The sequence below is a fragment of the Neovison vison genome, chromosome 1 (assembly GCF_020171115.1).
Source record: "Neovison vison isolate M4711 chromosome 1, ASM_NN_V1, whole genome shotgun sequence".
Taxonomy (NCBI): Eukaryota; Metazoa; Chordata; class Mammalia; order Carnivora; family Mustelidae; genus Neogale; species Neogale vison.
Genome location: NC_058091.1, coordinates 26,449,605 through 26,521,693, shown reverse-complemented (window position 1 = coordinate 26,521,693; position 72,089 = coordinate 26,449,605). Strand labels below are relative to the sequence as shown.

The 72,089-nt window shown below is 38.8% G+C and overlaps 1 long non-coding RNA gene and 1 pseudogene across 3 annotated transcripts in view; one reads left to right on the top strand and one right to left on the bottom strand.

Annotated features, from left to right (window-relative positions):
* Positions 1–40,494, top strand: part of LOC122904272 — a 97,411-nt gene extending 56,917 nt beyond the window's left edge. For all 3 annotated transcript variants that reach the window (XR_006384170.1, XR_006384171.1, XR_006384173.1), the window contains 2 exons: positions 7,977–8,110; positions 37,950–40,494. This is a non-coding gene — a long non-coding RNA (uncharacterized LOC122904272). The remainder of the gene's footprint in view (positions 1–7,976; positions 8,111–37,949) is intronic.
* A 17,176-nt stretch (positions 40,495–57,670) lies between these two features.
* LOC122910266 lies at positions 57,671–70,255 on the bottom strand (annotated as a pseudogene).
* Between the last annotated feature and the right edge of the window lie 1,834 nt (positions 70,256–72,089).

Below are 72,089 nucleotides of genomic sequence, written 5' to 3'. Positions count from 1 at the left end.
CCTACAGTGCACACACAGAGCAGCCCTCCCAGCAAAGAATGATCCAGCCCAGAATGTCAGTGGAGCTAAAGCTGAGAAACCAGTCCATGGCAATAGCCCCTCAGTGGGCACTTGATTCCTGATGACCATGGAGAAATAATGAAATGCTTTGTTTCACCTTCGCAGGTGCTAAGAGGGTCAGGGTTGCCCTGACCCCTAATCCTTCAATCATAGCTGAATTGTCATTGCCTTTTACCTTGGCCAGGTCAAGTAATCAGTCTCCGATTCTGCCCTATTTCTCTGGGAATCGATTGCCTGCAGCCGTCCCCATAGCAGTTAGGATGCTGTTGCAAGAAAAATAAACCAACTCACCTTGACTTAAGCAGGAAAGAACTGTATTGGGAAGATACGGAATAACTCACAGAAATACCAAGAGGGCTGGATTCTGGTATCCCCACTGAAACTAGGCAGCCCAATTCTGAATTGGATCCTGAAGCCCTAGGACCTGAATCCTAGGCATCTAAAATTATACCACAAAGTCAGTCCAGAGAGGACACTGCCCCTGGCTCTCTGATCATTGACTTGTGCAGACTGTGGATTGGACAGGCTGCTCCACCTGTGTGGCCCCTTGGGACTCAGAGTCCTTGATACTCCTGCTGCTGCTACTGCTAGAGAAGATCCCCTCCTGTTCCTGCTTTTCTGTGTCCCCTGTCAAAGTCTGCCGCAGGGGTATTCAGATGTTGTGAGAGCAACAATCTGGCTGTTTGAGCTTGCATGCTAGGAGGTGGCCATTACCTGTGACCAGGAGGGGAATTCCCCAGACACGAAAAGTGTTTAGATGGTAGGGGACAAAACAGTGATAACTTTCAGGTGAAAAGGGTGTTAATTCCTTCAGACTTTTGTGTACATTTCAGGCCGTTTTATTGTAAACGTCTCCAACACAGAAAGCTTGGATATATAGGTCTATTTTTCCAGTGTGTCATCTCAGGTTAACTTATGGGTTTCTGATCCTATCATAACTTCTCTTTACTTTGTTACACACACACACACACACACACACACACACACACAAACATACACACACGCACGCTCATACCTTGCTGTGATAGCCTACCTTCCTCAGTATAAAAATAGGTATGTCTCTTAAAGATCTTACCCTTTATTATTCAAATTCATTTCAACATGTGTTAGCAGTGCCAAAATAAACAATGCTGGAAATAGTTTCCTAATGCAATAAAGCTAGACAGCATGACTTTTCATTTCTGTCTTTGATTAATTGTGTGCTTTTCTCCTTTATGAAAGATAAATCTACATGGAGAGCTCCATCAAGGCAGAAAAACAAAGAGACTCTTTTGAAAAGTTCTTGGTTTTAGTGCGACATTTTAATATATATTTTTTTCTCAGTGTCATTTGATGAATCTTTCCACTCACCTTTTCTGACAACAGCTGAGTTGAAACATTTTGTGCTTCATAAATGCGCTGATGATACCCTGAGCGGGCTCTGCAAGAGTTTCTGGTTAGCCTGTCTTGTAAAATACTGACTTGTCTGGGAGACTCAGAAATTGCCAGGAAGGTAAGGCATTTTTTTTTAAAGAGAATTTTTTTTTTTTTAGTTTTTTTTTTCAATTTATTTATTTTCAGAAAAACATTATTCATTATTTTTTCACCACACCCAGTGCTCCATGCAAGCCGTGCCCTCTATAATACCCACCACCTGGTACCCCAACCTCCCGAACCCCTGCCACTTCAAACCCCTCAGATTGTTTTTCAGAGTCCATAGTCTCTCATGGTTCACCTCCCCTTCCAATTTACCCAAATTCCCTTCTCCTCTCTAACGCCCCTTGTCCTTCATGCTATTTGTTATGCTCCACAAATAAGTGAAACCATATGATAATTGACTCTCTCTGCTTGACTTATTTCACTCAGCATAATCTCTTCCAGTCCCGTCCATGTTGCTACAAAAGTTGGGTATTCATCCTTTCTGATGGAGGCATAATACTCCATAGTGTATATGGACCACATCTTCCTTATCCATTCATCCGTTGAAGGGCACCTTCGTTCTTTCCATAGTTTGGCGACTGTGGCCATTGCTGCTATAAACATTGGGGTACAGATGGCCCTTCTTTTCATGACATCTGTGTCTTTGGGGTAAATACCCAGGAGTGCAATTGCAGGGTCATAGGGAAGCTCTATTTTTAAAGAGAATTAATGAGGCATTCTGAAGGAAGGATCTACATGCAGGTCCACTTTGACTGTCAGGTAAAAGACCAGGGACAGCTAACCTGCCCATCACTGTTGGTGAGGTTTTGGCACGTTGGTAAGAACCCAATGTTACAGCTGAACATACCCAAACAGAGGAGTAGTTTTTCGTTCTTGCTCAAGGTGTCCTTCCCTACTATTATCTATCACCACTCCAATTTTATAGGTGGAGAAAGTGACTTGTAGGAAAAGCAGACCACAGACTCAGAATTAGAAGTCAAATATTAAGAAACAAGCGATCACATAAAAACCCAATGCTTTTCCATTTATAAAGACCAGTGCAGGATGGAAGAAGGGAAATTCTTATCAGTTGGAAGCTGGAGATGGCAAACCGCAATTAACTCGTCAGAATGGCAAACTTTCTTCTTTTTAAATAAACTTTTCATTTTAGATTAGTTTCAGCTTTATAGAAAAGTTATAAAGATGGTACATAGAATTCTTATATACCCCACACCTAGTTTCCCTTGATGTTAACATCTAACGATAGTATGGTATGTTTGTCACAATTGATGAGCCAATATTAATAGTTTATTATTAATTAATATCTGTATAGTTTATTCAGATTTCCCTTGTTTTTAAGAATTGAGATATAACCACTCTCTGCCTGCCTCTGTGCCTACTTGTGATCTCTCTGTGTCAAATAAACAAAATCTAAAAAAAAAAAGAATTGAGATAAAACCAACATGTAAGATTATATTAAGTTCAGGTGTGTAGTGTAATGATTTGGTATTTGTATATATTGTGAAATGATTGCCATAGTAAGTCATATTAACACCATTAACACACACAGGTGCAAATCTTTTTCCTTGTGATAAGAACTTTTAAGATCTACTCTCTTAGCAGCTTTGACATACAGTATTATTAACTATAGTCACTATGCTGCATAGTACATGCCCATGACATTTATTTTATAACCAGAAGTTTATTTATTTTGACCAGCTTCACCCATTCCTCCCTCTCCCTTCCCACTGGATCCCTGCCTCTGGCATCCATCAATCTCTCCTCTTATATCTACGAATATGTTTTGTTTTTGTTTTTTTAGATTCCATGTGTAAGTGATATCATATGGTATTTGGGTTTTTTTTTTTTCCTGTCTGATTTATTTCACTTAGTGTAAAGCTCTCCATCCATGCGGTCACAAATGGCAGGATTTTCTTCTGTTTTAATGGCTGAATAATAGCCTGTTGTGTATGTGTATGTATGTATGTATATGTGTGCCTGTCTGCTTTTCCTACAAGTCGGTTTCTCTGTCTATAATACTGGAGTGATGATAGATGGCAGTGTGGAAAGACACCTTGAGTAATAACAAAAAAACCAGTCCTGGGTGTGTGTATATATGTATACACCACATTTTCTTTATTCATCCATCAGAAGATTTTTAGGTTGCTCCGATGTCTTGGCTATTGTAAGTAATGCGTCAGTAAACATGGGGCGTAGTGGGGAGGAGCATATCTTTAGTGTTTTTGTTTCCTTCAGATAAATACCCAGAAGTGAAATTTCTGGATCCAATGGTAGTTCTACTTTCATTTTTTAGTTTCATTTAGTCCCAATGTTTTATTTTTGCTTTTTAGCTTTTGGTTTCAAATCTAAAATCTCATCACCAAGACTAACATCAAAGAAGTTACTGCCTATCTTTTCTTCTAGGGGTCTTATGGTTTCAGGTCTTAATTTTGTGTATGGTTTAAGAAAGTCGTCCAGTTTCATTCTTCTGCATGTGGCTGTCCAGTTTTCCCAGCACCATTGTATATTCTTGGCCATAAATTAATTGACCATATGTGTGCGGGCTTATTTCTGGTCTCTCTATTTTGTTTCACTGATCCGCTCGTCTGTTTTTATGCCACTACCATACTGTTTTAATTACTACCGTCTTGTAATACAGTTTGAAATCAAGATGCACTTATTTGTGGAGCTTAACAAATAGCATGGAGGACAAGGGGAGTTAGAGAGGAGAAGGGGGTTGGGGGAAATTGGAAGGGGAGGTGAACCATGAGAGACTATGGACTCTGAAAAACAATCGGAGGGGTTTGAAGCAGTGGGGGGTGGGAGGTTGGGGGAACCAGGTGGTGGGTATTAGAGAGGGCACGGATTGCATGGAGCACTGGGTGTGGTGCAAAAATAATGAATACTGTTATGCTGAAAATAAATAAATAAATAAATAAAAAGAAGCACGAGGTCTCTAGCTTGTTTCTTCTTTCTCAAGATTGCTTTGGCTATTCAGGTTCTTTTGTGGTTTCATACAGATTTTAGGATTTTATGTTCTATTTCTGTGAAAAATGCCTTTGGAATTTGATAGACATTACATTGTGTCTATATATTGTTTTGGGTAGTATGGACACTTTAACCATATTAATTCTTCAAATCCATGAGCATAGAATATCTTTATTTATGTCTTCTTCAGTTTCTTTCATTACTGTCTTACAGTTTTCATTGTGTAGAGGTCTTTCATCTCTTCAGTTATAACTAGTTATTTTATTCATTCTGATGCATTTTTAAATGAGATTGTTACCTCATTTCTCTAATTGTGTGTTATTAATGGCATAAATGCAGCAGAGTTTTGTATATTGATTTTGTATCCTGCGGCTTTACTGAATTCATTCGTTAGTTCTAATACTTTTTTTGGTGGAATCTCTAGGGTTTTGTTATATATAGTATCATGTCACCTGTAAATAGTAACAGTTTTACTTCTTCCTACTGATTTGGAGGCCTTTTGTTTCATTTTCTTGCTTTATTGCTCTGGGCAGGACTTCCAATAGTACGTTGAATAAAAGGGGCAGGAGTAAGCATTCTTGTCTTGTTCCTTTCATTGTCGAGTATGATGTTAGGTGTGGATTTGTCATGTACAGCCTTTATTATGTTGAGGTATGTTTCCTCTCTACCCACTTTGCTGAGGGTTTTTATCCTAAATGGGTGTTGAATTTTGTGATATTCTCTTTCTACATTTATGGACATTATTTTTAACCATTTTGTTAATGTAATGTATCACTACATTTGATTCATTTGCAAATGCTGAATGAACCATCCTTATGTCTGTGGAATAAATCCCATTTAATCATGGTGTCTGATTCTTTTTATGTATTGTTGAATTTTGTTCGCTAGTATTTTGTTGAGGAGTTTTACATCTGTATGTTCACTGGGGATATGGCCTGTGTTTTTATTTTGTTGTAGTGTCCTTGTTTGGTTTTGGTGTCAGGGTAAAGCTGGCCTTGTACAATGAGTTTGGAAGTGCTCCCTCCTCTTCTGTCTTTTGGAAGAGTTTGAGAAGGAATGATAGGTAGAATTCACAGGGAAGCCATGTGGTCTTGGACTTTGTTTGTTGGGAGATTTTAAATTACTGATTTAATCCCCTTACTGCTAACTGGTCTGTTCTGATTCTTTAGTTTTTATCTAACGTTCTTTTTCTGCTCCAGGATCCTACCTGGGACATCATATTACGTTTAGTCATCATGTCCTCTTAGGCATCTCTTGGTTGTGACTGTTTCTCCTTGCTTTTTCCCCCTTGTTTTCCATGACTTTGACACTTTTGAGGAGTACTGGTAGGTATTTTGCAGAAAGTCCCTCAACTGGGAATTGTCTGATGGTGTACTCTTATTAGTACACGCTAAGAGCCCCTCCAAAAATTGACTTGGGTCAGTAGGGAGGAGGGGTCTCCATGTGTTCAGGACAGGAAGAGGATACCTCCAATTCTTGATTCCCCAGTAGGGGAGGGGATGTATTAAGTTAGCAAACTCCAAAAAGACCATTTGAAGGGAAGACTGATAATCAACTTTGATAGTTGATGGTGTTTATAGATACTCATAATCTATAGGGGGAGCAGTACTTATCTTGGAATAATATTCCATGTCTCATTGTCGCTTAAGCTTTAGTTTTTAGAGCATCTGCTGAAGTTCTATTGGTTGTGGGGGCCTGATTCCCCTCATCAGTAGAGACTCAGAGCAAAGTGGTGACTTGCCATGGTCACACTTAAATATTAAAGGAAAGACTTTTTGACTCCCAAGGAATATTTAATTGGAGACATGGATCTGGAGATCTATAAAATGAGGCCATATTCAGGAAGCATGAAATACACAAAGCTAATCCACAAGGATTTTCCTTTTTGATGCAGGAAAGAAGAAGCAAATATCAGGGCCTTATTCAACTACCAACCAGGTGAAGTCTAGTGATACAAAGAACAAAGGTAAAGATAAAGGGAAAATGTGCTCAATATAAAAGATACACGTACTTATTTCCCTCTATACAATAAGAAAGACCTTCTTAACATTGTTGATTCATTGTGCATTGCTATTATATGACTCATGCAAGGTATTTTCCCTAAGAAATGTACACAACAATTTCTGTGCTGGGGTTCCCATATCACACCTAGAATGAGAGAGAAATTTCTAGCAAATGTAAATTTAAGAGACAGTCTTTCTTTGAAGAAAAAAAAAGAGTCTTTGCTATAAAGAAGGGATTTAAAAATAAAATTATGAAATTCATGTCTAAGTGGAAGATATTGAAGAATCTGATTAGACAGTATTTGTAGATAAATATTTATTTTTTTCTCTTTGGTGGTGTAGTCCTAACCCTTTAGGTTTTTATAATTAAGGTACATAAGCGTAATTTTGAGTAAGAACTTGAAGCATTTTGCCATGATGAATGCTACAGTCCTCAGACAAAAACAAAACCAGTTTTGAGAGATGTTGAAGGAAATGCTTTGCAAAAGAGCTTGGTAATGGGTGCAGGTCTTAATTAATTTCCTACTACCTATTCCCTTTACTTCAAAAGTTAAAAGAAAGCTCCTTGCATTGATGTCATTATCCCAATCATTTGACTAGATTTCTGGGTTCCATATTGGACTTCAAAAGATTTCAGGGGACGCCTGGGTGGCTAAGTGGGTTAAGCCTCTGCCTTCAGCTCGGATCATGATCCCAGGGTCCTGGAACCCCTGCATCAGGCTCTCTGCTCAGTGGAAAGCCTGCTTCCCCCCCTCTCTCTGCCTGCCTCTCTGCCTACTTGCGATCTCTCTCTTTCTGTCAAATAAATAAATAAAATCTTAAAAATAAAAAAAAAGAATTTCAGGAAATACCTACACTAGCAGTTTAAACTTGTTTCCTTAACAGAGACTATTCACAAAGCTTGGACTTTGTCAGGCGCCTGGACTGTGTGGGTTAATGTTTTTAAAAATTTCAGCCCCTGTTTCTCCCAATATCCCTCCACTCTTCTCATCTCTCCTGTGACTCTAATCAAGTGCATGCTAAGTCTTCACACATGGCCGCTGTACTTCTTACCCTCTCTTTTTCATTTGCCACTTTTCTGTTTCTCTGTGCTTCACTCCAGACAGTTTTCTTTGAAATTCTTTTGCATTTCACGGATAGTTTCTTCAGCTACCTATCTATTGTTCCCTCTATTTCAATTATTATATATACTTTTTTTTTTTTTTTTTTAGTTCTACACTTTGCACTCGGTTATTTCAAACTGCAATGTTCCTTTTAAATTTCCAGCACCTTAGCAGCATTTCCAAGGTTGGCCCTTATCACCACGCTCGTGATAAGCAAAACCGTGTGATGGTTTGTGTCTGGTAATTCCATTGTTTGGAGTTCCTTCCCGTGGGCCTCTTCAGGCGTTCTGTTATAACTGTTATGTCTGTGGTTCACATTGTTTCATCTCTTCATATATCTTACTATTGTTTTATTTTTGCTTGGCACTGGACAAGCTCTGTTGCTCTTGACCTAAGCCTAAGTGTTGATGTTTTATTCCTACAGAAAGCATCTTTTCTGCCAGCCCCTGAGGGTGCCAGTGGTCCATGACCTGCAAACCGTAGACTTGCTTCCATGGTGCCGCCCTTTGGAACCCCAGCCCAGGACTTAGCGGAGGAGCTCAGCAGCTTCCAACCCTGGTAGGTACTGGGCTCTGATTTTTTTATTCTCTTCCACACCACTTCCCTGCTCTCCCCAAATCATCTTTTGACTGTTTCCTCCAGACTGAGGATAGAAAAGGTTCCACTTTCCTCTTCAAAGTTTGCCCTTGTAAATCTATTTTTTTTTATCTCTATGATGCTTTTAAGATTAGAAAAAAGTTCCAGATTTTATTGTTGTCTTCAGTGGAAGAATTGGTCCACATGACCTCAGGGGGCTATTCCCGCTGGAAGTAACTCTTCCCCCTTTTCATGACAACCCTCTGCTTCCTGGGTCCACACCAGCAAACTATCCTTCACTGAGAAAGTTATGTTCTTTTCAGGTATTTGGAGAAGCCATGGTTCAGATCTGATTGGACCATAGTTGCTCAGAATCATGTCTACCACAGTCAGAAGTGAACTGGCTCTGCCCTTCCCTGTCTATCTTTTCTCTCCCAGGCCCTCACACAGCTCCTGCCTCCCTCTCCCGTCTGTCCTCACTGAGCCCTCCCCTGCTCACCCCACCTGAAACGGCCCCTGCCATCCTCTACCCCCTGACCCTGCTTTATAGTTCTTCATAACATTTATTCACTTATAACATTATTAAATAAATGTTTTAAAGGTTTTAACGTCTGCTGCTGCCTCCCTGACCCCTGAGCTAGAGCGTGAGCCCATCAGGGGCCAGAAATCTGTCTGCTAAGCTCACCGTATTATCACGGAGTCTCTGTTTACTCAATTAAAATGTTTTGTCTCATTTTTGCAAAATATACCACCAGAAATTTGGTAACACAAACTGCTTTTCAATTTTATTTTCATGAGAAGAAATTCAGGAGAGCTTTATTCCAGCTCTTGTTTTGTACGAATATTTGTTGGAGAGTTCTTTTTATGTCTAACTATATATTAAGCATTAAACTAATTGACAAACACACAAGACAGATATCTGAGTTTCTCAGAGCTTGGGATTTGGAATTTTTTTCTTCCTCATATTTTTTGTTTTAATTCTCTTTTTTTTTAAAGATTTTTTTATTTTTATTTTTAAGTAATCTTTACACCCAGTGTGGGGCTTGAACTTACAACCCCGAGATCAAGAGTCACATGCTCTACTGACTTGTGACTCTTATCATGTCACATGACATTCCAGCCAACACGTGCCCCTGTTTTATTTCTCATTTTGTTTTCTGTTTCAAATATTTATTTGAACACTCAAATATTATAAATATCAAAAACATTCACTGTTTAAAGTAATTATGTAAAAAATCCACTGTTTCCAAGGAACACGAAAGGATCATGCCAACTTGTGAAGGGCAGAGAATAAAAATCCAGAGGGTGATATAAAGGTGATTTCTTACTCACCATACACAAAAAAGAATGAATATTGCTTAAATATAAAAGAAAGCTTATCTGATCAGGGAAATGAAGAATGACTTTTCCAAAAAGGAAAACTATTTAAACCATGTACCTACCATAATAGTGGAAATGTAATACTGACCCTGATGATCGTACCATGTTCGTTCTTTACTAAATTCTTTAAGCCTTCAGATGTCATTTTTTTTTTGTATTAGTTTAACCAAAAGCCTGGTCAGTCCAACCATCTGGACATTTTCATAGTGATGACACTTGGATGCCTCTAATCAAAATTAATAAAGTAAAAATACCAAATTCACTGCATTACGTTACAAGTTGAAAGCAATTGGTCCAACAAGTTATGTCCAATGGGGAACAACGTGGCAAGAAAAAAGAACTACTTTTTCATGCAAAAAGGTGGATGAATCTCGGAAACATTAAGCTAAGCAAAAAAAGGTGGTCCCATACTATGCATACATATGGTGCCATTCATTTGAAATCCAGAAAAGGCAAAAAAAACCAAAACCAAAAACAAAAACAATAACCTATAGTGGCAGAAATCAGATACTGGTTCCCCGGGGCCAGGAGGAAGGGGGATCTGAATGCAAAAGAACACAAGGAATCTTTTTGGGTGCTAGCAATGTTTTACGTCTCAATTATGGTAATGGCCACATGGGTGTATTTGTGAAACATTTAGTGTTTATAAGCTAAGAAAGCTGATTGAAAAAGATACTAAAGTCCATTTTCTTCCCAACTTTTACTCTATGTACTACTCTCATCAAAACAATTCCAAGACTCATTTGATATATGATATCTCTATGTATGTATATATATATGTATATATATATGTATAATTTGATGTTTGATATAATGATTATTGCATTACCTATTAAAAATGTGTCCCTAATTTACTGTGTGTGTTAACACTCCCAATAATGATAATAATATTATCAGTCATGTTTTATTAAATGGCTGTTGATGTTATTTAGTAAGCATCTTCCTTAGGATCTACCTGATGTGAGCATTCATGCCTAAACATGTGCTCCTTAAAGCCTTCCAGCTAAAATTTCCCATTGGTTTCTTCTTCTTTTTTTTTTTTTTTTAAGTTTTTATTTTAATCGCCCAATGCTCATTGTAAGTGTCCTCCTTAATCCCCATCACCTATTTTACTATTCCCCCCCTCACCTCCCTTCTGGTAGCCATCAGTTTGTTCCCTATAGTGAAGAGTCTCTTTCTTGGTTTGCCTCCCTCCTTTTTCCCCTTTGCTCATTTGTTTTGTATCTTAATTTCCACATATGAGTGAAAGCATTTGGTATCTTTCTCTGATTGAATTACTTCACTTAACATTATACTATCTAGCTCCATCCATATTGTTGCAAATGGCAAGATTTTGTTCTTTTCATGGCTGAGTAATATTCCATTGCGTGTGTGCATACACACACACACACACACACACACACACACCCCTTCTTTAGCCATTCATGAATCAATGGACACTTGGGCTGCTTCCATATCTTGGCTATTATAAAAAAATGCTGCTGTAAACATAGGGGTATGTGTATCCCTTTGAAACTCCACGCTGTTTTCCACAGTGGCTGCACCAGTTTGCATTCCCACCAACAGTGCAAGAGGGTTCCTTTTTCTCCATATCCTCACCAACACCTGTTGTTTTTGTGTTTTTGATTTTAGCCATTCTGACAGGTGTGAGGTGGTATCTCATTGTAGTTTTGATTTGCATTTCCCTGATGATGAGTGATGTTGAGCATCTTTTCATGTGTCTGTTGGTCATCTGGGCGTCTTCTTTGGAGAAATGTCTGTTCATCTCTTCTACCCATTTTTAATTGGATTATTTGGTTTTGGGTGTTGAGTTTTATGAGTTCTTTGTGTATTTTGGATACTAAACTTTTATTAGATATGTCATTTGCAAATATCTCCTCCCATTCTATAGGCTACCTTTTAGTTTTGTTAATTATTTCCTTTGCTGTGCAGAAGACTTTTATTTTGATGATATCCCAATAGTTTATTTTTGCTTTTGTTTCCCTTGCCTAGGGGGGTTCTTTCAAAAAAAGTTGCTATGGCTAATGTCAGAGAAATTATTGCCTGTGCTCTCTTCTAGGATTTTTATGGTATCATGTTTCACATTTAGGTCTTTAATCCATTTTGAGTTTATTTTTATGTCTGGTGTAAGAAAGTGATCCAGTTTCAGTCTTTTACATGTAGCTGTCCAGTTTTCTCGGTACCATTTGCTGAAGAGACTGTCTTTCCCCCGTTGGATATTCTTTCCTGCTTTGTCAAAGAATAATTGACCAGGGGTTTATTTATGCATTTTCTATTCTGTTCCATTGATGTATGTGTCTGTTTTTGTGCCAGTACCAAACTGTTCTGATAACTACAACTTTGTAATGTAACTTGAAGTCGGGACAAGTGTGATGCCTTCAGCTTTGCTTATCTTTTTCAAGATCACTTTCGCTATTCTGGGTCTTTTGTGGTTCTATACAAATTTTCACTTTTTTAAAAAAAAGACTTTAGTTATTTGACAGAGAGAGAGAGAGAGAGAGAGACAGCACAAGCAGGGAGAGTGGCAGGCAGAGGGAGAGGGAGAAGCAGGCTCCTTGCAGAGCAGGAGAAGCCAAATATGGGACTTGGTCCCAGGACTGTGGGATCATGACCTGAGCTGAAGGCGGTAGCTTAACCAACTGAGCCACCCAGACACCCCAAATTTTAACATTTTTAAAAGGTTTTTAAGTTATTTCTCTACCCAATATGGGGCTCTGACTCACAATCCTGAGATCACGTGCTGAACCAACTGAACCATTCAGGTACCACCCCCCCCATGCAATTTCAGGATTGTTTGTTCTATTTCTGTGAAAAATGCTTTTGGTATTTTGATAGGGATTGTATTAAATGCGTAGGTTGCTTCGAGTGGTATAGACAGTTTAACAGTATTTAATCTTCCAATCCATGACCACAGAATGTGTTTCCATTTCTTTGTGTCTTCTTCAATTTCTTTCATCAGTGTTTTATAGTTTTCAGAGTACAGGTCCATCACCTCTTTGGTTAGATTTATTCCTAGGTATCTTTTATTTTTGATGCAATTGTAAATGGGACTGTTTTCTTAATTTCTTTTACTGATGCTTCATTATTAGTGTATAGAAATGCAGCGGATAACGGCACGTTGATTTTGTAGCCTGTGGTTTTACTGAATTCATTTATCAGTTCTAGCAGTTTTTTGATGGAGTCTTTCAGGTTTTCTCTCTATATAGTATTAAATCATCTGTAAATAGTGGAAGTTTTACTTCTTTGTTATTGATTTGGGTGCCATCTTTTTCTTTTTATTGTCTGATTGCTGTGGCTTTGACTTTCAGTACTCCGTTGAATAAAAGTGGTGAGAGTGGACATCCTTGTCTTGTTCCTGACCTTAGGGGAAAGGCTATCCATTTTTCCCCACTGGGAATGATGTTAGAGGTGAATTTTTCAGAATCTCTGGTGTATTCTTATCCACTAAGAAATAATAGAAAGATGTGATGAGTTTCACAATTTTAATATAGTATGAAATCTATAATGTATATTTAAATGTGCACCAAAAGAGTATGGCAGATTGGCAAATGCTGATTTCCCATTTAGTCTCTTTGGTTTGTTATCACTACAAGTACTCATTTATTGGGCATAAGTTATTTTTCTCCTTACAGCTAGGAATTGGAATTACATTACATTAACAGAGTACCAGACTAACAAGGGAAAAAGTAGATAGAAAAATCCCAAATGAAATTAATTTTGACTGTGAATCTCAGAGTAAGAAACAAAGAATAAAACAAACTGGGCACTTCTGAGAAGTCTTAGAAATCACAGTCCATGCGAGCTGGTTCTGTTGCTGCCTGTTAATAAGCAGGCCATTTTCTGCACTCTGATTGATAAAGTCATTATTTTTCTCTGTTGGTTGTAATTCTGCTGATGCCGGTACTCTTATTATAGCAGTCCTGTAACTCAGTTGGCTGGGTCTGATTTGTAGACTCTGGGTCTTTACTGATGACCTTTACTGACCTTGTCAGATTCACAGATCCTCATTATGGCCAAAGTCCAAAGTGCTTCATGAAACAAAATGTTTTGGCACAAGCATATGATTCTGTGGGTGCTGGCCCAAAGAGAGATTGCTCTGTAATGAGAGATCATTGCTACCTAAACCAACAATTTCCCTTAAAAAGCCCAGTGTAAAATATGCACATATGTGTGTTTGTTTCTTCACCAGTAGGGCACCTCTAGCTCCCTATTCTTGCATCCTTTGTACTCCAAGGAAAATTAGAGCCTGCCTTGAATTCTGATAATGCCCACATCAATACACAAAAAACACTAAATCCTATCCATCTCTGTGCTGACATAGACTGAGGTCTTTTCCAGCCTTCCCGGCAAAATTGAATTCCTGCATAAAAGAATTGTTTCATGCAATAAGATATAATCTCTTAAACCTTTTACCATTGGTTTCTTATCATTGAATTTGGAGAATTATGTTTGGGAAATATGAATGTGTTAGTGAAGAAAATGATGTTTTGAAACCCAGAGAAGCAGCTTTTTATTGGTATTCATAAAAACCAAATCCTCATTTCCTGGAAGAGCAAAGCAAATGATGACATTCCCTGCAGTAACTTCATCAATTAGTTGATAAATTTCCTGGAGTGTCCACCCACAGTGTGTAGAAGCCTGATTTGCATGCTCTGGAGCATTAGGAGAAAAATACTGGAGGAGGTCTTCTGCCCCAGGAATGTAATTTTAATTAAAATTAATGAGAGACATGTAAGAATACAATGTATGTGTATACATATGCATACATATCTACAGTATCTGTCTTCATTATCATCATCATTATTGATCTTCTGCAGCTAAATACAGAGATAAACTAGGGGTGGTAGTTGTGTTTAGAACAAAGGGGAAGTAAGTGGATTAGAAAGTGCAGTTAACATAATTTTTAAAAAGTCTCTGCTAGTACTGTCAGAGTCCTCTGCTTCTTCCTCTTCAAGCCAATGCCTTAGTCTGACCATGTATTAGACTTTGGTTTTTTTTTTCCCAAAAAGAAAAAAATATTTATAAAAAAAAAAAAAACAAAACTTGACCAAACAGGTAAAAGATCTGTACACTGAAAACTGAAAAATATTGATGAAAGAAATTAAAGATGACACAAATAAGTAGGAAGATATCTCATGTTCATTAAATTGAAAATTAAATGTTTTTTAAATATCCATACTACCAAAAACACTTCCAATTCCATGTTATTGCCATCAGCAGCTCAGTGACATTTCTTATAGAGTTCTTTTTTTTATTATCAATCAGAGTATTTATTATATAAAATAAGTGAAAGCCAAAAAATTATTAGGTAGACTTTGAATAGACATGGGTGACTCTCCTACAACAAGGGTATAGAATGAGTTTGCAACATGACAGGAATGAAGGACTCACTTGGACCTTCAATATTCCCTACTGACCTTTCCATTATAGGAAGAACTGTAGTCTGCAATGGACATTGATAGAAGTTATTATGTCTTTCAGTGTACCCTTTTGTTTTTTCCAAAACAAATGGGTTACCAGTTGGGATCTGAAGACCAAGCCACTGTCTCAAGGAGGACCTCTGACACTTGGTGCAAAAGCCACCCCTATCTTTATAGGGCTGTCCTTAGGAGACTTGTAGCTCTTTCCTGCCACATAGCCTTTATAAGGAACATCCTAGTCTATCTGTCCATGTTTCCAAAATCTTGAACCTTGAAAAAATAGGACTGAGGTCTCAATATTTTCCTTCCAGAAGGCGTCTTGTCTTCTTATCAGAGTAACCACCCATTTTAAAAAAAACTTTAAGTTCTGTATAATAAAAGCAGTAGGTGTAATGTGATGCCTTCAGACTCACCAAGCCCTTACTAAACCAGAATCATGACCAACCTGCTTACCTACATCATCTCCACCTCCCTCAGACAAGGAGTGTGACTCAGGGAAGTTTAGGATCAAATTTAAAGCTGCCTGCTACACGTTTTACCTGAAAAAATTATGCAAGATATGTACTCTCGGGTGTGTATGTGTTTGTTTATATATTTAATGTCAAAATACACTTTAAAATTTTGTTTAATGTTTCAAATACTTAAGTAAAACTGACAACTTAGGAAAGGTCTCATGTTTACCCTGCAGTTTTGACTAAATCCTGGTCTGTTGTCCATGTGGGTGTAAATACTTCAGTTTGAAAAGGATAGAAGTAATCACTAACTTGCAGAAATTACAAAACAAGTGCTTTAGAGACTGTTGGGAGGAAAAAAGTCACTTCTATTTGGAAAATTTTCAAGGAAAACTTGTTCAAGGAAAGTTTATTTTCAACCGGGGCATCACTGGCATAAACTTGATCCCTTGAGCAAGGATCTTCGATCTGTGCAATGCTTCTCCCTTCCCAGTCCTTCTGCACACATTCCAAGATGGCAGTTTGTATGGAATTTTCAAAGAAGGTCAAAGAATGGATATGATGGCATGATCTTTAAAAAGTGCAGGTTATATTTGTAGAAAGGAGAGACTATGTTGGCTGAAGTGTGTCAGGCTTATGGTATCAGGTTAGAGAGGTGAGTTCACGTATGGAGGACACAAGTGATAGGAACTCTCTGATCATGTAAGTCTTTGTGAGAAGAAAGACTCTTTCTCCCACCACAGAAATCAGAGTACAGACTTCCCTCCTTGCATCCATTAGGGTTTTTATTTTTTAAAAAGATTTTTTTTATTTGAGAGAGAGAGTGAAAATGAGAGACAGAGCATGAGCTGGGGCAGGGGGAGGGGCAGGGGGAGAGGGAGAAGCAGACTCCTCGCTGAGCAGGGAACTGGACACTGACAGCAGGCTCGATCCCAGGACCCTGGAATCATGACCTGAGCCAAAGGCAAATGCTTCACCAACTGAGCCACCCAGGTGCCCCTCCATTAGGGTTTTAAATTTTGTTTTGTTTTTTAGGAGGGTAAGCATATCATTACAAAGCCATGGATTAAAAAAAAAAAAAACTTAGTATAGCCATTGATAGGTATAAAATACCTTATTTTATAAAATAGCAAAATGATGATGTTCTAGTCTATCATGTCTTTGTCATGTATGAACTTACATAATCCCAATTTTGTTTTTCACTCCTTCATCCATTTGGTCACCCTGTGAATTAACTAAGTTTCCCTAGAAACCAAAGTTTGAGGCAAAGTTTGCATGCTAAAGTTTTATTAGGAGATACAACTCAAGACAGCATGAGTGAGAAAAAAAGCGAAGTGAGGCAGGGAAGGAGGAAAAGCAAATGCAAAGAGGTATTTTACTGAGCTGGTATAGCTTCACAGAAACACACAACTAGTTGTTTGGTCACACAGGACAGCTTCTGGAGTTGTGACATGCTACCTGTTGGAATAGTCCAAAACGGAGGAGGAAAAGGAAATCTATCTGCTGGTGATTTCTCATATCCTGTCTCTCATTGGTCAAAATTCAAAGTTCACTTCAAAAGCTGCCAACTCCTCTAATCTTCCGGGTTGAACTCTCAGACTACCCCAGGCAGCGTTTGGGGAAGCCATATCCCAAGTCCTAATGTTTAAGACTATTATCTGGGCCCACAAGCACTTGGAAGAGGCAGCATGTTTCTGCTCATGCTCTCAGGTTGGACCTGGGCACTAGAGCTCCTGGTGCCTCACAGCAGCAGGAATGGCCGCCGCATGCTCAGAGCAGAGCTCTTACCTCAGGGGAGGCCGAGACAGCTGCTGTGTTAGAGCAGGTGACCGTGGTAGTGATGGGGATGTCCGCTGAAGAAGGGGCCACGCCTCAGGGGCAGGTGAGGCTGTGCAGATATGGGAAGGTGCATGAACTCGGTTTTACCTTCTCCGGAGTATATTTCCTACAATAAAGGGTAGAATAATGCTTGGCTTTTCCCTTTCAAACTATTTTTTAGACTAGTGAATCAGTTCCAGAGAGCCTATGATTAGTGAGGTAATCAATGAGGGTTCTTAATTTTGTTTTGTTTTGTTTTAAGGGTGCGCATGGCATTACAAATCCATGGATTTTTTAAAAAACTTAATTGATTTATTTCAATCCATTGAAATTTATATTTATCTTAAATACTTATTTTATAAATGTCCAAATTGTCCCTTTTTGGCAAGTGAAAGCCACTGCAAGTTGCTTCCTGATTCCAGCTGACGTGTTTCTAGAAGTCTTTGAGAATGTTCTTGTTTTTTGGTGTGATAAAGTATCTTACACATTTCCTGTCTCAGACCTGGAATCAGCCATTTCTGGAGGGAGCCCTGGTTCATTGTGGTGGAAATGGTAGTGGGAACCAAAATCTGGGCACTAAGGGTAAAGTAGGAGAATAGTGAAGGTAAACCCAAGTGTTGAGAGGATTCTTTTAAATACAAAGTTTCAAAAAATAGAAAAAGCAAATTCTTAACAGGAAAATTAAAAAATTGACAAAGGCACAGAATGGAAATGTGTATATATTTTAAATCTAGCAGAAAATTCAAATTTTTACTTGAGTGACTCGGCAGACTCCTATTTAAAAACTCCTAAAGAAAACCTTTTATTCAGGGGCGCCTGGGTGGCTCAGTGGGTTAAGCCGCTGCCTTCGGCTCAGGTCATGATCTCAGAGTCCTGGGATCGAGTCCCACATCGGGCTCTCTGCTCAGCGGGGAGCCTGCTTCCCTCTCTCTCTCTCAGCCTGCCTCTCTGCCTACTTGTGATTTCTCTCTGTCAAATAAATAAATAAAATCTTTAAAAAAAAGAAAACCTTTTATTCAGTTGATCAACCAACATTATTGTTATACCTTCTCTTTGCACATTTTTTAGGCTCTCCAAGTACTTACATGTTCTTTTAAAAGTATACATGGGTCCTAAGAATGGAAGCTTGCAAACAGCCAGGAATCTGTGTACATATAGTTTACAAAGGAAGCTCAGTTAATTAGAACAGTTGAGCATGAATGGGCCCAGGGAGAATGTGGTGGAAGAGAAAATTTATTTAGCAAACAGTCATTTACCTTCCATGGAGCTGGACTCTGCCATGGAGAATTCAAAGGTGAATGTATCTAGCTAATAAAAGTCTACCTATTTATTTTCATTAACTTTTTATTCTAATTCCAGTATAGTTAGCATACAGTGTAATATTAGTTTCAGGTGTACAATATGGTGATTCAACACTTCCCTACACACCTGGTGCTCATCCCAGGTGACTCCTTAATCCCTATCACCTACTTCACCCATCCCCCCACCTACCTCCCCTCTGGTAACCATCCGTTTGATCTCAATAGTTAAGTTCTTTCTCCTTTTTTTTTTCTTTGCTCATTTGTTTTGTTTCTTAAAGATGAACTTAAATACAAAGTTCATCCCTGTAAGTATTTCCAGATAATTTGAAAGTAAGAGAAGAAAACAAAAAAAGAAAAGAAAAATGTCTTTTGAGTTACCAGCTGCTGTAGACAGAAGAGGGAGAGCCTTAGAGCCACAGTGGAACCAGAGTGGTAAGCCTTCTGGGAGAAAGAAACGTTACATTTGGTCTTGAGGAATGATTCCCAAGTAGTGAAAGGCTGTTGTTCTAGAAATCAGAGTACTTAAGCTATAGGAAAAAGCACATGTAAAGCCAAAGAGAAGGGAAAGGGAATGTCCCAAAGGAATGGCAAGTATTTTGTGTGGGATACGTGGAGCAGGCCTGTGATGAGGAGGAGACGAAGGGTGGGAATGCCGGACAGGTGGTAAGTCATCGAACCGAGGGCCAGGTCACATGTGCTGAGCCATTAGAGAATTAAATGAGATTGAGTTCATGTGGAAAATACCATTCACAAATACAATTTTGTCATTTCCTTCATAGATAAGACATTGACCTTAAAATAATTGGGGGGCAAAGATGGATAGGGCCAAGATCCCCATGTTCTGAACAAGCCAGTGGACTCAGGGAGGACTGGGGTTCAGGCTGGGGGTGCGGGACAGTAGCTGCTCCAGAGCCATGAGGGTTCCAGAGCTTTCTTTACGGCTCTCATTTCACTTATTTCGGTTCCTCTCGACTTCCAGGCTGGACTCTATTGTGACTTTTCACTGGGAATTCTCTTTCTGAGCTCCTGACTTTGCTGATGAGATTTGAGAGGCTGAATCTTGTAGGGCAAGGATCCCTAGAGACTAGTGTCAGCTGTCTTTGGGTCCAGAACTCTCACCTGGTAGAGCTTTAAGCTGAGAAGAGTCCGGACTTATAGTAGGCTGTTAAGGCTGATCTGTTTGGGGATAAGAACTCCCTTAGGAAATTTAATTTAAGGTCTGACAAATAAGACCTTGTGGACGGTGTCACACTGTTTGTATTAGGATACATCTAAGCCTCATCATAAAGATACTCCAAAATAGCAGGACGTTAATAACAACATCAATAACAGTAATAGTTTTTTTTTTTTTTTAAGTTTCTTTCTCTCACGTACTAGTTTCAGAGTGAGTGTGGTAGGTCAGTGTGGTAGCTTTGTTCATATGAGGACATGGCTCTGCCATCTCCTGGCTAGTGTGCCTCAATCTTCGATGTGCCTGTAAGGACCTATTTAGCCAGAGTGACTCCATCTTGGTTAAAAGCCATTTTGTTGTTTGTGCAGTAAAACTTACACTGACCCTGCCCCCGGCCCCCCAGAGAAACTTACTTAGAAGCAAGTCTGGGAACCCAGTAAAATATGGTCAGCTAGTTCCTAATAACAGAGCCCAGAATACAAGGACGAGTCAGGCCAGGTGGAGACATCCAATCAGTAAAAGTACACATATTGTCTCCCTAACCACCAAAGAATGTAAACTCCGCCTTTTGGCCGCCAAACTTGAGCGCCAGTTCTGACCAGAGTAATAGGTTAGTTCAAACAGGTACTAAAGGGTAAATTGTAATTCAATTGGCCACCTACATGTGACCTAACATAACTATGCAACTTTCTCTGTGTGTTACAGTCTCATTGGCCACCTACATGTGGCCATGCTTTTGCTGTATAAAAGGTAGTCTGTAAGATGGGGAGGGGTTGCCCTCTTTGGAGGTGGCCCTGACCGGTCAGTCAGTTGATTCTTGAGCCTGTAAGCTGGAGGTGGTCGCTCTCTTCAGACACGGCCTTGACCGGTCAGTCTGACTTCTAATACTTAGCATAGAATAGAGCTTTGCATAACTTTCACCTTGTCTCAGTCTTGTTCCCCTGGCCAATCAGTTTGACTTCTAATACTTATCATAAAATAAGACTTTAAATAACTTTCACTTTGTCTCAGTCTTGTTTCGTTTAATAACAGACCTAACATGCCTAGGAATTAGGAATTCCTCAGGGATTTTGTTAAAAGGCAGATTCTATTTTAGAAGATTTGGGGCAGGGGGTCATGGGTGGCTCAGTCAGTTAAGCATCTGCCTTCAGCTCAGGTCATGATCCCGGGGTCCTGGGACAGAGTCTCAGATTGGACTCCTTGCTCAGCGGGGAGCCTGGCTTCTCTCCCTCTGCCCCTTCCCACTCTGCTTGTGTTCTCTCTCTCTCTCAAATAAGTTAATTAATTAAGTCTTAAAAAAAAGAAGAAGAAGAAGAAGAAGAAAGTCTGGGGAGGGACCCGAGATTCTGCATTTCTAACAGTTCCTTGATGAGGCAATGCTGCCGTTCCCTGACCTCACCGGGATAGCAAGACCCTAGGGCTTCTCATTGCATTGTCTGAGCTGAGCCCCATCTTTAGGGTCTGACCTGTAGGAAAGGAAATGGTGGGGTGACAGAGGCCACTTTGATGACTCAGAGGTGGCACATATCACTTCTCCCATTCCTTGGGTGAAATCTTCGCTCCACGGCCGCCCATCACTGCAAGAACATTCGGGAAATGTGATCATGCCAGGAGGCCATGGACACAGCTACAGTTCCATTACTTTTGAACAGTGGCGAGCAGATGTCCGCAGACAACTCCCAGTCCCTGTCACCTCACTCTATCTAAAGTTCCCTCACGGACTTCCCTGAGGCCTCTGGTGATCACCCACGAAGGCGAGGCATCCCCACAGAAGTGTCCAGGACGCTTTCCAGACCCACACATCACAGCATTCTTTCCTTCGACACCTTCTTGAAAAATGCCGCACCTGGAATTTCCCAAGTACAGAGGAGAGAAGGCACGAGCAGACTCTCTTTCTCCCTCCGTGACTTTGAAAGTGAGCAAAAGGACCAGATTATGCCTTCTTAGGATTGACTTGTTTAATGCTTCCTGTTCGGGTAAGAATAAATTGATGCTTCAAGCCCAGTATCACATCATCTCAGCAGAGACGGTCTTGCAGGCCTGGAGCAAGAGTGCTGTGGGTTTTCCCATCCAGCGAGTGAGATAAAATAATAAACGAGTCCAGGCCGTTGGCAAGCTGCACAGGCAGCCTGAGAATGAATCATAATCACAGTGCATTTGCAGTAAAGCCCCCGTTTATATGCAGACAGACAGCAATGTGAGATGGCCCAGTAGCTCAAGGATGAAAATGAAAATTGAATGAAAAACTTATCGTTCATGAGGGATGATATGTGTCCTACTATTTTTATTTACCTGATTGAAAAGTGTCCGGCTTATCCACCGAAGGAAAATTTCATTTCCTGATACTCTTCTCAATACTCAAGCAAATGAAATAGAATTAACTAAAAATGGAATGATATAATCTCCTTTAGCAAAAAGGCTAGAAGGGCAAGGAATAATCGAGTAAGCGTTCTGTGGCTGTTCTAATAGGTCCTGAATAAATGAATGTGTAAGGAGAGATACTAAGCTGTTCTCTGGAAAAAAAAAAAATTAAATATGTATATTATCCCCTCAAAATACAGACCTGGGGAACAATGAGCCTTTAGTTGGATTTTCTCCCCAGCATGGTATTTCTTTGCTGTCTTTCATTGAAATGAAAAAAATCTTAAAATAAGAAGAAACCCTGAAATATTACTTATGAAATCAAATAAGGCTACAGCGTTCTTCCATTAGCCCCAACAGTTGCTTCCAATTATTCTGACCACATTTTCTCATCTATGTCTTTTAGAGAAACAATATTTGTATTTCAGGAGGAAAGCTGAGAATTGACTCATTTTCTGTGGCTGCTTGGGCCTGCAGCGGCGCTCTTAGAAGAGAAGGACAAATTCTTCCTGATTTCCGAGTCCAGAGCTGCAGGTTTAAATCCCAGCCACTTCGTTTTCAAATCAACATGGTAACGACGACCACAGTGACAAAGATGCTGCTGACGACGGCAAGAGGCAGCGTCTGAGGAAGGCTGGTGGAGGACCGGGCACTGTTCAAAAGCTTTTGCGTGTCAGCTTGTTCGTTCTCCTCCAGGCTCCTTGAGGCACGTGGTAGTAGGTTCCCGACTTTACAGATGAGAGGAAATAAGGCACAGAGATGCGAAATATCTCTCCTGTGGTCAGACAGCTAGGGTAGCAGACCGCATTCACCCGAAACCTGTTTCTTCTTTCTGGACACGAATCCCGCTGACATTTCCCAGCCTCTTTTGTGGAAAGAGCGGCACCGGACTAAGTACCAGCTGATGGCACGTGAGAGACGTGTGCCATTTCTAGAAGCTGGAGTGCCCCTTCTGTGCATTTTTGCTGGCTAGAGGAAGATGAGGACGAGGCACTGGCGGGGTGCAGAGCCGCAGGTGGAAGGAGTCTGGGTCCTCGAATCACTCCCATCAGGAACAGCCTCCTTGGCGTATCACACAGATGAAGAACACACTTCTTCTTTGCCTGAACTATTACACTTTTGGGGGGCTCCTTGTTACCACAGGCTGGCCAGCACTGGCTAACACCCCAGGAAGTGGGGGAATCTGAATTTGAACCCAGGCAGTCTGGCTGCAGAGTTCACCTTGGTTGTCATCACTTAACCTACTTCTTAATTTGGAAAAAATGAGAGTGACTGTTACAACCTGTCTCTCCAGGCTTCTAAGCTGATGTCCTGAGGTCTCCAGAAAAAGACTGCCTTCTGGATAGTTTCTGAGACAATTTGGGAAAAAGTTAGAAGTACCCCGTGAGGTATTTTGCTTGGGTTTTGGTTAATATTCTACCCAGGATCAGAGACTTGCCATAGCTAGGGCCATGATACCTTCTCTCCCTCAGGACCATAGTCATGAGCTGGGCTCTCCACAGGCTCCACGATGCTCTTTCTGTCATTCTCCAACTCCAGATGAGGTGTCTTCTGGCCCAGGCCAGATGCAGCCCATCCCTTCTCTGTGATGAGTGCCACGGTCTTCCCTCTGGGGGGGTTGTCTACAAAAGTGCCAGTTCTCCTAAATCTAGTCTCTCCCACGAGAGCTTTTTCCGATTTCCCCCCTTGTCTGCTGCTGAGATCCCGGTGTGACATAAGCCAGCTTGCCTGACTTTTCACCCTCATGGCATTTGTCCTGCCCACACAAAAGGGTTATTGTAAGGATGATTTTAGGTGTATAAAAGTATGTTGCAAATGTACAGTATAAAATTAGTTATTGGCATGTTTAAGTTTTTAAATCTCATGTAAAAGAGGAAATTTTATTTTGTTCAAATAGATATTAGTTGAGGAAATGACCCAAGTGCTTTTTAAATGATAGTTTCTAAAATTTGATTTTGCAGGTAAAATTAATTTCAACGCCCTGTATATCACATAAGCGTTTTCGAAAGAATTGAAGGGAGTGTGCCTGGGTGGCTCGGTTGGTTACGGGTCCAACTCTTGATTTCCGCTCAGGTGATGATCTTAGGGTTGTGAGATGGAGCGTTGTTATGGGCTCTGCCCTGGGTGTGGAGCCTGCCTAAGATTCTCTCTCTCTGTCCCTCCTCCCTGCACTGGCAAAAAAAAAAAAAAAAAAAAAAAAAAAAATTGAAGCGAAAACTAAAGATGATGTTGGAGTATAGAAGTAATTACCAAGGATCGCAACTGAAAAGTGTTAATAACTGCAAATAACACTTCCATTGGCAATTCTTAATGGCAAAGACTGCTGGCTCCTTTGTGGTTTCTTTTATGCTGAATTAAGGCATGGAAGCAAACTGTTAATTACAAAGGGCTGAAATGAAGCCTTCTTGACACAGACCTATGATTCTTATTTGCTCAACTTTGGCAGATGCTGTTCCGGCACATCATAGGCTCTACCCATAGGGTTGAAAGAACTTCTATATACCGTTATAGAAAGAACTTCTATATACCATTTTAGTTCATGAGGAGAAAGCTCTTCTCTATATCCATTCTTTCTGGTTGATTTTAAGAACTTCGGTTTCAGCTTCCAGGCAAAGCAAATTCAGAATAAATAGAATAGAAACACTTTTATGTGCTTGAGCCAGTGCTCAGTACATAGTATGTGGATTTGAATATATATATTTATTAATATATTTATAAATACATAAATATATACAAATACATATTTAATATGTAAAAATATTTATAAAGATACATTTAATAAATATAATAAATATAAATAAATTTATAGATGTTAAGTACATATTTATTAAATTTATTTATTATATAATATATGTTGTCCCAGCAGAACTTTAAATAAATTATTTGTTATATAATGTTATAATAATTTATTATATAATAAATATATTAAGTATATTAACTATATCAAATATATCTTTATTAAATATACACTAAATATATAAACATTTATTCATTCATTTATATTTAAAGCTTTTTATTTTGGAGCAATTCTTGGTTTATAGAAATTTGCAAATATAGAACAGTGGGTTCCTATATACTCTCCATTAACTTCCCCTACTGTTAACATCTTACAAAATCTATGATATATCTGTCAAACTAAGAAATCAACATTGGAATATTATCAACAAAACTGCAGATTTTATTCAGATTTAACTAGCTTTCCCACTACTATACCTTTTCTGGTCCAGGTTCCTATCCGGCATGTCCCATTGCGTAAAGTTGTCGTGTCTTCTTAATCTCCTCTGGTTTGTGACAGTTTCTCAGTTTTTCTTTGTCAAGACCTTGATAGTTTTAAAGAGTACTACCCAGGTAGTTTATAGATTGTCACTCAATTTTTGATTTGTCTGTGTTTTCTCATAACTAGACTGAGGCTTCCAGGCATGAATACTGGGGAAGGAAAGTGCCATTCTCATCGCATTATATCAAAGAGTACACATGATGAATCTGGCTTATCATGGGTGGTCAACGTTGGTCACCTGGCTAGATTAGTGTTTGCTAGATTGCTTCACCATAAACTTACTTCTCCCCCTTGCGTCGGTCTGTCTTTTGAAAGTAGTCAAGGTATGAGCAGGGGTAGCGGGAGAGGATTAAGCTTCACCTATTTGAGGGTAGAGTATCTACGTACATTACCTTCCTTCCTCTGTAAGGAAGATCTGTCTGTTCTACATTTATTTCTTCAATCATTTATTTCTATCGTATGGACCCATGGATATTTATGTTATGCCCTGGGTGATAATCCAATGCTATGCTCATTTCATTGCTCAGATTGTTCCAGCTTTGTCCACTGGGAGCTCTTTCAGATTCCTCTTGAGTCCTTTCAATGTACTCCCACCTTTCACATTTGTATTTTCTTTTTTGAGCTCTTCCTTCCTTGCTGGCATGAAAAGACGCTTCCAGTTTATCTTGGATTTTTGTGGCCTAAAATCAGCTCTTCTTTCAAGAAAACCTGGTTCCCTTTACTGGAGAATCATACCTTATATTTAATACTACTCTAGAAGCTTCAGCAGTGTCCTTTACAGAGAAAACTTTGGCACAAAGTGGATCCCCAATGGCCCCAGACTGGGAGTTAAAGCACAGTACTATCAAATGGCCTTAACAGAGGCTTCTGGGTGTGGATCTACAGGATTTGCATTATGTGTGAAGTACCAGGGACACCTCTTCTTGGCCTTTTAGAACTGGCGTAGAGAAATGTGAATCCTTTTGCCCATGCTCTCAACAGGAGTTGGGATGTCAAAGTTAAATATATCTACGTCAGATATGCCTTTGTGGTTGTTATCAATGATTGTTAGTCTTCCAGAATTAATCTTAATGCTGCCATCCCAATAGTTGCTTCAGTTAGAAATCTCTCTTCTCAGACATAAATTGTTGTTGGAAGTGTATGTGCATGTTACAAACAAAATAGACTGGAGATGTCCTGCTGAGATTGTATATTAGAGAAAGGCTGAGTAATAGTGAATTGTCTGCTCGTAGCAGAGAGATGATATGGAAGAAAAATTGCTGACTGTTCTTAATAAGTAAATGACTTTGGTCAGAATGTTCCTTAATAAAACTCAGGTTTACTATTTTTGTAGAAGGATAACCTATTGATATATTATTTTATGCTTTATTCATACTGTTATAGAAGATTCAAATATAAAGGATTAATTCCCACTCACTCTCCCCTGATTTTGTGATATGATAAGAAATATATACTTGGTCTTTGTCTCCAGTTCCTGGCATAGAACTCCTAAAGTCCTTGGAATTTCCTGAGTGATAGGGGTGAGAGGAGCATCTTCCTTTTCATAATAAGCCCCTTTCAGCCATACTTAATTTTATACTAAGAGATGACTCCTTGAGGGTGAGGACTGGTTGTGGGAGGAGTACCCATGCCCTTAGAGGGTTAGAACCTTCAGCTGCACCCTTGACCTCTAGGGGGAGCTGGAGAGCAACTAATCACCAATGGTCAATGATTTCATCAATCGCGTTTACCTAATGAAGTCTCCATTAAAACTCTAAATGATGGGGTTCAGAGAGCTTCCTGGTCAGTGGACACATCCATGTGCTAAGAGGTTGACACATCCCAACTTCACAGGAAGTCCTGCTTCGCCCAGGACCCTTCTGGACCTTGCTCTTGTACCTCTTCACTTGGCTGTTTATCTATATATCCTTTATAATATAATCAGTAATATAATATAATCAGTAATACCAGTAATACAGTAAATTAAGTAATGCCGAGTAAAACATTTCCCTAATTTCTGTGAGTCATAGTATAGCAAATTATCTAACCGTATAAGCCTCTGATTTGTAGCCAGAAATCTGGAGGTGTGAGATTTGTGAGCGGCATCTGGAAGGGGTGGCCCTGCTGTAGGGTTGAGCCTTCAGCATGGACGGTCTGATGTTAAATCCCCCAGTCAGTGTCAGAATTGAATCACATTTTAGGACACCCAGTTAGTGTCCAGAGAGTTAAAAATTGGTTGGTGGTAAACTTCCACACATTTGGTATCAAATGTGTTGTGAATAGAAAAATAAATTTTTTATGCACCGCCCCTTATTCTCCCTCTGCTTTCTTAACACATACTGAAACACACACACACACACACACACACACGCTTCCTCACCCCTGTACATTAGATATTAGAATTTGCTCCGGTGCTCTGGGATCCATAGTCCCTGGAAGGAATGAAGGTATTAGGAACTGGTGACCAGACACTGAGAAGCAAGGATTTCAGCTAATTGTCTGAAAGAAGAAGAAAGAAGGGACTGGGAAGGAATCTCTAGGGAATGATATCATCCTTGAGTTGTCTGAACTGTGACACAGGGCATGTGAGGGGGTGGTGTGGGATGTCCATATCTTAGCTCGTGGACAGCAGGAAGCACCACTGAAAGGGACACCACGGAAGAGTGCCTGAGCCCCAGGACAGGAAGTAATAGCCACAGACCGAGAGCTTCTTGCGGGGCTCTTCCATAATTCTAGGGAGAGCGAGGAGCCTTGAAAATGATGACAGTGGGGCACCTGGGTGGCTCAGTGGGTTAAAGCCTCTGCCTTCGACTCAGGTCATGATCCCAGGGTCCTGGGATCGAGCCCCGCATCAGGCTCTCTGCTCCGTGGAGAGCCTGCTTCCTCCTGTCTCTCTACCTGTCTCTCTGCCTGCCTCTCTGCCTACTTGTCATCTCTATCAAATAAATAAATAAAATCTTAAAAAAAAAAAAAGAAAAGAAAATGATGACAGTATGTATCAGCCTTGGTGAATGATGGATGTAGGCCACAATTGCTTTGATTAGAAAAGTAAGGACAAACTACAGCATTTCAATGGGAAGAATGGCTGTCATGACTCATAGGATTCAGCTCCTAGATGTACTCATGACTATGATTTACTACAGTGAAAGGATACCAGACACTGTCAATAGAGGGGAAAAGGGTGTGGGGAAAAATCCAAGAAGACCGAGTGCAAGATTCCTGGGGTCCTTTCCCAGTGGAGCCACATAGCATGACCTTAATTCTCCCAACAATGTGATGCACGACAGTGTGAATGTTGCCAACCAGGGAGGCTCTTTAGAGATTCAGCATCCAGGGTTTTTACTGGGGACACCCTCTGCCTGGCAGCTGCCCAAATCCACATGCCCAGAAGGAAAATATGTGTTTATCATAAACCACATTGTTTGTACAAATAGTTCAGACAGAGTGAGACACTCTTGTCAGCTAATGGTGGGAGCCCTTCTAAAATCAAACGTCCCGGACAATAGCCAAAGGCCAAATTAGTACGCAGGCCTTTCAAGAAAATAGCATCAGGCATAATATATTAACTTCTGTATGCACAGCATGGTTTTAATTCTGTTTGGGCAGAACAAGTTGGTAGAAGAACCTTGGCATGACTTTTCCTCCTCTTTGCAATGCATGGATAACACTGGTGATTTGGACTGGACTTTTGACTCAGTTATCCCCTCAGAACTTTTAATTTAGGGAAATCCCACAGAAAGGCTAATGCCATTGAAAGAATTTTTTCTCACAGTTCCTAAAAGAAGAGGGTAGAAGGACATGCCATGCCCCACAAGACCACATGGGGAAGCACCCAATAGGGTTGAGAGGCAGAAGGCGTGGCCCAAAGCCTTTTGTTTTGTTTTGTTTCCTGCACGAAAGGCAAGGTAGGGTGGGAGGAACGGTTTAGAAGTAGCTAATGTGGATAATCTCAGTGGGCTCTGGGTTGTAATAATGGTGGTCTGTGGTTTTCTGATACTGGGCCCTGGGCTGATTTAGGACAGGGGAAATACTGGCTTCGTGTGTGAGTTAGATGAAGGGGGTGTTTGGAGATATGGACTTGTGATTGGTTGGTTTGTATATTAAAGGCATGTTTGGAGGTGAGATACTTATTATCTCTAGGAATTAGTTAGCTCTAGGAGCAACATTCTCTCCCTAGCCAGCAAGACCTTTAAGATGTCAAAACATCATAAAATAAAAAGACCATGATTATTATACCCTTATTCCAAGTTCTTACTTGTATAATAACCACATGGACATTTCGAGTTAGCTCCAAGTATCTCTGCAATAGATCCATTTACAAAGATCAAGAGCATTTTTGGTACAGTTAGTGACAATCAGGAATTATCATAAAATCTTAAAAGGAAAATGATTTATGAACATTCAATGAAATGTTTTAGGAACATTTGAGAAGATGGCTGGAAAGAGAGGAACAGAACCATTCTAATGAGGTAGTAAAGGTCTGTTTTATGAAGGTAAATAGGTCCTGTGTAAATACTGGCTAAATATTTGGGCTGAATGAACCAGAGTATAGACTGAAATAAATCCAGTTGAGTTAGTGCAGAGGGAAGGAGAGTATGTCCCTGGTTGTTCTTGGATGTGTACACTGAGAAGTATCTGAGAATTACATTTTGTTTTGGAAGATGAAGTGTTCAAAATGATGTGGGAGAAGGAGGAGTCTTGTATCTTAAAATGACAGAATGAGAATGACTAAAGAAGCCTAGGACAATGTGTAGGTAAGGTCAGTAATGAGGTTTATAGTGAAACAAGCCAGGAACGAATGGAGTTGACTGTTAAGAATAAAGGAAGGAAAGACAATCCTCCATCTTAGGCAATGTGACGAACACATGGCAAAAAGATAGAAACGACCCAAACGTTCATCAGCAGTGAATAGGTAAACAAAATGTGGCATATACCTACAATGGAATATTATTCAGCCATAAAAAGGAGTGAAATCTGATAAGTTCATGGATAAACCTTAAAGACATTATACTAAGTGAAATAAGTCAGACATAAAATGACAAAAACTGTATGATGCACTTATATGAACTACCTAGAATAGACAAGTTTACAGAGATAGAAAGTAGAATAGTGATTACCATGGGGCTGTTGGTGAGGAGGGAATAGGGAGTTGTTTTTAATGGGTACGGAATTTCTGTTTGGGATGATTAAAAACTTCTGGACAGAGATAGTGATGATAGTTACACAACATATGAATATACTGATGACACTAAATTATACACTTAAAATGGTAAATTTTAGGTTATGTATATTTTACCACAATAAAAACAAAAGTAAGAAAAAATGACTATAAATTGGATAACCTAGAAGAAATAGATACATTCCTAGGAACATACAATCTTCCAAAACTAAATCAGAAAGAAATAGAACATTTGAACAGAATAATTACTAGAATGAAACTGAATTGGTAATCAAAAAACTACCAAAATCTAAAACTCCAGGACCAGATGGGTTCACAGGTGAATTCTACCAAACATTTAAAAAGGAACTAATAACTATTCTCCTCAAACTATTTTAAAAAAATAGCAGAGGAAAGAAAGCTTCCGAAGTTTTTCTATAAGATCAGCATTACCCTGATACTAAAACTAGACAAAGACCCTACAAAAGAGAGAGAGAGAGAGAGAGAGAGTGTATCCGGCCAGTATCCCTGATGACATAGATGTACAAATCCTCAACAAAATATTAGCAAATCACATTCAACAATACATTAAAAGGATCATTCATCACAATCAAGTGGGATTTATTCTGGGGATACAAATCAATCAACATCATATACCACATTAACAAAACAAAGGGTAAGACTCATATAATCATCTCTGTACATGCAGAAAAAGCATTTGACAAAAATCAACATCCATTCGTGATGAAAACTCTCAACAAAGTAGGTTTACAGAAAACATACCTTAATATAATAAAAGGCCACATATTAAAAACCCACAGCTAACATCTTGTTCAATGGTGAACACCTGAAAAATTTTTTTTCTAAGATTAGGAACATGACAAGGATGGCCATTCTCAAACTTATTCCATAGTACTAGAATTCCTAGTTTCTTTTTTTTTTTTTTGAAAAGAAAGTAAAGGCGGGGGGGGAAGAAACACAATTGGATGAATGGCCATCAAACATTGACTCTGAAATGAAAAGCATGGAGAACAAGATGGGTAGTGGTGACTCAGAGATATGGGAATTTGATGGTTGGTAAAACTGTATCAAAGTCGTAGACTGTTCATATGGACCTGTCAGCTTTCTTTAGTGCTTGGGCTTTCCGGATGGAGTTAAGATGACAGAGGAGTAAGGGGACACTAAGTTTGTCTGGTGCCTTGAATACAACTAGATATCAAATAAGTCTGAACACCTGTGAAATCAGTTGGAGACCTGAGAAAGGAAATGCTACAATTCTACAAGTAGAAAAGCAACCATTTTTTGGAAGGTAGGAAGTATGGAGACTTGAATCTGGGGTGACATATCTGAGGGTATGGTGGAGGGGAAGGAGCTTGCTTAAGGAGGCTACTGCAAAATAATATAAGCAGTAGAGCACAAAATTGAAACTTTTAGGGGTCTACTACAGTGGAGTACATCCCTGGCTTAAAGGTATTCAGGTGACATAGCAGGACGGAATCACGGGTAGGGACAGCATGGTCTCAGGACCCCTGGAGTTGCAGGAAGAATGGGGGTGTTGAGTATGGCAGAGGTCCCAGCACTGGAGCAGGGAAGTGGGCTCCAAACAGTGAGTCTAGGTGCTGACTTTCTGCACGGTGTTGCCATAAACCACGAACCGCGACACTATTGGGTGACAGCTCTCTAGGCAGGGGTCCAGCAAAAGGCAGAAGTATGGTGAGATCCCCCTCCCCCTCCAGCATGGGTCTGTGCTGCAGGAGTCTATAAAGTTTGTAGATTCAAAATGGGGTCACATGCCCGAGATCAAAATGCTCAGCCACAGGCTGGGTGAACACAGAGCTGGGAGGGAAACTGAGGAGACAAGAGTGATTGACTGCTTTTATGTGAGGGCTCACTGAAGAGTAGAGGATGAGAACTTTTCAATTCCAGGGCTAGAGAGCCGGGTGCCACCATATTCATCCCACCCATAGTGCTAAAAACCTTCAGGGAGCAAAACAGCACCACATAGTGCAAGCCAGAGCCACTTACACTGAGCCTGGACCCCTGGCAAGGGGGACGGCATTCGCCCAGGCAAAGACACCTGAGAATCAGTGCAGCAGGCCCCTCCCCAAGAAGACCAGCCGGAACAACTGGTTTGCCCCAGATTTATGGATCATAGAGGGCTGCTGCAAAGCTTCAGCTCTTGGGAAAACAATATGTAGCTTTTTTTTCTTTAGTGTTTCAGTATTTTTTTAGTTATTATTTTTTCAACTCCTTTTTCATTCTTTTTAAATTTTCACTTTTATATCTACATTATATAGATGTTTTATTTTTGTTGCTTTTCATTTGTATTTTATTTCATTTTCTTTTTGTATGTATATGTTTTTCTTTCTTAATTTGAGATCTGGTTTTTTTTAATAAGCAGACTAAAACACATCCAGGAACTAGTTTTTTGTTTTGCTTTGTTTTGTTTCTTGTTTGTTTTTTTTTTTTTCTTGTTCTGTTTTCTTGTTTTTTGTTCAGTTGTCACTGTTGTTATTGTTGCTTATTCTTTTTCTTTATTCTATTCTTTGCTGAACAACATGGTGAGATGGAGAAATCCACACCAAAAGAGAGAATAGGAGGTAGTACTCACTTCCAGAAGCTTAGTCAATAGGATATAAGTAAGGTGTCTGAACTAGAATTTAAAACAACAATTATAAAGATAATAGCTGGGGAGGGGCAGTGGGAGAGAGGAAAACAGGCTCCCTGCTAAGCAGAGAGCCCAATATGGGCTCAATCCCAGGACCCTGGGATTATGACCTGAGCTGAAGGCAGATGCTTAGCCAACAGAACCACACAGCTGCACTGCCTTTTTTTTTTTTTTTTGAAGATTTCATTTATTAGAGAGAGAGAGAGGTGGGAGAGGGGCAGAAGGAGAGGGAGAGTGAGAATCCTAAGCAGACACCCCACTGAGTGTGGAGCCTGCCTGGGGCCTTGACATGGGCCTTGATTCCACAACCCAGAGATCACTACCTGAGCTGAAATCAAGAGTCAGATGCTTAACTCACTAAGCCACCCAGGGGCCCCTGCTCCCCCCTCCCCAGTCTCTAACAGGTCAACTAGCAAATGCCTCTTGCTTCCACTTCTACTGCTGTCATCCTTATCCAATCCCCTATGACTTCTCACCCATCTCACTGCAACAGATTCTAAATCAGTTAAATATGGTATCTGGTTATGGATAAATTGTTACTAAAGTACTTTTTTCTGGGGCTAGAATTGTTCAGGTAGTATGGGGTACTTAATACCACAAATAAGTAATGGAGCCAGCTGGATGCAAGCTCTCTTTCCTAGCGGAGTTGCAAGGACGCGTGATGGCTTCTCTTTCCTAACCCTGTTGTTCTTCCCCACTTTTGTGAATATAAGGGCAGTAAATGTGTGGCCTCCACTTTGGTTTTCCTGAAAGATTGCTCCTAATTCTTAACAATCCTTCACTAGGACAGGCATGTGCCCTTCCATTTTTCTTTCCACGGATACAGCACTACAGAGGATATGCTGAAGATGGTCTTAGTTTGACCTTGATTTCTCCCACCTTTAATAAACCTGAGGGAATCGGAAATTGCAGGGAGCAGCAGGCAGCCATAACCTGACCCTTGCTCGGCCCTTCACAGAGGAAAATACTGTGGCGCTCATTAAATATTCAGCAATCTATTCCCAGTTTAAAACAAACAGAGGTGATCTTTTCAGACCATCTAGTGGGTCTGCATTACAACTGAAGAATGACTTTCCTGCTTCATTAAACATTTAGGCTGCTTCTTGGCTTGGTGCAGCTGCCTATACTTGTGACAGCATATTGAGTGTGGCAGTGTAGACTCTCTTTTTAATGCAAGGAAACTTCCATTGTATCCTCACTGATGATCTTTGGCAAGGATGACAGGAGGGGAGACGGAAGCGTCAGAAAGACAGCTAAGTACAGAAAACAACCCAGAAAATTGCCATGTGTTCTCAAGAAACAAGTGTTAGAGCTATCTAATATGTAGGATGTTTGGTGTAATGTTATTACCATTTATTTGTTTTGAAATGCATTCTCTCTTGTTCCATAGTTTGGATGAAAGCACAAGAGATTTCTAAGAGCTCAGCTAAAAGCACGAGAGACTTCTAAAAGCTTACTTTAAACCATTCATAAACTTGTGCTAATATTCATGCTAATGATGACCTCAGATACTAAAAATTTAAGCTCTTCTAGGACTTGTTCCTTTGCATTTAGTGTCATTTGGCCCTCCATCAATAAAGATTTTTATTTTGCCATATTTGTCGTTTTAAGAGCCCATCTATGGGGCATCTGGGTGGCTCAGATGGCCTAGCATCTGCCTTCAGCTCAGGTCATGATCTCCAGGTCCTGGGATCGAGCCCCATGTCAGGCTCCCTGCTCAGTGGGGAGTTGCTTCTCCCTCTCTCACTCCCGCTCCGCCTGCTTCTGCTCTCTTTATCTCTTTCTCAAATGAATAAAAAAAAAAAAAAAAAAAAAGGAAGAAAGAAAGAACCCATCTATAATGGTGGTCGTCAACTGCTGCTTTTTAGCATGTGTTTAAATGTCCCCCAAGGAAGTGCTGAGTGCACTGGGAAGTCGGAGCGCCTGTATTCCCACTGAACTAGTTACATGATAAAAATAGGAATTCCTGTCTATTTGTGAAGTGCTTTAAAATTGTGCTTATAATTTTTTTAAATTATGAAACAACTTTGCATTTCTTCTTCTAGTCCCCCAACCAATGAAAATTTAAAAGATATTAAATGTGAACTCATTGTAAATATAAGGTTAAAAAAAAAGTTTTGTTTCCTTATACTTTCTTTCTCATCTCTTGCATTTGTGGCCTTTTCCTCATGCTGCCAGAGAACCAACTTCAAAAAGTCTTGGTAGCATAAATCCCACGGTGCTCCATATTTTACTCAAACTCCACCTTGGAACGGGGGCTTTGTATTGGTTTTAATGTAGTTTGTCATAGAAGACATTTCACGGGATAACTCTGCTGTGCTCTAATTCTTCTGTATTCTGCTGATGCCCACATATCATTGAGTATTGAAATTTCAAGCTGAATCTGACCTCAGAGATCGTCTAATCTAACTTATTTTATAGATGTGAGTCTAAGGTCTAGATAGGCAACAAGCACAGCCCGAGGATTGTTTCAGTTCCTCAGTTTTCTCCATCTATTTTCACCCAATGGGATAGGATTTTCCTATTTGTCCTTGGACCCTCGCTTTTATGATGTTTCACTTTGTTTCCTTAACAAGACCTCTTTTTTTTTTTTTTTAAAGATTTTATTTATTTTTTCAACAGAGAGAGATTACAAGTAGGCAGAGAGGCAGGCAGAGAGAGAGAGGAGGAAGCAGGCTCCCCACCGAGCAGAGAGCCTGATATGGGACTCGATCCCAGGACCCTGAGATCATGACCTGAGCCAAAGGCAGCGGCTTAACCCACTGAGCCACCCAGGCGCCCCTTAACAAGACCTTTTTCAGGGCACACCTGTCTGGGTTGTACACATCTTTCTCCCTTTCTGTTGTATCTCTACAGCGCCATCAATTTGTGCCTATTTGTATGGGGGGGGGGGTTTGATTCTGGACACCCAGATCTTGTAGTCTTCTGCCTTAAACACATTTGTGAAACTGAGAAGAAACCACGTATAAATAATGCCCCACTTCCTCTGATGGCAGAGTCAAGAAATGTGCTGAGTCTTTGTCCTCGCATCATGCGGCTGGCTACAAAGTTTTCTCTCCATCAGATCTCCATACCTCGTCTCTATGCGCCATATGTAACTAACATTCAGAAAGTTGATACCAGGAAATGGCTTAAGTTTTGTCCTGCTTCCTTACTTTCATGTCCAGATTCGTCATTTAGATTTTATTCTTTCTACTGAATTTTTGTGTCACAGATTTTTTCACATTCCATTTAAAGTATGTGGCAAAAAAAAAAAAAAAAAAGTATGTAGCAAGAGTATTTGCTGGCCTCACTCCCAAGCAGACACCTTCAGTAAAGTCCCATGTTTCCACTTTCTTTTGTGGTTTTGCATTTTGCTTTGTAGACTCTTGCTTCAGATGCTCTGGGTTAAGATCCAAATGGCAAGCCAGAACACCATGTTTTTCATTTAGGTGGAGACATAAAAATGGCCAGAATCAGCATCCCTTTCACTATATAGAGTTGGCTAACCCTCACACACCCGGCCCCTTGACTAACACTTTTTTAAGACTTCAGCCTCAGCAAGAATTTCCTAAGCATATTACTCCTGATGTCAGATTATAGAACAATGGAGTAAAGTACATTAGCAACATTCTAGGCCCAGAGTGGTGTACCCTGGTCATCGTGATAGGGCTTTGGCAGTTCCCAGCACATGATGTGAAGTGAGAGACCCTTGGGTATTTATTTAAGTAGATCTTTTTAAATTTCTGATGTCCTAGCAACATTTTCCAACAAATATTTGGGTTGCCTATTTACATTTTGCTTTATTTCTTCCTCTATTATATTTACCAACTTCCCTCCAATGGTGCCTTTTCCAGTTGTTGACTCCATTATTAATGACTCCTTCATTAAAAGAGTTATTTTGAATTTATCAAATACACAGCAGCTCCTGGATCCAGTATTTAGGAATGTCCATGCTCTTCAGTTTTGAGTATTCTTCCTACTCGCCTTCAGAGCGAACCCAACCCTTGCCACCTCTCTTTGTTTCACTGTGCCCTTCTGCTTCTTTGTAGACCTCTCTCTGCCTTCCATCTGGATAAAAATTCTGAGGAGAAAGAGTGTGGTCTCAAGTTTCATGGCACAAAAGCAACCTTACCTTCCACTTATCTGGTTTCCAAAGCACATGTCTGTTCTCAGTCAGCCACTTAGAACATCACATAGAACTGCTGCCGATTTCTACACCAACCACTGGAGTCTCCCACCCAGCTGCTAACAAAGCTTGCCGTAGAGAAGTGCCAGGTAGCCTGAGGCCCTTGCTGGTGCTTCAGTCTCCTCCTCTTGATCAGAAGCCAATGGACGTGGAACGCCTGTGTGGCTTAGTCAGTTAATCATCTGCCTTCGGCTCAGGTCATGATCCCAGAGTCCTGGGATCTAGTCCCGCATCTGGCTCCTTGCTCAATGGGAAGCCCGCTTCTCCCGTTGCCTCCTACTGTAGCTGTGCTTGTTTTCACTCTCTCTCTCTCTCTGACAAACAAACAAACAAATAGATAAATAAAACCCTTGGAGGAGGAGGAGGGGAAGGAGGAGGAGGAGGAATGGGAGGAGGAGGAGGTAGAGGAGAATGAGAATGACGAGAAGAAGCTGCCAATGGATTTGGACCATGATGGTTGGCTCAAAGTGGTTTTATTGATGGTCATTATGAGAAGTCAGTGTCATGGAGCATTTCCCAGCACATGACTCAGGATTGCTTCTGTGACATGACATGTGAGAACTGTCCTTTAGGATCCACTCTTAGCACTTCTGTTGCATTTTGTTTTCCATTGTTTTGCCGCTAATTAAGGAAGGACTTGTTCATCTCTCCTCTTGTGCCCTCACTAGGTTGTAAATTCCAGCCACGCATGCCCTGACTTACTCATCTCCACATGCCTCCTGACTACAGCATCGTGCCCTGGGAGGAGCGGAATAAAATGTCTGCAAAAGGAATTTCATAGAAACATGACCGAGAATGTACAGCCTCTTTCAGTTCTGATCATGAATCGTCGGGGGTAGCAAAAGACCTTTCTGTAGCTGGGAGAGTTTTGAAAATCTGTTCTCAAGTTCTTAGAGCAGGGGACGCATCATCTTCTGAAAAAGGATTTAAAGGAAAGGAGACGGTGGGTTTTGATGGAGTCGTCTGGGGATATACACATGACGGAAAGGCAAGAGTTGATGTGGTAAAGCCAGAAGTCCCTGTGTTGCTTCATCCTTAGCTGTCCCCTTTCCCTGTTATCCCTCAAGTTTCCAGTCTAAGCTAATCTTTTGGGGGGAATCTTTTTAGCCTTGTTAATCAGGAGAGAGGAAACGTGAAGCAGAGAGAGAAATTTACAGGAAGAGATGTGACATTCTGAAAAATGTGTGTGTGCTTTGAAATATATTCAAATACGGATATTCAAATACGGATTTGCCTTTTCTGACTGGGAGTATCTAGGTTGTGTTGAAGGAAGATTAAGAGTGTCAGAGCAGGGATGCAAAGAGAAAGATTCAACGTCCAGCCTTTGACATCTAGAAGAGGACTTCTGGGTCTGCAGAAAAGCATTTGTTTGAAAGTCAAGCTTTGTGGCGAGAGAATTTCTTTAGCACCTGTCAAGAGCTGTCCTGTGGACCAGATCATAAAAAAAAAAGGCAGGGATAAAGAGAAGTAAGTGTATGACAGAGGGTAGGTGGCATGTGTGAATGAGGAGAGAAAATGAGGGAACGTAGTCAGGAAGACCCAGGTGTCCTAACCACCCCTCTTGGGCCAATGTCCAAAGTCAAGGTCAGTTGGTAGAGGCAACAGCAAAGGGCTTTGTGCCCTGAACCTCTGGATCCCTGGGGGGTTGGTAACATCCACTGGTTGGCACATGGACCATGGCACATTCCTGAAGGAGAAGTTGTCATGACAGATGGGCCCAGTGTAGCCCCCAGATCTCCACAGCCCACAGGAAGTTTATGGAGAGCCAGAGATCTCCAAGAGGCCCACTGAAGAAATTCAGAGATTTGGGGAGAACTACCCGAGCTTGAGAGTAAGGACAAATGGCCAGCACTCTGGAACCTGGTGGCAGATGACAGAATGCTGTCCCCAGGGGGCAGGTCAATGAGCCTGTTGAGCCTCCAGAGTTACCAGTGTAGGGCACAGAGCAGAGCTTCACTGTGATTAAGGACTGGTCCCTAGAAGAAAAGTGAGAGACCAGCTAGAGGAGAAGAGCTGCCCTTGGCCAAGTCATTCCCTCTTTGAATTCATATGGGATGTATTAGTCCTTTGGGGTAAATAGTACTTTTATTCTGTGGCTGAAGAAGCTGTCGCTTCAGAAGTTGAGAGTCATTTACCCAAATGCATCTACGAGCCAGCAGCCTCAGGGCACAATTCAACCCTCAGCTCCAATGGTTCATCTAGGAGCTTACTATCACTCTTGGCTCCGTGGAAGGTTCTTATCTGTATCCAGTTTCTACCCTGAGATGTCTTGCTTTGTTGTGAAAGAGGCCCAGAATTCTTCCAAGATACATACTCCCAAGAGATAAAATGCAATGTGGCCTGGTACTGTGGTAATGACTCAATCACTGACCTTTTAATAAAAATGCTACTGTGTTCCTAAATGGAAAACGCCACACAGGATGAGACTGGCATTTGGGGAAACCCCTGATGAGTTGTCTCAGTTGATTCTATGACTCATTTATTTGGCGCTTCTTGGATTTATAGTTTATACTCCAAACTAAAGAGGAAATAGTTAAACATAGTCGAATGGAATGTTCCCACGTCATGCATTTTCCATTTTTCTCTCTGTTTTGCATATACTCAATAGGTCTGTGATAAAGACCTATTTCAGTACCTATAGTTTTCTCATTAACTAATCAGAGCAGAAAAGCCATTGCTTCATCAAGATTTTGCCATATTTTACAGTTCAAGTGTTTCTTGGGAGTTAAAAAATATATATACATTTGTCCCCAGACATAACCAACAAAGGAAGGCATGGCAAAGGAGTCAATGCTTGGCCTGAAGAGGAAGTGCACATGGTCTGACTGAGGCCAGGGAAGCTTAGAGAACCAGGTAGCTATAGCCCACCATAGGCCAGTTCACGGACCGCCTGCTCCCCATCTCCTCTCTACCAGCATTTCGCCAGCAAATTTAACTGCAAAACACATAAGCCCAGAAGTGGAGGGAGGTGTATGTTGACTGTAACGAGTCTGATTAAATGCCACTTCTTTTATTCTGTTGGGAGACAAAATGGCTGCCGACTTCATCTGTTTAAATTGAACTTTAAATGTCATTGGTGTCCTATGTATTTTGCTTAAAAATGAGGCTAAGGGTTACTGTGGGGAATTATTCCGAGGCTTACATAAGTCAGACGTAGGGGTTCTGGAATATCTTGACCCCTATTAAAAGATAATAAACTTGACATAAATAATTCCTCGCTGGGTTGTTTGTTTTTTTGTTTTGAAATTGCTTAACTTTTATTTAGATTTGAAAATATTGGGAATGACTAAAACGACATATTTAGCACTGGACTGACTGTATTTGTCTTTTGGGTGCCCACATGACACGTAACATTTCCTGCACTCCCTGACCAGGCACAGTGCCCAGCCTGGGTTTTAAAAGATGAGAAGCCGAGCTTGGCAAATGCCTGTGCTGGATACTGGTGGTTGTTGGGATCTTTAAAATAGGACAGTAAGACTTCATGTCATGATTCCCAAAAGGTTGTATCCACACCACGAGGGATTTAAACTTAATGAGTCTTAGAAAATAAAATGATCACTTGGCTTAAAAAAATTAAAGCATCCTTATCATATATGCAAATTCCACAGAACTTAGAATATACCAGGACTTCTCATTTAGCTGATTTTTTATTTAATGTAATTTTAAATAAAGGTTCACAGCAGGATGGCAACTGCTATACAGAAGTTGAGAATTATAGCATTATGAATTAGGACACTAGAGAAAAAAAATCCCCTCTCAGATCGAACAGCATTTTGGGGTGTTAACCAGGGATTCCTCAGCTGATCTCCACCTTGGAATCACCTGGAAAAGCTTGTTACAGTGCAGATCCTTCTCAGAGTCAGACCCCTGCAAATTTGTATTTTGAACAAGCTCCCTAGTTGATTCTGATTTGTAATGGAGATTAGCGTGTTCAGCTGCCCAGGGGATCATTTTATCACCAGTTCATCTGCAGGGCTCATTCCATTCTTTGCTGCACAGATCACCTCTGCCTGAAGGCAGTGGGAAGCCGCTGAAGGATCCAAGCGGGAGGTGACCCAACCTTACCAGCTTTTTTTGTTTGTTTGTTTGTTTTTAAGATTTTATTTACTTATTTGACAGAGAGAGACACAGCGAGAGAGGGAGCACAAGCAGGGGGAGTGGGAGAGGGAGAAGCAGACTTCCTGCTGAGCAGGGAGCCCCATTCAGGGCTTGATCCCATGACTCTGGGATCATGATCCGAGCCAAAGGCAGACGTTTAACTACCGAGCCACCAGGTGCCCCCTTACTTGCTTTTTAAAGCTTATTCTGAAATTAGTTCATAGATAGAATATGAGGGGAGCCAGACTTGGATTTAGGGGTATGGATTATGAAACGTGGTGAGGCTGCAGGGAAGTGGACGCAGCTGAGGGATAATTCAAAGAGGGATTTGGTAGAAACTATAATGATTGGATTTTACAAGGAAATAGCAAGACTTCTTCCAGGCTCAGGGAATAGTATAGATGGTAAGGACTTTTCATTGAGATAGGACACAAAAGAACGTTATTTGTATACATCTTTCATTATGATTTGTCTCAAGTACTTTTCCAAAAGGTAGTGTTTAAATCATGTATCTAATTTAGGCAAAATATAACTATCTTTAGAGTAGCGAAATCTTTCAGAGGGAAAAGTAACTTTACAGTGGAACAATCCAGATTAATGTTACGAGGGATAAGGCATCTCCACATCATGTACCCCTGTTACGATGCAATGAGATGGGCACATCATTCCATCTGGGGTATTCTTACCAAAAATGCATAGCCTCATTCTAGTAATGAGAAAACACCATGCAAACTAAAAATGAAGGACGTTGTACAAAATAACAGGCCAGTCTTCTTCACATGTGTCAAGGGCAATGAAAGAAGAAAAAAAAGGCACCGTCATAAATGCAAGACTATGGAGACATGCCAACCAAATCAAATGTGGGACCTGGGTCAGAAGAAGGACATTTAGTGGGGAAACTGGCAAAATCTGAATACGGTGTGTAGGTTATTTAATAGCACTATAGCCTGAGATGGTTTCCAGGTTCTGATAATGATACTATCACTATGGAAGATGTTATAATTAGGGAAATCTGAGCAAAGGGCATATGGGTTCTCTCTGTACAGTTTAGCAACTTTTCTGCACATCTAAATTACAAAGTTAAAAAATTACAAACAACAATCATTTGTGCAACACCTAAAGGTATTAGTAAAAGACAGCTTCTAAAGGGTATATGGCTTCTGTGAGAAAATCACTGTGCTTCAAATAATGTGTGTGTAAGTTACAAAATCTATGTGAACTGGTTCTGGTTCCTGGACGTTTAATAATTTTCCTTCTTCACCAGTTTGGGCTGGTTTAGGCTGCAAAACCTCTGCATTTCTGCTGTCTTCATCCCTGCTCTCCGCTGAAGCTCCTGATCTCGTGGGACCGCTGGGGATAAATTCCTCATGACAGGTGAGGCCACGCAACTGCACTCCAGAACTGAACCGCTGAGAGGAAGAGAGAGAGGCAAACTGTCTGCAGGATTTGTTCTCTACTTTCCCCTCTGGAATCAATCACCTCTTCCCAGAACTGCCTCCCCACTCTGACCATTCTCTCCCTTGCCAAGTAAACCTGAAACCCACTTTAACCCATTTAAAAAAAATTTTTTTAAATTATTATTATTATTATTTTTTTAAATCCCTGGGAGCTTTGTTATTCACTTGGAATCAGCAAAATCAACTTAAGAAGTTCAGGAGTTAACAAGAGATGAAGCTCCTCCTAGTCCCCCTACCCCATTCCCCTCCCTACCCCCCTCAAAGATACTGGCATTTAGCCACTACCTGGGAGGAACTGGAGGGAATTTTAAGCTCTGAGGCAAGAGCAGAACAGTGCGGAGCTAGGAGCTACGGAATTCCTGGTGTTTCTGGAGACCCACAGGGACGTGCAACTTCTTGGGGGCTAAGTTTGCCAGGAACCTTGCTCTCTGGAACTGGCCAGTTGCAGGGCCAGTGCCCAAGGGTCCGAGGAGAAATCCCACAGGGTCCACGTCCATTGTTTCCCTCAGAATTGAGGGTGGTTCTGTCTTGACGGCGACTTTGTTTTCAGGTTAACCTCCATTTGACTCCCTCTTCAAAATGGCTGAAAGCTCTGGAAGCTTTGATACCAACGCCATTAATATGTTGGAACTGGAGAAGAGCATTATGATTTCATTGCCAACTCAGATGTTACTCACCTTCTAAATCTCATGTATTACCATGAAGGCAGTTTGTTGACAATGCCTGGGGTGATTTGGCATTAATCACTCCCACAAAGGACCACCAGGTCGTTTCCCCTTGTCCACCAGAGAAAGTGATGGCTTTCTTAGTTCAAGCAGCGTTAAGGGGAAGCTGCTTGCTTCTGTGGTCTCTGCCTGCCTGCAGCAGTAACCAGCTTGCGGGAGGCCTTGAGCTTCTCAGCAGAGAGAAGCCTGGGAAGTGGATTCAGGGCACTATTGGCAGGACATGGTATCAGCAGTTTGGGCTTATAGGAGCAGACTCGGAGAGAGCACTGTGCACGAAGAGGTGAACTCTGACTTAAGGACCAGTGCTCAAAATAGTCCTCCTAGTCCTTGTCCTCCCAGCCCCAACCTGATAAACAAGCTTTAATCTCAATTGCTCCCTGTCACCTGCCTTTTACTTGACATTGCAACTCTCCAGGTGGCTATTCCTGGATGTTGCTTATCCAAAGATTCATTTGTTCCTTTTTATTTCGCTGCCAGAGTTAATTTTGATTTTATATTTATTTTTAAAGCTATTATTTATTTGAGAGAGAGAGGATGAGTGGGGTGGTGGGGGGAGAGGGAGAAGCAGACTCGGGGCTTGATCCCAGGACCCTAAGATCATGACCTGAGACACCCAACTGACTAAGCCACCCAGGTGCCCCAATTTTGATTTTATTGAAGTATACATACCATAAAACTCACCGATTTCAAGTGTGCAACTCAAGGACTTCTCTGTAAAAGTAAAAACTTTTTTACTGGGTTGTGCATCCATTACTGTAATCCAGTTTTAGAACATTTTCATTGTTCTAATAAAATCTTTCATGCCTGTTAAGCCCCATAACCACCGCACACCAGCTCCAGGCAACCTCTTACCTATATTCTTGTGTGTTAATACAGACTTTTTTTGCATTTCATATAAATGGAATCCTAGAGTACGTAGTCAATTGTGTCTGGCTTCTTTAACTTAGCATAATGTATTTGAGTCCATCCAGGAGGTAGTAGGTCAGTGCAAGTTTTGTAATGGTGTTTTCCTACCATCCCAACCTCCAAATAACTTAAAGATGCTAAGACCACTTGTTCATTAAATGATCCTCACGCTTGTTTTCCTCTTCTGCTGGAGTCAGTTTTCCACCTTATTGGGTCTGACCTTGTTCCTGTCCCTGATACCCAAAGCAATCTGACTGCAGATTGCTTTGGGTAGTATGGACATTTTAATAATATTCTTCCAGGGGCACCTGGGTGGCTTAGTGGGTTAAGCCGCTGCCTTTGGCTCAGGTCATGATCTCAGGGTCCTGGGACTGAGCCCTGCATCGGGCTCTCTGCTCAGCAGGGAGCCTGCTTCCTCTTCTCTCTCTGCCTGCCTCTCTGCCTGTGATCTCTCTCTGTCAAATAAATAAATAAAATCTTAAAAAAAAATAATCTTCCAATCCACAAGTATGGAATAGCTCTTCATTTACTTGCGTTGTATTCAATTTCTTTCATCAGCGTTTTATAGTTTTCAGAGGACAGGTTTTTTTTTTTTTTTTTTTAACCACCTTAGTTATTAAGTTTATTCCTAGGATTTTTATTCTCTGCCAGAATTGAAAATGGGATTCTTTTCTTAATTTCTTGATTACTTCATTATTAGTGTACAGAAATGCTATAGATTTCTGCACACTAATTTTGTATCCTGCAACTTTACTGAACTAATTTATCAGCTATAATGGTTTTTTTGGTAGTCTTTAGGGTTTTCTATGTATGGTTTCATGTCATCTGCAAACAGTGACAATTTTGCTTCTTGTTTACCAGTTTGGATGACTTGTTTCTCCTGAGTGCTGCAGGTGGGACTTTCAGTTCTATGTTGAATAAAAGTGGTGAGACTGGACATCTTTGTCTTATTCCTGATCTTAGAGGAAAAAACTCTCAGTTTTTCATTATTGAGTATAATGGTAACTGTGGGTTTTCCACATTTGACTTTTATTATGTCGAAATATGATCCCACTAAACCCACTCTGTTGAGTTTTTATCACAAAAAGACGTATTTTGTGAAATGTTTTTCTTCATCTGTTGAGGTTATCATATAATATTATCCTTTCTTTTGTTAATGTGATGTATCATATTTTATGAATATCGACCCTCCTTTGCCTTCCTGGGATTAATACTGGAGTTTGATCTTGGTGGAATTGGATTATGGTAAATGTTCCTTTTAATGTATTGTTGAATATGGTTTGCTAAGATTTTGTTGAGGATTTTTACATCCATATTTGTCAGGATAATGGCCTGTAGTTCTCTTTTTTTGTAATGTCTTTGTCTGGTTTTGGTATCAGAGTAATGTTGGCTTCATAGAATGAATGTGGAAGTTTTCCTTCCTCTATTTTTTGGAATAGTTTGAGGAAAAATAGGTAGTAATTCTTTAAAAAAGTTTGGTAGAACTCACTTGCGAACCTGTCTAGTCCTGGACTTCAGTTTGTTGGGAGTTTTTTCATTACTGACCAATTTCATTACTAGGAATCCATCTATTCAAATTTTGTCTTTTCCTGATTCAATTTTGGAAGATTATATGTTTCTAGAAATTTATTCATTTCTTCTAGGTTGTCCAATTTGTTGCCATACAATTTTTCATAATATTCTCTTTATAACGTTTTAAAAATTAACATATAATGTATTATTTGTTTCAGGGGTATAGGTGTGTGATTCATCAGGGTTCACCATAGCACATCCCCTCCCCAATGTCCACCCCACCCACCCCCACCGCCGCCCCATCCCGCCCACCTCCCTCCCCTCCAGCAACCCTCAGTTTGTTTCCTGAGATTGAGTCTCTTATGGTTTGTCTCCCTCTCTGGTTTTGTCTAGTTTTATTTTTCCCTCCCTTCCCCTATGATCCCTTTTTATGGCTTTTTATATTTCTGTGGTGTCAGCTGTTATTTCCCCTTCATGTCTGATTTTGAAACCTCTTTTTTTTTCCCTGCTGAGTCTGATTTAGGGTTTATCAATTTCATTGTGTCAAAATTCCATCTCTGGTTTCATTGATCTTTTCCATTTTTATAGTCCCTATTTCATTTATTTCTGTTCTAATTTTTATTTTCTTCTTTTTACTTGTTCTGGGATTTATTTTTCTAACTTTTAAGTGTAAGTTTAGGTGGTTTATTTGAGATTTTCCTTGTTCCTTGAGGTAGGCCTGATTGTTTTAAACTTCCGTCATAGAACTGCTTTTGCTGTGTCCCAAATATTTTGGGGCCATTTCATTTTCATTTGTCTCCCTGTATTTCTTATTTTTAATTTATTTTTAAGATTTTATTTATTTATTTGACAGAGATCACAAGTAGGCAGAGAGAGAGGAAGGGAAGCAGGCTCTTTACTGAGCAGAGAGCCGGATGCTCTATGCTGGATCCCAGGACCCTGCAATCATGACCTGAGCCGAAGGTTGAGGCTTTAATCCACTGAGCCACCCAGCACCCCTGTCTACCTGTATTTTTTAATTTCCTCCTTGATTTGTTGGTTTTATTCATTGCTCAGTAACATACTGTTTAGCCTCCACATCTTTGTGTTCTTTCCAGATTGGTATTGTTGCTTTCACTTTTTGTGTCAAATCCCCCCAAAAATCATCCTCAAAGGTTAGGTGGAGGAGCTTACCACCTTTGTTTTCTTTTATGAGTTTTGTGGATTCAGATTTTATGTTAAACCCTTTAATTTATTATAAGTTAATTTTTGTGTATGGTATAAGGTCGTGGTCTAGTCTTAGTTTTTGCACGTGGCTGTCCTGTTTTCCCAACACTTTATATTGAAGAGTGTTTTTTCCCCATTGTATATTCTTGGCTACTTTGTCATAAATTATTTGGACAAATATGTGTGGGTTTATTTCTGGGCTTCCCTCTTCTGTTCCACAGATCATGTTTCTTTTTATGCTACTACCATACCACTTTGATAATTATAGCTTTGTAATATAGCTTGAAATCAGGGCACCTGATGCCTCCAGATTTTTTTTTTTCCCCTCAAGATTGCTTTAGCTCGTTGGAGTCTTTTGTGCTTCCATAAAAATTTCAAGATTGTTCTTTTGTGTGTGTGTGAAAAATGCTATTGGAAAAGCACAGAAAGTCAATTATCATATGGTTTCACTTACTTGTGGAGCATAAGGAATAACACGGAGGACACTGGGAGATGGAGAGGAGAAGTGAGTTGGGGGAAATTGGAGGGGGAGACAAACCATGAGAGACTGCAGACTCTGAGAAACAAACTGAGGGTTTTGGAGGGAAGTGGGGTGGAGGGATGGGTGAGCCTGGTGGTGGGTGTTATGGAATGCACGTATTGCTGGAGCACTGGGTGTGGTGAATAAAAAAATACGACTGGAATTTTGATAGGGATTGCATTGAATCTTTTGGGTACTGGATTCTTTGGATAGTATGGACATTTAAAAAAATATTAATTCTTCCAATCCAGAAGCATGGACTATCTTTCCATTTATTAGTGTCATCTTAATTTCTTTCATTACTATCTTATAGTTGTCAGTGTACACATCTTTCACCTCTGGTTTTACCTTATTCCTAGGTATCTTATTCTTTTTGATGTAATTATGGGACTGTTTTCTTAATATCCCTTTCTGATATTATTAGTGTATTATTAGTATATTATTATTTATAATATGTATATTATGTGTATATTATTATTTATTATTAGTATATTATTAGTGTATAGAAATATAACAGATTTTTGTATATTGATTTTGTACCCTTTAACTTGACTAAATTTGTTAATTAGTTTTAATGGTTCTTTTGGTGGAATCTTTAGGGATTTTACTATATAATATCATGTCATCAGCAAATAATGGTTTTCTTTCTTTCTTCTTCAATTTGGATGCCTTCTTATATCTTTTTCTTGTATAATTTCTCCAGCCAGTACTTCCAATACCATGTTTAACAAAAGTGGCAAGAGAGGGCATTCTTGTCTTGTTCTTTTTCTTTGTTTCTTTGTTTTTCATTGTTAAGTATGATGTTGACTATGAGTCTGTTGTATATGGCCTTTGTATTGAGGTATATTCCCTCTATACCCATTTTGTTGATAATTTTTAAAATCATAAATGGATGTTAAATTTTGTCAAATATTCTTTTTGCATCTATTGAGATGATATGTTTATCTTTCATTTTGCTAATGTGCTGTATCATGTTGATTGATTTGCATATATTGAGCTATACTGGCATCCTTGGAATAAATCCCACTTGATCATAACATATGATTTTTATAATGTAATGTTGAATTTGGCTTACTAATATTTTGTTGAGGATTTTGACACCTGTGTTCATCAGGGATATTGACCTGTAAATTTGTTTTTTTGTGGTGCCTTATCTGGTTTTGCTATCAGGGTAATGCTGATCTTGTGAAGTAAGTTTGTAAGTAAGTTTTTGGAGAAGTTTGAGAAGTATTGGTACTAAATCTTTTGAGTATTTGGTAGGAGTCATCAGTAAAGCCATCTGGTCCTAAACTTTGGTTGGGAGGTTTCGATTACTGGTTCAATCTCCTTGCTAGTACTGGGTCTGTTCAGATATTCTATATCTTTATGACTAAATTTGCAAGTCTGTATGTTTCTAGGAATGTATTAGTTTTTTTCTATGTTGTCCAATTTGTTGGCGTGTAATTGTTCATAGTAGTTTCTTACAATCCTTTGTATATCTTTGGTATCAGTTGTAACTTCTTTCATTTCTGATTTTATTTATTTGAGCCTCCTCTTTGTCTAGCTAAATATTATTCAATTGTTTTATCTTTTCAAGAACCAGTTCTTAGTTTCCTTGATCTTTTCTATTGTGTTTTCAGTCTCTTTCATTTCTTTCTGTTTGGATTTTTTTTTTTTTTTTAGATTTATTTATGTATTTGATAGAGAGAGACACAACAAGAGAGGGAACACAAGCAGGGGGAGCGAGAGAGGGAGAAGCAGGCTTCCTGACGAGCAGGGATCTTGATGCGGGGCTCGATCCCAGGACCCTGAGATCATGACCTGAGCCAAAGGCAAGCACTTAATGACTCAGCCACCCAGGCGCTCCTGGATGATTTTTTTTTTTTTTCAATTTATTTATTTTCAGAAAAACAGTATTCATTATTTTTTCACCACACCCAGTGCTCCATGCAAGCCGTGCCCTCTATAATACCCACCACCTGGTACCCCAACCTCCCACCCCCCACCGCCACTTCAAACCCCTCAGACTGTTTTTCAGATTTTTTTTTTTTAAGGATTTATTTTTTTAGAGATAAGGCACAGACAGGAGAGGCAAAGGGAGAAAGAGTCTCAAGCAGAGTCTGTGCTGAGTGCAGAGGCTGTGAAGGGGCGTGACCTCATGACCTGAGATCACAACCTGAGCCAAAACCAAGAGTCAGGTGCTTAAGCAACTGCTTAAGTTGCACCCTGCTGCTCTGATTTTTATTATTTCCTTCCTTTTACCGATTTTGAGCTTCATTTGTTCTTTTTCTTGTTCCCTGAGGTGTAAAGTTAGATCGAGATTTTTCTTGTTCTTTGAGGTAGACCCCTATTGCTATGCTATGAATTTTGGTCTCCGAACTTCTTAGAACTGCCTTTGCTACATCCCGTGGGTTTGGATGTATTTTCTTTCTTTTTCTTTTAAATTATTTATTTAAAAAAAAAAAAAGATTTTATTTACTTATTTGAGAGAGAGTGAGAGAGAGAGAGCATGAGTGGGAGAGGGTCAGAGGAAGAAGCAGACTTCTTGCTGAGCAGGAGGACTGATATGGGGCCTGATGTGGGACTCCATCTCAGGATCCCAGAATCATGACCTCAGCGGAAGGCAGTCGCTTAAAACAACTGAGCCACTCAGGTGCCCAGGATGTTATATTTGTATTTTCATTTGTCTCGAGGTTTTTTGTTTTTTTTTTTAACTTGTAAATTTTAATTCCAGTGTAGATAACGTATGCAGTGTTTTTTTTAATTAGTTTCAGATATACAATATAGTGATTCAGCAGTTCCATATATTACTCCGCGTTCATCAAGATAAGTGTGTGCTTTATACCTCAAGGTATTTTTTGATTTCCCCTTTGATTTCTTCATGCACCTATTGGTTGTTCAGTAGCATGTTGTTTAAAATTCACATATTTAAAGTTCACACACATAAAATTCACGTTAAGGTTTTTTATGATTTCAGTTTTATAGCATTGTAGTCTCAAATGATGGTTGATCCGGTTTTAATCTTTTTAAATATATCAAAACCTGTTTTGTGACCTAATAAATGATATATTCTTGAAAAAGAATAGTGTATTTGAAAAGAACGTGTGTTTTGCTGTTTTTGGATAGGATGTTTTATATATCTATATATATATATCTATTAAGTCCATTTGGTTTAATGTGTCAGTTAAGGCCAATGTTTCCTTATTTTCATCTGGATGATCTATCCATTGATGTAAGTGGGGTGTGAAAATCTACTGTTACTGTATTGCTGTTGTTAATTTCTCTGTTTAGGTGTGCTAATGTTTCCTTTATACATTTAGGTTCTCCTGTGTGGGCTATGTAGTTCATTAAAAGGTTTAGTATTGTTGTAACTAATAGAATCCTGTATTCACCTATTTTTTTAAATTAACATATAATATATTATTTGTTTCAGGGGTACAGGTCTGTGATTCATCAGCTTTACACAATTCACAGCATTCACCATAGCACATACCCTCCCCAGTATCCATTACTCAGCCACCCCATCCCACCCACGCCCCTCCACTCCAGCAGCCCTTAGTTTCTTTCCTGAGATTGAGAGTCTCTTGTGGTTTGTCTCCCTCTCTGGTTTTGTCTTGTTTCATTTTTTCCTCCCTTCTCCTATGAACTCTGTCTTCTTTCTCAAACTCCTCATGTCAGTGAGATCATATGATAATTGTCTTTCTCTGATTTGACTTATTTTGCTTAGCATAATAGCCTCTAGTTCCATTCACATCACTGCAAATGGCAAGATTTTGTTTTTTTGATGGCTGTATAATGTTCGTGTGTGTGTGTGTGTGTGTGTGTATCACATCATCATAATCTATTCATCTGTTGATGGACATCTATGCTCTTTCCATAGTTTGGCTATCGTGGACATTGCTGCTGTAAACATTGGGGAGCACATGCCCCTTTGAATCACTACATTTGTGTCTTTGGGGTAAATACCCAGTTGTGCAATTCCTGGGTCATAAGGTAATTCTGTTTTCAATTTAAAAAAAATTTTTTTAAGGATTTTATTTATTTATTTGACAGAGAGAGATAGAGAGATCACAAGTAGGCAGAGAGGCAGGCAGAGAGAGAGAGAAGAGGAAGCAGGCTCCCCTCCTAGCAGAGAGCCGGATGAGGGACTCTATCCCAGGACCTTGAGATCATGACCTGAGCAGAAGGCAGAGGCTTAAGCCAGTGAGCCACCCGGGTACTCCCTGTTTTCAACTTTTTGAGGAACCTCAATATTGTTTTCCAGAGTGGCTGCACCAGCTTGCATTCCCACCAACAGTGTAGGAGGGTTCCCCTTTATCTGCATCCTCATCAACAACCTGTCATTTCCTGACTTGTTAATTTTAGCCATTCTGACTGGTGTGAGGTGGTACCTCACTATGGCTTTGATTTGTATTTTCCTGGTGCTGAGTGATGTTTAGCACTTTTTCATGTGTCTGTTGGCCATCTGGATGTCTTCTTTGCATAAATATCTGTCCATGTCTTCTGCCCATTTCTTGATTGGATTATTTGTTCTTTGGGCATTGAGTTTGATATGTTCTTCATAGATTTTGGATACTAGCCCTTTTTCTGATATGTTATTTGCAAATATCTTCTCCCATTCTGTCAGTTGTCTTTTAGTTCTGTCGACTGTTTCCTTTGTTGTGCACAAGCTTTTGATCTTGATGAAGTCCCAATAGTTAATTTTTGCCTTTGCTTCCCTTGCCTTTGGCGATGTTCCTAGGAAGAAGTTGCTGCAGTTGAGGTCAAAGAGGTTGCTGCCTGTGTTCTCCTCAAGGATTTTAATGGATTCCTGTCTCACATTGAGGCCTTTCATCCCTTTTGAGTCTATTTTTGTGTGTGGCGTAAGGAAATTGTCCAGTTTCATTCTTCTGCATGTAGCTGTCCAATTTTCCCAGCACCATTTGTTGAAGAAACTGTCTTTTTTCCATTGGATATTCTTTCCTGCTTTGTTAAAGATTAGTTGATCATAGAGTTGAGAGTCAATTTCTGGGCTCTCTACTCTATTGCATTGATCTATGTGTCTGTTTTTGTGCCAGTACCATACTGTCTTGATGATGACAGCTTTGTAATAGAGCTTGAAGTCTGGAATTGTGATGCTGCCAGCTAGGTTTCCTTTTTCAAACATACCTCTGGCTATTTGGGGTCTTTTCTGGTTCCATATAAATTTTAGGATTATTTGTTACATTTCTTTGAAAAAAGTTGGTGGTATTTTGACAGGGATTGCATAAATGTGTAGATTGCTCTAGGTAGCAAAGACATTTTCACAATATTTGTTCTTCCAATCCATGACCATGGAAGGTTTTTCCATTTCTTTGTGTCTTCCTCAATTTCTTTCATGAGTATTTTATAGTTTTCTGAGTACAGATTCTTTGTCTCTGGTTAGATTTATTCCAAGTACCACTTCAAGTACCATGTAATACTGTCTTCTATGTGTGCTTTTGGCAGTCAGAGGTATAGCCTATAAAGGTGTATTTTTACTATGAACACTATTATGCATACAAATCACAGGAAAATGTTAGATCAAGAGTTGAACACTGATCAGCCTCAGTACTAACTTAAGAAATTAAATGACTATGAGGTTTTGGTTGTAGATTAATTAAATGAGAAGTGGGAGTGACCCTACTAAAGTATAAAATGGGAACTAGAGCCCCTCATTTAATCATTCTGTTTGATTCCCTTGCTGGGTGCTAATAATTATGGTTGGTACTAGTGTGGCTTCAAATAGGATATATAAAATATAATTCTATGGCAATGAAAGTTATGATTAAGAATATTTGTGGGGGGGGGGCGCCTGGGTGGCGGACTTGACTTCGGCTTGGGTCATAATCTCAGGGTCCTGGGATCGAGCCCTGCATTGGGCTCTCTGCTCTGCAGGGAGCCTACTTCCTCCCCCTTCTCTCCCTCTGCCTCTTTCTCTGCCTACTTGTGATCTTTGTGTGTTAAATAAATAAGTAAAATTTAAAAAAAAAAAAAAGAATATTTGTAGGGATGCCTGGGTGGCTCCCTTTGTCTCAGGTCATGATCCTAGGGTCCTGGGATCGAGCCCCGTGTTGAGTTCCTTGCTCAGTGGGTGAGCCTGCTTCTCCCTCTCCCTCTACCTGTTACTCTGCCTGTTTGTGCTCTCTCTCTCTGTTAAATAAATACATAAAATTAAAAAAAATACATTTATAATAGAATTAGTATTATACAGTTTTTCTGGGTTAGGATTTCCATTGATTGATGAAATTGGCTAGCTATAAGTATTAGTGAAAGAAGTTATGTTAGTTTCAATAGGGGTCCCAATAGGGAGTCAGAGAAGAACAGTAATGAAAAGTTGAGGCTGTTGTTAAGCTGATTTAGGAATATTAGGTCAATAAGGCCATTTAATAGGCTATAGGCTGTTTCGTTAATTTAAATTAAATTGTTTTTTTGATAATAACGTCAGTATTAGTAGTATAATGGTTAGAATGATTTTTAGCATTGCAGGAGGTTAAGGTTTTGTACATAGTAGTATAACTATTAGACACTATGATTAGTAGAAATAATCATAGTGTAGCCTCACATGCCATGAATACTAAGAAGATGATAGGTATTGTGCTAGCTAATGTAAAGTGAGTGTTTAGAATTATTATGGTTACTATAAATGGTGAATAAATATACCCTTTAAACAAGTAAATGGTATTTAATGAAATCAGTATATTAATAGTTCCATGGAGGATACAATGATTGGTAGAATAATGTTGATATAGACTAGAGACATTTGATAATTATGAAATTAGCCATAATTTAATGAGCTGGAATCACTGGTTTTAGTTTAAATTAATTATCATTTGGTTTCATTCTGATTCTTTTTGGGCGCATTCATAGGTGAGACTTATGGCTGGTAATGAGATTGATATTAAAGCCATGATAGGATGGTTTTTAGGCTGTTTGAGACAGTGAAGGTAGAGGTAGAAGAACAGCATTTGTAGGTCAAATAACAGAAATATAGTAGCTACCAGAAAAAATTTTATGGAGAAGGGTAGGTGGGCTGATCCTATGGGGTTGAATCCACATTCATATGGGCTTTTTTATTCCCCCATGTGGATGTTTAGTTGGAGAAGTCAGAATACAATTAATACAAGCAATGAGCTTAGTAGTGTGCTAATTGGTAGGTTAATATTTATTATTCTTCCTCAGGTTGTACTGAAACTGATTAAATGGAATTATACTGTTTAATACTAAAAGAATAAGACCCTCCTCAATAAATGGAGTCCTACTACATCTACAAAATGTGAATATCAAGTAACTGCTTCAAATTCAAAGTGATAATTAGATGTGAAATGAAATTTTAGTTGCAGCGGGAGACAGATGATGAGGAAGGTAGAGCCAGTAATTGCATGTAGTCCATGAAAGCCTGTAGCCATAAAAAAATGTCTATTCATAAACTCCATCTGAGATTGTAAATGACGTTTCATAATATTCAAAGGCTTGTAATAAGGTAAAATAAATTCCTAGAGAGACTGTAATGAATAGGGCTTGAAGTTGTGTTTGTGATTTCCTCCTGTAAGGCTGTAGTGGGCTTAGGTGATATATATAGCCCAGAGCTAATAGGAGAAAAGTATTGAGAAACAGTACTTCTAGAGGATTTAGGGGATGGATGCCAGTGTGTGGTCAGCAACCACCTAGTTTAGGTGTTGGAGGTAGACTTAAATGGTAAAAGCCCAGAGGAAGCTAGTAAAAAAGATTTCTGAAATAATGAAAGAATTACTCCATACTGAAACACTTTTTGAACAATTGGTGTGTGGTGACCTTAGAATGTACTCTTTCAAATAATGTCTCTTCATCAATGATACATCATCAAGATATTAGTTGTTAATGCCGAGAGATAATAGGAAGATTAAGTTAAAGTAAAAGCTATGGACCCAATGTTATAAGGAGAGCCGATAGAGTGCCTTAAATGGTTGGGAGCCGGAGTTTACTATATAGTATGTGTGGGTTTGGTGGGTCATTAGATGTTAGCATGTAAGATGAAGGATAACTAGTAGAGCAAATACATAAGCTTGAATTAAGCCCACAGTGTATTCAAGGATAGTAGAATTAAGAGTGATGAAGGTAATGAGAGCTATAGTGGGGCTAATGTTTATTAACTCAAGGCTTCCTCCCACAATTAAATGAATGAGTAGGTGTTCAGCAATGATACTGGCAGTTAGCCATATAGCTAGTACTCTTCGTTGGATGAAAAGGCTAATGGTTTTGATAATTGCTAGTGTTGGAATCAGTGGGATGGTTATTCTTTGGGATAGAAGTTGGGCCTGACAAAGCCATTAATCATTATCTCTGCTCAAGGTGGAATGGCTATTCCTAGATTCACTGGGAGTTGTGTGGTAGGTGTAACTGAGTGTGGTAGTGGGCCCAGTAGGCTTGCTAAGCCAATAAATAGAATGAGTAAGAGGAGTATTAGGGTTCAGTTTTGTCCTTGATTGTGCCCTATGATTATGGATAGTTAATAGTTTTGATGTTAACTGAATTAGTCATTTTTGATAGCAATTAGATAATTGTTGATTAGTTGGTTAGGTTGTAGGGGATATAGTAATTGAAATTATGATAGATAACTCTATCATTACTGGGATAATAAAAGAGGCAAATAGATTTTCACTTACTTTTTCTCTCAAAGGGTAAAGTACTACAGTGTTTTTGTTTTTAGTTTGGGTTTGATGGGTCATAGTGATTTGAAATTTTTAGCTGAAATACAAAATATAGGGTTATAATTATTGATATAAAGGTGATAAATTACACTGATGTGTCTAGTTGTGGCATATCATTAAGGAGAGGCTTAAACTCTGTCTTTAACCTTTTTTTTTTTTTTTAAATTTTATTTATTTATTTGACAGATAGAGATCACAAGTAGGCAGAGAGGCAGGCATAAAGAGAGGAGGAAGCAGGCTCCCTGATGAGCAGAGAGCCCGATGCGGGGCTCGATCCCAGAACCCCGAGATCATGACCTGAGCCAAGAGCAGAGGCTTAACCCACTGAGCCACCCAGGTGCCTCTGTCTTTAACCTTTTAAAGGTTAATACTACTGAGCTTCTTTTTAAACTTTTTATTTTTATTTTTATTTTTTATGGGGGAGGGGCATAAGGAGATGGAGAGAGAGAATCTTAAGTAGGCTCCTGGAGCCTGATGTGGGGCTTAGTCTCATGAGCCTGAAATCATGACCTGAACCAAAATCAAGAGTCAGACACTTATCTGACCAAGCCACCCAAGTACCCCAATACTACTTAGCTTCTTAATGACATTACAGTACAGTTGTGGATAATTTTTCTAAGTGTTTAAGTGGGATTAATTCAAGAATGACTGGTATAAAACTGATTTGACCCACAAATTTCTGAGCACTGCCCATAATATAGGCTTGGATGTGTAGGTATTAAGGATGTTTGATTTAATTGTCTGGAGATAGCTCATGAGTGCAAGATATCTGCTAATGAGATTAATATCTGGATTGTTATTTCTATGGGTAAGAGAACTTGGCTGTCAACCTTTACTAGTTGTAGATCTCTTTCTTGGTTTTAGGTTGTGTGAATTATTCAATTTAAGCCAAAGAAATCAGGAAGTGGAAGTCAAAGTTTAAGTTTTTGTAATGCATATATTCATAGCTTCAGGATCATTGATGGCTTATTTTTTCCAGTTAGGGGTTGTTGAGCTTATCTATTATATCAGTAATTTATAATGATGGCAAAGCAATTAAGGCTAGGATAATGAGTAGTAAGGTAGTTCATATCGTTTCTACTTCTTGCACACCTATTGTATTTGTGTGGGTTAATTTAGCTGTTAATACTAGTGAAATGGTATAAGGAACTAGAGAGTTGATTAAAAAGATGATTATGTATGGTCATGAAAGTGTAGGATTTCTTTTGTAATGGGGGATTTTGCACCTTAAAAACCTTGTTGAATGGATATGCCATGGAGATATAAAGGACTTAAATCCATAATTTAACTTTGACAAAGTTATGTAACATTTGCTAATATTTCACTATTGAGAAAGACATAATGGTTATGGTATTGGTTTGAAACCATTTTCAGAGGGTTTGATCCCTTTCTTATTTTAAGGCTTATGTAAGGGAATTCTTCAAATGTATGATATGGTGGAAGGCATCCATATAGTCATTCAAGATTAGTGTTAGTTAATTCCACTATTGCTACTTCTCATTTGGATGCAAATACTTCTCAATTTATAAAGATAATATCACTGCTGTTAAGGAGAAGAATGAACCTGTAAATGACATAGTGTTTCATGTTGTGTATGCATCTGGATAGTCAAGGTCAGGGCATTCCTGAAAGGACGAGTGGGAAGAAAGTTAACTTCAATTACTGATTGTAAAGAGGATTTTTGCCCAACTACAGTTGACTGTGTAGCTTGTAGAAAATAATGGGAACAGTGAACAAATCTTCCTATGATGGTGAAAATGTTTCTATTGATAATATGTAGTAAAAATGTACCACCATATACTATTTGTCCTGGAGAACACTCTCTAGGGATGAGTTGGCTAAAACAATTAGGAAGGAAGATAAAATGAATAGGAAGATAAAAGCTGGGGCTCATCGTATGGCCAGTGATCATGTTGCCTCCATGAAGGGTTGCTAGTTAGCTAAATACTTCTGTGCTGTCGGGGTGGCAAAATTCTAGTAGCTGTTGTAGAATATGCTCATATGTCAACATCTGTGCCTACTGTTAATAATATGCTGGGCTCATACAATAAAACCTAGGAATCCAATAGATATTATGGCCCAAACTATTCCTATATATCCAAAAGGTTCTTTTTTTCCCTGAATAATATGTAGTAATACATGTAGTTATTCCAAATCTAGGGAAGATAAGAATATAAACTTTGGAATATCTGGAGACTCAAAATCAAAATAAGCATTGGTATCAGTGGATTGCCTCTCCTGCTGGATCAATGAATGTGGTGTTTTAGGTTATGGTCTGTTAGTAATATGGTATTTCTGGTTGCTAAGACCGGATGTGATAGTAGTAACAGGAAGACTGTGGTTAAGAGGGATCCATGGAATAAAAGTGTTTAGTATTGAGATACAGCTGGTGGTTTTATTTTAATGATTGTGATAATATGGTTGATAGCCCCTAAAATTGAGGATACACATATATGGGGAGAGAAGATGGTTAAATTGACTGATGCTTCTCCTGAGCTAGGTTGCAGGCTGGGGTGTGTATACTCTTCACCTGGTTTCTGTACCTGCTCCAACTGTTAATGATATTAGAGCAGAAATGATGGTGGTAATAGTCAGAGACTCATGTTATTTAGGGGAATGCCATATCAGGTGCTCTGGTTATTGAGGGGACTGAACAGTTTCCAAATTGTCCGATTATAATAGGTAATACTATAAAGGAAATTATGAATGCCTGGGCAATTATGGTTACCTTATAAATTAGGTTATCTCCCAGTAAACCTCCAGGTTGGCCAATTTCCACATGGATTAAAGGGCTTCCGACAGGGGCACCTGGGTGACTCTGTTGGTTAAGTATCAGACTCCTGGTTTTAGCTCAGATCATGATCTCAGGGTCTTGAGATTGAGCAGCCCTGGGTGGGGCCTATGCTCAGTGTGGAGTCTGCTTGTCCCTGTCCCTCTGCTCCTCCCCCTGCATTCCTGTGCTCTTAAATAAATAAATAAATAAATAAAAAGGCTTCAAGCAGTTCCTATTCTATTTCATTAGTTCTATTCTAGTTCATGCACCAAATAGTAGGTATAGAGTGCTGGTATCCTTATGGTTTGTTGAGAATAGTGGCTAAGTAAGCATTAACCTCTAAAGACAGAGGTTGAGTCATCGTTTTGTCAAGCCCTGTGGTGAATATCATACTGAATAATAAATTCAAAGAAGCAGCTTCAACTCTGCTGGGGCTTCTTCAGCCTTTTTTCCCCTAGATGGTGGGAGAAGTAAATTAAAGCTAATTGATTCAGTTACTTAGACATTAACTAAAATTTCATGGGATGGAAATCTAGTAAGGTTTTAACTTAATTAAAAAATTTGTTTTGTGTTCAGTTGATGTAGGATAAAGTCTGGGCACTCCTTGTACTTTTTAGGAATTAAGTGAATACACTTTCTCAGAGCTTTGAAGGCTCTTGGTCTTTTCTCTCTTTATCTCTCTTTCTTTGTCTTCTCTTTTTTTTTTTTTTTTCTTTTTTTCCCTTGGTCTTTTCTAACTAGATTATTATTGTTATAATTAGTAGTGTTAAAAGAGTTAACCATTTTATACTTTCAAATTGTCCTTTTATTTGTATGTTGTTTATTGATGGAAATATAATTAGTGATATGAAGTTAATTGCATGTAGAAGTACATGCAATTTATGTATAAGTACATGCAATTTATTAATGTTGGTATAATAAGATCATTTTTTGTCAGTTCCTGGATAATTATCCATTTGGGCAGAAATCCTGAGAGAGGAGGAAGGCCTATTGATAGTATGGTGGTAAAGATTAATGTAAAATTAAGGATATTTTCTTCCAAATATATGAGAGTGATAGTGTTGTGGTGGATGAATTACACACAATAATATGAATGTGGGGAGTGTCATCATGATGTAGATTAATAGATTTTGGGTTATTATAGTTGGGTTATAAATTGTGATAGGTGTTATTCACTTTGGGTGGGCAGCTGATGAATAGGCTGTGATTTTTTTCATATATGCGTTTTTGTTAAGTCCACCTCATCTTCCAATTAGAATTGATGTAATAGCTATGGATAGAATTAAGTTTGGATTAATGGATGATGAGATTTGGTATAAGATTGACATCGATGCAAGTTTTTGTCATGTTAATAAAATTAGGCCTAAGAATAACAGAATTCCTAGTATTACTTTAGGTACTCAGAAGTGGAAAGGGGAAAGTCCAAGTTTTATAATGAGAGCTATTGTTACAATGGCAGAAGGAAGGATGTTGTTGGATTAAATATAATTATTCATTGTCCAGAATATATTTAGTTAATAATGGCCATTATAAGAAGTATTGATGTGGTTGCTTGTGTTAGGAAATACTTAGTAGATGATTCTGTGGCTCAAGGGTTAAATTTTTTTTTCTTATTAAAGCTGGGATAATAGCTAGTATATTTATTTAAAGCCAATTTAGATAGTGTGATTGAGAGATTGTTATTACAATTATAGTTCCTGAGATAATGGTTATTATAATAATGGTAAAAATGAGCATAGGAAGGATAGTAACCAGTATTGGCAGGAAGAGTCCAATTGCTTATTTAGCTGACTTTATTATGGAATATGCTATAATTTTTAATTTCTAGGGGCATGTTTGATTCCTGTCATTCTAGGAATGAAAGAAATAAGATATTAAAATGTATATTAAAATTATATAATAATAATCAGATTTAAACATCTATTATTTACTCTATCAAAGTAACTCTTTGTCAGAGGTATTTTTAGGATTGTTTAACACCTGATCTAATGATAGGCAAGGATATGTGTGACATACAAAGGGCTAGTGATAGTGATAATCTAGAGATAGAAGGTTTTTTCACAAGGGGTGTATTAGTTATACTGGAATTGTGGGTAAGATGCCCAAATTCATGGAAAGGTAATGTGTAGTAGGAGAGTTTTGACAATGAAATTAATTAGTTCTGGCATGTAGGGGCTATGAAATGCTTCTAGGAATATGATTGTTGTGAAAATGTTTGTTAGGAGGATTTTGGCCTATTCTGCTAGGAAAAATAGGGGAAATGGGCCTGCTGTAATTCAGTGTAGAAGCCAGTGACTAATTCTTCTGTTAGGCGAATGCTGCTCAGTTGGCTTCTGCTAGGATTGAAATTAATCCCATCATGGCTAACAGTCATGATGGAAAAATTAATCCTAAGTATTCTTGAGTAATGATTAATGCTGATAGTGTAAGCAATCCATTTATTAGTAGTACTGATAGTAAGATAATTGCTAGAGTTACTTCATATGAAATTCTCTGTGCTACATCTCAGATAGCCCCAAGTAATGCATATTTGAATTCGAGGGCGTCCAGATCGGAGGATGGAAATTATAACTGAGCCTGATATAGCTAGCATTAATAGTACTCCTAGGTTTATATTGATCGGTGAATATGGTATAGGCAACAGAATTTATATTGTAGGGTTATGGTGAGGGCTAAGATTGGTTCAGTGATGGATACAGATATTGATGAAGTTAGTGTTTCATTGGTTCTTTAACGAATAACTTAACAGCATCAGCAATGGGTTGTAATAGAACATGAGGGCCAACAATGTTTGGTCTTTTGCAAAGTTGTATATATCCTAGAACTTTTCACTTGATTGGTGTGAGGAATGCCATGATGAGTGGGGTGGGGATAATCAATGAGATAATGTTGATTATAAATATTTTGTTAGGAATAGAAATTGAACTGAGTATAAAGGCTTAAGTTTTACACAGTCACTGAGCTCTGCCATCCTAACAAGCCCTGTTCTTGGGCAGGGTGGATATAAATTAAGATTATATAATCTATTAGTTTGAGGATATCTCAAACTAATGAAGTGAGCTTCATTTTTCTTGTCCTTTCATATTGGGCAAAGTCTATAATAGAAAGAAACTAATCTGAATTACTTTTGGTCTGTACTCAGATCATGTAGGATTTTAATTATGAACAAATGAATCATTAATAGTGGTTGCACCTTGGGATGTCCTGATACAACACTGAGGCAGTAAACCCTATTGTTGATATGAATTCTAGAATAGGATTGCAGTGTTATCTGAAGATAACTTGTTCTGTTGATCAGTATCTTGCATCATTAAGTGATATAATGTTTTGGCTAGTAAGTCTGGATTTTAATCACTCAGAGGTTATTTTGTTCCTTTTTTTTGTTACCAAAATTGCTAGTCCACTTAAAGTCTTACTATCCCTTATCACCTGATGTTGTTCTATAGGTCCCTTAAGTAATTTTTCACTTTTTAAAATTCTTTTTCTTTTTGCTGATCTGTTTGTATGAGTTTCACTGCCATGTCTTCCAGGTCACTGATTCTTTTTTCTGCTTCATCTAGTCTGCTACTGAACCCCTCTAGTGTATTATTCAGTTATTGTATTCTTCAGCTTTATGACTGTTTGGTACTTTCTAGTATTTTCTATCTTTTTTTTTTAAATTTATTTTCAGCATAACAGTATTCATTGTTTTTGCCCCACACCCAGTGCTCCATGCAATCCGTGCCCTCTCCAATACCCACCACCTGGTTCCCCCAACCTCTCACCCTCTGCCCCTTCAGACCCCTCAGATTGTTCTTCAGAGTCCATAGTCTCTCATGGTTCACTTCCCCTTCCAATTTCCCTCAACTCCCTCAACTCCCTTCTCCTCTGTAACTCCCCTGTCCTCCATGCTATTTGTTATGCATATGTGAAACCATATGATAATTGACTCTCTCTGCTTGACTTATTTCACTCAGCATAATCTCTTCCAGTCCCGTCCATGTTGCTACAAAAGTTGGGTATTCATCCTTTCTAATGGAGGCATAATACTCCATAGTATATATGGACCACATCTTCCTTATCCATTTGTCTGTTGAAGGGCATCTTGGTCCTTTCCACAGTTTGGCGACCGTGGCCATTGCTGCTATCAACATTGGGGTACAGATGGCCCTTCTTTTCACGACATCTGTATCTTTGGGGTAAATACCCAGTAGTGCAATTGGAGGGTCATAGAGAAGCTCTATTTTTAATTTCTTGAGGAATTTCCACACTGTTCTCCAAAGTGGCTGCACCAACTTGCATTCCCACCAACACTGTAAGAGGGTTCCCCTTTCTCCACATCCCCTCCAACACATGTTGTTTCCTGTCTTGCTAATTTTGGCCATTCTAACTGGTGTAAGGTGGTATCTCAATGTGGTTTTTTTTTTAATTTTAATTTTTTATTTTTTAACATCTTTAATTCAATATAATTATTTCAAGATTCACCCATGTATTTATATTTATCAGTGGTTCATTTCTTTTTTTTTATTTTTTAAATTTATTTTCAGCATAACAGTATTCATTGTTTTTTTTAATTTGAATCTCCCTGATGGCTAGTGATGATGAACATTTTTTCGTGTGTCTGATAGCCATTTGTATGTCTTCATTGGAGAAGTGTCTGTTCATATCTTCTGCCCACTTTTTAATATGATTGTCTATCTCTTTTTTAAAGTACTCTCTATGTTCATTTATTCTTCTGTCAAGATTGGTGAGCACTTTTGTGACCATTACTTTGAACTCTTCATCATGTAAATTACTTATATTTGTTTCAATAAGGTTTTATTCTGGGATTTTATCTTTTTTTTTTTTTTTTTCCTTTGGAGCATATGTCTTTGTTTTTCTCATTTTTCTGGACTCTCTACTTGTTTCTGGTATGAGATGAAAGATCTCTCTCTCCCAGTCTTGAAGGAGTGGTACAGGAAGACTGGAGATTATTTCAGTCTGCTCTCTGTGTAGTCAGTGTCCTGGGGGTAGAAGCCTACCAAGAACTGTCTCCCCAATTGTTTTAGCCCCATGGGGCTCAGAAACACAAGCCCTCTGCCACAAGAACCAGGTGTTCAAGGGACATCCTCTGTAGGGATTGTATGTACCTGCTGAATCTAGTGGGGTAGGGCCATGGGGGCTGCAGGATAGGTCTTTTTATTTTTTCTTTGATTCATGATTATTCAGTAGCATGTTCTTTAATCTTACATATTTGTGAGTTTTTCAGTTCTTTTATAATTGATTTCTAGTTTCATACCATTGTGATTGGAAAAAGATGCTTGATAAGATTTCAACCTTCTTAAATTTAAGACTTGTTTTGTGGCCTACCATGATCTATTTTTTTTTTTAAATATTTAAATTTTTCTTTTTTTTAAGATTTTATTTTATTTATTTGAGAGAGAGACAGTGAGAGAGAGAATGAGCGAGGAGAAGGTCAGAGAGCGAAGCAGACTCCCCATGGAGCTGGGAGCCTGATGTGGGACTCGATCCCGGGACTCCAGGATCACGCCCTGAGCCAGAGGCAGTCGTTTAACCAACTGCGCCACCCAGGCGTCCCTACCATGATCTATTTTTAAGAATGTTTCATGTTTTCTTGAGAAGAATGTGTATTCTGCTGCTTTTGGATGGAATATTGACATGGTGTATGTGTCTGTTGGCCATCTGTATGTCATATTTAGAAAAATGTCTATTCAGGCCCTCTGCCCATTTTTTTAATCCGATCATTTGGGGTTTTATGGTGTTAAGTTGTAGAAGTTCTTTATATATTTTGGATATTAACACCTGAGTGGGTATATAATTTACAAATGTCTTCTACCATTCAGTAGGTTGCCTTTTTGTTTTGTAGATGGTTTCCTTCACTGTCCAAAAATTTATTTTGATGTAATCCCTTTATCTTTTGCTTGTTTCTCTTGCCAAAGTAACATCTAGAAAAATGTTGCTAAGGCCGACATCAGTGACATTACTGCTTGTGTTCTCCCCTAGGATTTTTATGGTTTCAGGTCTCACATTTAGGTCCTTAAAATATTTTGAGGTTTTTTGTGTATAGTGTGAAAAAGTGGTCCAGTTTCATTCTTTTGCTTGTAGCTGTCCAGTTTTCGCCAGCACCATTTATTGAAAAGACCATCTTTCCCCCATTGCATATTTTTGTCTACTTTGCCATAGATTGACTATATAAGCATGGGTTTACTGCTGGTCTGTCTATTCTGTTTCATTGGTCTATGTGTGTCTATCTTTGTGCCAGTACCATACTGTTCTGATTATTACATCTTTATAGTATATCTTGAAATCTGGGATTGTGATACCTCCACCTCTTTTTCTTTCTCAAGACTGCTTTGGCTATTCAGAGTTTTTTGTGCTCTTATGCAAATTTTTGCATCAGTTGTTCTAGTTCTGTGAAAAATGCCATTGGAATTTTGATAGGTATTGCACTGAATCTGTAGTTGCTATGGAGAGTGCAGAATATTCTTTCAATCTATGAGCATGGAGTATCTTTCCATTTGTGTTATCTTTAATTTCTTTCATCAGTGTTTTATAGTTTGCAGAATACAGGTCTTTAACCCCCTTGGTTAAGTTTATTTCTCAGTTTTTATTCTTTCGAGTGTAATTGTAATTGTTTTGTTCATTTCTTTTTCTGTTTTTGCACTTTTGGGGTATAGGAACACTACATATTTCTTGGTATTAATTTGTATCCTACAAATTTACTGAATTAATTTATTCTAAATGTTTTTTGGTGGTGTGTTTCAGGTTTTCTGTGTATAATATCATGTCATCTACAAATAGTGACAGCTTAATTTATTCCTTACCAATCTGGATGCTCCTTATTTTAATTTTTTTTTTTTTGCCTTATTTCTGTGGCTAGGACTGCCAGTATAATATGTTGAGCCAAAGCTTGAAAGTGGATATCCTTGTCTTATTCCTGATCTTAGAGGAAAAACCTGCAGGTTTTCACCATTGAGTATGATATTAACTTGGGTTTTTTCATAAATGGTCTTTTATTATGTTGAAATGTGTTACCTCTAAAGCCACTTTGTTGAGAGTTTTGATCATAGAGATGTTGAATTTTGTCACATGATTTTCTGCATCTATTGAAAAGATCATATTATTTTTATCCTTCATTTTATTGATGTGGTATAAATGTATAAATGCATGTTGGTTGATTTATAAATATTGAACCATCTTTGCATACCTAGAATAAATCTAATTGGTCAGGGTGAATGATCCTTTGAATGTATTTTTGAATGTGGTCTGCTATATTTTGTTGAGGATTTTTGCATCTATGTTCATCAGGGATATTGGTCTCTAATTTGTTGTTGTTGTTGTTGTGCTCTTGTCTTGTTTGGTATCAAGGTAATGCTGGCCCCATAGAATGTATTTGGAAGCTTCCCTTCCTTTTTTGTTTTTTGGGATAGTTTGAGGAGAACAGTTATTAAATCTTCTTTAAATGTTTGGTAGACTTCACTTTTGAATCTGTTTGGTCCTGGACATTTATTTTTTAGTAGTTTTTGATTACCAATCAATTTTATTTCTAGTAATCAGTCTGTTCAGGTATTTTATTTCTTCTTGATAAAGTTTTAGAAGATTGTATGTTTCTATTTCTTCTAGGTGAACCAGTTTGTTGGCATATAATTTTTTATAGTATTCTCTTATAATCCTTTGTATTTCTGTGGTGTGGTGTCCATTGTTTATTATCTTTAATTTCTGATTTTATCTTTTTGGGTACTTTCTGGGTTTTTTTCTTTATGATTTTAGCTAAGTGTTTCTCAATCTTATCCTTTCAATGTACTGGCTCTTTCATTTTTGTTCTTATTTTTTTAAAAATTTTTATTTCATATTAATGCTAGAGTTGGGTATCCATCCTTTCTGATGGCTGAGTAATATTCCATTGTATATATGGACCATGTCTTCTTTATCCATTCATCTGCTGAAGGGCATCTCAGCTTTCTCCACAGTTTGGCCTTGGGGGTGCATGTGGCCCTTCTTTTCCCTACATCTGTATCTTTGGGGTAAATGTTCAGTAGTGCAATTGCTGGGTCATAGGATACCTCTAATTTTAACTTTTTGAGGAACCTCCACACTGTTTTTCCAAAGTGGCTTCACCAACTTGCATTTCCACCAACAGTGTAAGGAGGGTTTCCCCTTTCTCCACAACCTCTCCAACATTTGTTGTTTTGCCTTGTCAATTTTTGGCATTCTAAGTGGTGTAAGGTGGTATCTCAATGTGGTTTTGATTTGAATTTCCCCGATGACTAAAGATGATGAACATTTTTTCATGTGTCTATAAGCCATTCGTATGTCTTCTTTGGAGAATGTCTGTTCATGGCTTCTGAACTTTTTTTGACTTGTTTGTTTTTTGGGTGTTGAGTTTGAGAAGTTCTTTATAGATCTTGGATACCAGCCATTTATCTGTAGTGTTATTTGCAAATATCTTCTCCCATTCCACGGGTTACCTCTGTTTTATTGACTCTTTTCTTTATGCTAAGTGAAATAAGTCAAGCAGAGAAAGTCAATTATCATATGGTTTCACTTATTTGTGGAACATGAAGAATACCATGGAGGACATTAGGAGAAGGAAGGGAAAGATGAAGGCAGGGAAATCAGAGAGGAAGAGGAACCATGGGAGACTAATGACTCCGGGAAACAAACCAAGGGTTTCAGAGGGGAGGGAGGTGGGGGTATAGGTTAGCCTGGTGATGGGTATTAAGGAGGGCATGCATTTCATGGAGCACTGAGTGTTACGCACAAATAATGAATCATGGAATACTCTATCAAAAACTAATGATGTACTTACTGTATGGTGACTAACATAATAAAAAAATCTTTATTTCATTTACTTCTCTAATTTATCATTTCCTCCTTGTGCTGTACTTATTCTTTTTCTGGTTCCTTTAGATATAAGGTTAGATTCTTTATTTGAGCTTTTACTTGTTTCTTGAGGTAAGTTTGTATCACTATATATTTTCCTCTTAAAACTGCTTTCCTACAGTGCACAGGTGGCTCAGTTGGTTAAGCATCTGCCTTTGATTCAGTTTATGATCCCAGGGTCCTCAGATAGAGCCCCAGGTCAGGCTCAGCAGGGAAACTGCTGCTTTGTCAGTGCCTCCCCTATCCTCATGTTCTCTCTCTCTCCCTCTCTCTCTCAAATACCTGGATAAAAATCTTAAACACAACTTTTTATTATGTCCCAGAGATTTTTGGACTGTTGTGTTTTCATTTTCACTTTTCTCCATGTACTTTTAAAAATTTCTTCTTTGATTTCTTCATGGACCCATTGGCTGTTTAGTATCATGTTATTTAGTCTACACATTTGTGTTTTTTCCAGTTTCTTCTTTGGTTGATTTCTAGTTTCATACCATTGTGGTTAGAGAAGATGCACAATATGATTTCAGTCTTCTTAAATTTACTGAGACTTGTTTTGTGGCCTAATGTAGTCTCTTCTAGAGAACATCGCATGTGCACTTGAAAAGTGTGTATATTCTATTGTTTTTGGATGGGATGTTCTGTTTATATGTGTTAGGTTCATCTGGTCTAATGTGTCATTCAAAGACCCCATTTTCTTATTGATTTTTCTGCCTAGATGTTCTATCCATTAATGTAAGTGGGTGTCCCCTACTATTACTGTATTATCATAAATTTCTCTATATGTCTGTTAGTATTTGCTTTATGTATTTAGGTGCTCCAGTGTTGGGTACATAAGTTATTACAATTGTTATATCCTCTTGTTGGATTGATCTGTCATCACAAAATACCCTTTTTTTGTTTCTTGTTAGTCTTTGTCCTAAAGTCTGTTTTCATTGGTATGAGTATTGCTACCCCAGCTTTTTTTTTTTTTTCCTCTACTTCCATTTGCCTGGTAAATTCTATTCCATCCCTTCACTTTCAGTCTGTATGTATCTTTAGATCTGAGGGGAATCTCTTGTAGGCAACATAAAAATGGTTGGGCTTTTGTTTGTGTTTGTGTTTGTGGGGTTTTTTTCCCCATTCTGCCACCTATGTCTTATGATTGGAGCATTTAGGCTATTTACATTTAAAGTAATTATTGATAGGTATATACTTACTGTCATTTCATTAATTGTTTTCTAGTTGATTTTGTTGTCCTTCTCTGTTCCTTTCTTCTTCTCTTGCTTTCTTTCTTTGTAATTGAGTTTCTGTCTGCTCTATATTTCACTTTCTCTTTAAGTTTTGTGTATCTATTATAGATTTTGGGTTTTTGAGTACCATGAGGTTCATATACAACATCCCAACTATATAGCAGTCTGTGTTAAGTTGATTATCATTTAAGTTCAAACAAAATCTTAATATTTTTCACTCCCTCCACATTTTATTTATGTGCTATCATATTTTGTATCTTTTTACTCATAATTTTCTTATGTCTAATTATGGCCATAACTTTTCCACTTAAAGGCCCTTTAACATTTTGTAAGGCTTTGTTAGTGGTAATAAACTCCTTTAACTTTTGTTTGGGAAACTCTGTATATTTCCTTCAGTTCTGAATGATAACCTTGGTTAAAGTATTCTTGGTTATAGTTTTTTTTTCCTTTCAGCACTTTGAATATAACATGGCATGGCGCTTTCTGTGACCTGTGAAGTTAATCAGCTAATAGTTTTATAGGGTTTCCCTTGTATATAATGTTTTGCTTCTCTCTTGCTGCTTTAAAAATTCTCTTAATAATTAAAATATCAAAGATTAAAGTCAATGTGTCATGGTGTGGGCTTCCTTGGGTTTAGCTTGTTTGAAACTGTCTGTACTTCTTGAACTTAGATATCTATTTTTTCTCCTAGGTTAGGAAAGTTTTCAGTTATTATTTCTTCCAATAAGTTTTCTGCCTCTTTCTTTCTCTCTTCTTCTGGGACCCCTATAATGTGAAAGTTTACATGATGTTGGTAGGCACAGCTGGGGGGTTTCCAGGGTGCTACACATAGGGGGAACCCTGATAGGTAGCTGGATTTGAAGCAGGTGGTACTAGAGTTCTCTGCACTGGGGGTGCCCTAGCAAGCTGCCCGAAGTCCAAGTAGTATGGGTCTGGAGTGTTCCAGGATGCTTTGCCCCTCTCTCACCTTGGTGCAAAAGCTGGAGCTATAATGATTGCTAACCAGTGATTTCCAGTATGCATTGCCCTGTGGCCACATTCGTGGGATGGTTAGGCTGGTGTGAGCTAGAAGCCAGGGGCCACTGACAGGCAGGCTGGTTAGGGTGCCTGGACTGTACCCTGGTCTGTGCTTTTAAAGTGGAGGAGAAGTGTAGAATGTGTCTGGAAGTTCTTCTAACCTGGAGAATTTTCACAGCTCCCTCACCGTGCGGCGGAGTTCTAGAGCTGGTTCTTTTATGTGCTAGTTACTTTTTAAACTGCAGTTCTTTTTTCTGTGCCCCAGGATAGATGAATGTTCTCCCAGTCCCTCTTACCATCCCTCCACACTGCCATTTGCAGCAGCAGGCATGGAGGGTTCCTTTGTTAATGTGTCTCTGTCTCTCTTGCTGTTCTCTTTTGCCACTCCTTTTTTGTTGTGCAAAAGCTGTTCAGTTGGCCCTCGAGTTCTTCTTTAGGAATAACTGCTCTATAAATAGGTGTAATTTGTTGTGTTCCATGGAGGAATTGAGTTCAATGACTTCCTACATAGTCATCTTGGACTGGAATCCTTGTAGGTCTTGTTTTTTTTATCCATTCATCTACTCTTTTGATTGGAGAATTTAGTTCACTTACGTTTAAAATAGATCAATAGTTTGTACTTATTCCATTTTAATCATTTTCTGGCTGGTATATAATTCTTTTCTTCTTCTTTTATTCTCTTCCTTGGTGACTTGATGATTTTCTGTAGTGATGTGCTTAGATTACTTTCTCTTTCTCTTTTGTGTATCTATTATGTGTTTTTGCTTTGTGGGTATCATGAGGCTTACATAAAACAACTTACACCAATAATTTAAGTTGATGATGACTAAGTTCAAACACATTCTAAAGCTCTACATTTTTTACTTCCCTCTACCCCACAATTTGCTTTTGACATTTTTTAAAACTTTGTGTATCCATTAATAACTTTTTTTTAAAGGGAGTATGACATTTTTATTCTGAAAGTTTTAAAATACAAATCAAATTTAAATCAGATAGTAGTTTATTTATGACAAATTAACTACTTGCCTCATACTTTCAAGCAAAGTATGAAATGGGCTATTTAATGATTCAAAACATGAAAGTAACATCCTTGTAAAGAATGTCATTAATAACTTTTTGTAGTTATTCTTACTTTTATCTTTTAATCTTTATACTAGCTTTATGAATTAATTCATCGTTTTCACATTATTCTGATTTTTATTATATATTTGCCTTTGCCAGTGAGAGTTATATTTTTGTATGTATTCCTGTTACTAATTATCACCCATTCCCTTCCTTAACTTTTAGCATTTCTTGTAAGGCTGGTCTAGTGGCAATGAACCCTTTCAGCTTTTGCTTGGTTGGAAAACTCTTAATGTCTCCTTCAATTCCGAAGGACAACTTTGGCAGATAGAATACTCTTAATTGGCACTTCCTTTCAGCACTTTGAATATATTATGTCACTTTTTTCTGGCCTGCAAAATTTCTGAATATGAGAATATGCTCATAGATTTATGAGAGTTCCCTTGTATGAAACAAGGTGTTTTCCTCCCATTGCTTTGTAAGATTCTCCCCTTATCTCTCATAGTTTAATTCTGTGTCTTGGTGTGGATCTCTTTGGGTCCATCTTTTTTAGAATTCTCTGGGCTTCCTGGATTTGGTTGTCTGTTTTCTTCCCCAGATTGGGGAAGCTTTCAGCCATAATTCAAATAAAATTTTGGACTCCTTTTCTTTCTCTCTTCTTCTGCAACCCCTATAATGTTAAAGTTGGTCTGCTTGATCTTGTCCCATAAGGCCCTGAAGTTTTTCATTCTTTTTTTCTTTGTGCTGCTCTAATTGGATGAGTTCCACTACCTTGTCT